The following is a 72,089-nucleotide window of genomic DNA, read 5'->3' as shown; positions in this document are numbered from 1 at the left end:
GTTATCACAAAAACATGATGTTAATCACAAAACTATTGCATATGCAAGAAAAGCATTTTCCCAAGTTGAAATGAAATTCAATGAATGTGAAAAGGCCCTATTAACCACTGTGTGGGTGCTACAACATTTCCGCCCTATTGTTCAGGGAGAGAAGGTGATTATTGAAACAAATCATCAACCTTTGCAGTTTTTACAGAGTAAAAGAATTAGGTCAGGTAATCTAGCGCAGTCCAGAATCACTTCATGGATGCTGGCATTACAAGGTTTTCCTGTAGAAGTGAGATATGGACAAAATAAAAAGAGCCCAATTGCTCAAGGGTTAGCTGACTTACATGACTGTGCAGCTGAACAAGTATCAAACGAAATGGAAGTGGAACCTAGTTTGTAGGAATTTGAACAATCACCACACAAAGCTTTTGATGAAAAAACATGCAAGGATCTGCCAACTGTATATGTGGATGGTTGTGCTTTTCACATTGAAAATGACACTAATAAACAATTAGTGTCAAGAATAGGGAATGTCTGGTTGAAATGTGAAGGCGTCCCCAGTGTAGGGATGAGGATTGGAGCTAGAAGCAGTCAAGTAGCGGAATTTTTCGGCCATTTATAAAGCAATTGCTACAGCAGTTGATAATAAATTCAGTGAAATTGTCCTGGTGACTGATTCTGACTATGCACGAAGTAGCTTTGTGGAGTATTTACCTGGCTGGAAAGCGAGAGGCATGGTTACATACAACAAAACGCCACTTAAACATGGAAAAATGATACAAGCCATAGACAAATTGGTGTCAGAAAATGATTTGACAATATACTGGAGAAAAATTTGTGGACATTTAAAAACACCCGGAGAGGATAAGGAGGGAAATGATATGGAAGACCACCTGGCTAAAATTGGGGCTGTGATGGGAGAATTGCTACCTATTGATGATTTACTGGGTGAAATACAAATTGATGCAGTAACACGTTCTAAAGCACCAAAGGAGGTAGATCAACCAGTGGTGCAATGGGGCCATGGCACGCCAGACCAAGATTTGATTGAGGCACAAAAGAATGATCGAATTTTGGGAATCTATTATAATCATTTGATAGATCCTGAACAAAACCCTTTAACAGAAAATGATTGTATGGGAAAAGAAGAGTTGAGGGTACTATTAAAGAATAAAAAACGAATTAGATTACAAGATGGACTCGTGATTAGAGAGTCCATAACAGGACAGATACAGTGGGTGGTACCCCTTTCATTCAGAGGGCTAATGCTACAACATGCACATGATGCAATAACTGCAGGCCACAGAGGTTCACAAAAAACATTGGAAATACTAAAAGATTATGCTTACTGGCCACATATGTCCCAAGATGTGGAATTATATACTAGAGGGTGTCTAGTATGCGCCCAATTTAAACCTGCTTCACCAATGCATAGAGCCCCATTGATGAAAAGAGGCCTAACTCTCCCATGGTCAGATTTGCAAATATACTATGTAGGCCCTTTAAAAAGGTCGAGCAGAGGACACCGTTACATTTTAATTGTGATATGTTTGATTTCGAAGTGGATTGAATGTATTCCTGCACCAGATTGTAGTGTGCAAACAGCAGCCACATTGCTGGTGAACCATGTGTTCTCAAGGTTTGGGTTGCCACAAAGAATTGAGTCAGACAGAGGAAGTCATTTCACAAGTTCTATAATGAGTAAGGTATGGCAAATACTGGGTGTGAAAAGGAAACTACATATTGCATATCGGGCAGCCTCTTCAGGTGGAGTTGAACTGAGAAATAGGTCTGTTGTGGATATTTTAAAGAAATTCGTGGCAGAAGCAGGTTCCAGCTGGGATTTACGTTTACCGTTGGTTTTGATGGCAATCAGATCAACTCCTGCCAAAGCAACAGGTGTCAGCCCCCATGAGGTCTTGACAGGTAGGAAAATGGTGTTACCACAACACCTGTTATACAGAACACATGAACAGACACTTGTGAGTGCATCCACAGTTCATGAGTACATTGATGAACTGAGGAAGCATTTGCAACATGCATTTGCTTTTGTGCAGAGAAATCTGGAAAGGGCTGCTGACAGTGCTAAGACATAATATGATAAAAGAACATCAGTAAGAGAATACAGTGTAGGGGATCAGGTGTACAAGTTTTATTTTGGAAAAAGTAAACAGAAAGATTCTAAATTACTAGCAGCCTGGCAGGGGCCATTTCAAATTATAGATAGGATCTCTCCTGTAGTGTATAACATTTTGAAGAATGAAGGTGAAACAGTGATAGAGCAGTTTGTCCATGTAAATCAGATCAAGCCATGCCATCCCAGACATGAGATCAGGCGGCTTGAGCATGTAGAAACAGAAAGCCCTGGGCTACTGCCCACTGATGCACACAATACAACAGAAAGTCCCTTGAACACAAAAAGATAAAATAAATGGGTACAGTCAGGAGGCAGTGACAGAGAAGTTAAAAAGTTGATTATTATAATGGCACATAAACACTGTAATATCTGTAAATATATATAAAATATATATAAAAAAAATAAATAAACAAATAAATAATATAAAAGTAAAAAAAATATATATATATAATGGAAGCTCATGGTCGGTGTGCAGAATGAAAATGTATTAAACATGAATGTTGTTTTAGGTATGCTTGTACTCTATAACCTGTGTTTAATTTCAGAAGGCGAAAGAAAATTTTAGAAGGCGTGTTTTATTTTGGCAAAAGGGTGAAATTAGTATTGTGCTATATACTTAATCTGTTTCTTTTCTATTTGATTTAGAATATTAACATATTTGTACCGGAGGTCACGGTAGACGATGGAGTCCTGGAGCCCACGTGGACGGATTCCGGGAAAGCCCCGAGGGGGGGCGAAGACCAAGGCTGCAAAGCGATCAGCATTGAAGATGACACCAACAATATGTTGAATGATAATGATAGTTGGAGGGATCTTCAAGAATTCAGAAGCACAGGTTGTCATTGAACCTGGACCAGCATCTGGTATCGCGGTGGAAGAGGCACCAGGATTCATCATGAGTGATAGAAGGATGATTTTCCAAAATATCTACATACCATTGAATCCTGAGATTTTGATTGAAAAACATTTGAACAATACCGGCATTATAATTGAACAGACTAACGAGTGGCTGGAAATAAGAAAAGAGGACGCTAAGCAGTCGATAAGAGATATATTGATGCAATTGGAGAAAACATTTGTGAATTCAGCAGACATTAAGAAGAGGAGAGGGAAGAGAGGTGCGGTGATGCTCGCAATATCATTGGTAATGTCTATTGTTGGAGCCATAATAGGTACCACAATATCAACAGCCAATGCTATTTCGGTAGGAACACTGAGTACTAAAGCGCAACAACTGAGTATTGACCTAGAAATAATACAAAAAACATTAGATGGGTTTAGAGGGGGACTGGATGAACAAGTAAGATTCATAAATGAAACTGCAATCATTCTAAATGAGCAAGCTGATGTGATGCAACGGGCAACGAAGCTAATTATTAAGCATGACAGAACTTTAAATGAAATATTGAACATAATGAGTCCTGTTGATAGACTATTAACGAATTATGTGAGAGAAGTTCAAACTGCAGTTTCACAATTGATTCAAGGACATAGCCCCTTGTATTTTGTTTCGCAGGATATTGTTCATCAAATGATAGAAAGACTGACCAGGAGCGAAATTGATGTAGGTCAGGTAAAAATTTCATTTGAAATGGGTAATGCGATGCCATTATAAGTGGACCTGAAAAGGTTGGAAATTGGATTTCTACTATGCATACCATATGTAGCTCCTGAACTTATTTATCAAATGAAGTGGGTACACAACGTAGGATTTTGGCAAGAGGACACATTTATTAAGATTAAAACTCCAGAAGTGGTGGCATTTCAGTCATGGGAGCCTAAAGTTTATTTAATACCAAATTTGGAAACATGTGTCAAATTTAAAGAACAAAATTATATGTGTCCAGGTAAACCGTTTGTTCCTGATGCCTCAGATGCTATTTGTGGTTTGAAATCTGACCCAAGTATATCAGAAGGATGTGAGGTGATTATTAGCAATATGGGGAGTGAAGAACTGGCACAGGCTAAGATGGTCAGAGGTAAATGGTTGGTCAGCACCTGCTTAAAGAACATGACAGTAGTACATTTGAACCATGGAACATACGTGGTTAAACAGGTGAAATATAATGTTTTTTATTTACAGGTTCCAAAGGATACAATTGTGTCAATTGGAGGGTTAACATTGTTTCATGTAACAAACGATATTTGGGAAAGCCAAGTGGAAAATATCGATTTTTTTCAAAGGGACACTTTTCCAATAAATCCGGATGTGGAGTTTTTATTGAATCACAAAGAAAAACATGTTATAAAAATGAATCTGCGAAAAAACAATATTACAGTTAGTAATCTGGGAATAATAGAAGTGGAAAGATTTAATTGGGGAACCTGGGGGGAACGCTCAATAGTGGGTTTGGCTGTCCTGGTGCTAATCATGGGTGGTTGGTTGATTGTGCTATCAGTAAAAATGAAAATGTTGCTGATTTTGGTAGCTATGTCAGGAAGAGAAAGATATCCCAATACACATGCATTTTAAAAGAAGGATGGGGGCAAACTTGTTTTTTTAAAAATTGGCTTGGATCGTAGCCAAGTTCTAAAAAAAAAGGAGGGTATGTAAGGTTATTTAGCGTGTTACAACACATAGTACAGCACTACTGCACAGGATCAATGTGTAGCATGTTTTTTTTTTATGCAGTACCACTGCATGGGTTTGGTGCATTGCTATGATGCAATTGTTTCAAGCAATGTGTTGTCAGTGTAACATGGACATATAAGTGAGGGCAGGTTATTCAGTCAAAAACGATTTTTACATATAAAATGCAAATCATTTTTTTTCACAGTTAAAAGCACACATTTGTACATTCAAAATGCGCACTATTTTTCACCTGAAATGTCTATGTTGCAAGAGACACATTTGAAAATTAATAAACTAACCTCATTAACAACTAACCTGATCATAACCCACTAATAATAATGTGTTATTCAGTGCAACATGAATGGAAAATGACAGGCTCTGAAAGTCATTATTTAAATGCACATTCAGTTTTATTTTTTATTTTTGCTCTGCTGTTCTGTCCACAGTAACTGCAGGAAGCAAAGACCTTGAATAAGCAGGAAATCAGTTTGGTTACAGTTGCAACTGTATAAGCCAAGCCATTGTGTGCAGAGGGTGGTTAGGGCATGATAGAATTTTATTGGTTAGGATCCTTTGGTAGGAGGTAACCAGAGTTTTCTTGTATAATCTCAAGGAAGGAGCTACGGAGAGACATCTTGACACAGCTTGAAGAAGGACTGGGTTGATAGCTGGGGATGCCTGATTCCTAAAGCAGATTCAACTTGGTTGCAGAGACTGGGATTTCCAGTCAACAAGTCCCAGTTTGAGTGACAGCAGATGCTTGTCCTTGCTGGGTGAACCCCTCCAGAAGGCGACCAGCCAAAGAAGTTACATACTGAATAAGCCTGGTAATTATCTCGCTGAACTGTGGGGGCTGAGTGTGTGCGGAAATATTCAGTCAGTGTAGGAAAGGAGATTCCTGTGCTTTACTCACGTGTTTAATGTTGCAAATTGAATTCTTGTTCTCCGCCACTCTCTTCTCAGCGTATCACAAATAATGCTGTTACTGTGCTATTTCATTTATTTCTGTAAAGAGTGAGATCGTGTTTAAATGCAACTTTTATAATACACAAAAATATCTAAAAGCAGACGGGTGGTGTGTTTTATATTTACCAATACAGTGCTGATGATGTGGGGAGATGTTTAGACAGTGCAATTGTCATTTTTAAGGTAGCTAAAAATAAGATTTGGCTGCAGTTGTGTGCGCAATGTCATTCAGTATGAGCAATTATAACTAACTGTGTGTGTTACAGCCTTTTGTTGAAGGTACATGAGCAAGCAAAAATAGAGACCAGGGACATAGCTCACCAGATGTAAATAAGTTGCTGATAAACACAGCATGATAGCTCGCTGCCGTAGATGAGACAGCGAGAAATTGCCCATGGTGGCACACTAAAAATGAAAATGTGGTGTTCCTGAAATGCAAGCCTGAGGTCTCTAGTGATTGCACGAAAAATCTAAACAAAAATAAGGGGTTCTGGATATTGGGGCCACCAATAAAACAAAGGAATTATGCTCACCAAAAATACCACCAACCACGCATACCAACCACGCATGTCTGTGTACTGAGATAATGCATATCCACTGTATTATTATTATACATAACCCAATCTGAATACAAGGAGTGATTGTTGCTAAATTATTTTTCTGCGGTAAGAAAATACCGCCAGGCCCCAAATCTACACAAAATACCCAACATAACGCTTTGTGCAATTTTCCACCTTCAAAGCAGATGTCAGTGCTCACTGTGGTGAACTCTTGGACCATTCTGGTTTGCCAGCTCCAGGCTTCACCCTCACTCCATTCTCCTCAAATCAATAGCTTAACCAGGAGATGTTTCCTTGCATCAGAGACTTCTACAATATTCATTTTTAATATGGCTTTTTGCAACTTTCTAAAACTTTATTTGAGCAGGGGCCAACTCACTCTGTTCCAGCTTCATTTCCACACACACACACTGCCTACTCAAAAATCAATTCCAATCAATCTCCTTTTCACATAGTTAGTCTACACTATCTATTTTTCTACACCTATACAACTCCTCGGAACCCAGCGGTCAAGTTACAGTGGTTCTTTGAACAATGCACGGTAACCTTCTACCTACCTCAATGCAATTACACCAAAATGAATATGTTTATTTATTGGTCATTTATATAGCTCCTATACACTTAACAAGCATTTCAAAGTGCTCCAACACAGGGAGGGTGAGTAGTTAAGCAAAAAACGGACATTCTTAATAGCATTGGAACATTCAGAATGGGCAAGTGCTATGCATTAAGAGGCACAACATAGAACAAGGAGGAATACAAACTGTTTATACATATGACATCATTATTGTACATGCCTGATGGTCATTTAAATAAGGCAAGAGCTATACATAAAGAAAGGGGAGAGGTGAAGAGGCAGGGGAGAGCAAGACAAACAGAGCAATGAGACAATCATACATGCCTGACAGTATTTCTGATAGTGATAAGTGCATGAGACATGTAGTAGGACAGGAGGGGTGAGGGGAGAGGTGGCAGGGAGAGGCATACTAGACATACTAAAATGAAAGTGGCTGCAGATGTAAAGTCACCTCAATTTGATTTCTTTTTAGCAGAGGCAAACTAGACAAAAAAAACAAAAGTAGCTGCTGGTGTAAAGTCACGAGAATTTGAATTAGGTGAGCTGCCAACTCACAAGTAAATCTGCAGGGGTGCATGAAGTTCTGGTGGGCCAAGTGCATAGGGTCACAGTCTGCCTCCAAAGTCCAGAAGACTTCATCATGATGTACTGCGTGGGTGAATGAGGAGGGCGGCCCATCCGGTCCTGCCATGCCCAGACAGGCTCAGACAGGAGCCTTGGTGTGTGCCTTTGCGGGGGCTGTCTCCATCGACTGCCATCTCCCATAATTGGTCATTTGGGAGAGGCACTGGCCAATCGTGTGGTAGCTGGGAGGGGAGGGAAGGCACTCCAGCGTGTGAGCCAATAGCGGCCATGCTGGAAAGTGAACACAAAGGACTGCATCCCACACAGCCCAACTGGGCCAAGAGGAGAAACTGCACGAAAAATGCAGAAAATGTGAGAAATGAGCACTGCCTGGTGGAATAGATGAAATAACAGTCAGATGCGAGCAGTAATAGTGCTAGTCTCTGCAATGCAAATAAAGCGCACATTCAGCTCATTAAGCTCACCAGGGCTTAATGTCCTGTCACCAATGCACTTGTCATGAGTCAAAAAAGAAGCCAGATCCTGGCACACAAGCCCCCCAGAAAATAAGCCAAATCCTGGCACACAAGCTCCCAATTTGTAGAGCAATATTGAGAGACCACCTTTAACCTGGGCAGTTCCCCTCCAATCAAGGGGCCCCACGACAATTTGCTTACTTTCTTTAGCACTGGCCCTATTGACGACTGATATAGAGCCACATAAATCTTGCCCTTGTGCCAACGGTGAGCCAAGAACCAGACCGGGATATTGAAAGAATATATATTTATTTAAATTATAAGCTCAATGAATAAAAATTTGACTTAATTACATACACCACCATAAAAGTGTCAGACAGCAAAGCTTCGATTACAAAACGGGTAAATAGTACTTGCTAAAGTCTAAAGTAAACACAAAGCACAGTTTAACATGAGAACACTTTACACATTGTATAGTTGGCCCTTTGTTTAATTTCCTGCACGCTTTAAAATGCTTGCAGTTCTGGAAAGGCACACTTAGACAAATGCATGTGGAAAATGGCACCCTGTTTCCTTTTCACCCAAAAGCAGTGCAAGATCTTTCTGCTATCAGGGTCACTTACTCACTCGCAGGAGAGAATGTATTTTGTTCACTGGAAATTACACTAGTTTCACTTTGCAAAGCACTTCTCCCCCCAGCATCAAAACCTGTGCAACAGTGATATGCAACATCCCTCTGTTTAAATGCCAGGTCTAGAGAGTGGGGACAGTTTCGGAATTTCGTTTGGGTCCAAGAGCACCCCTTTTGTTTAATACAATGTTTAAGGAGTGGTGACGATTGGAATTTTCACGTTTTGATAAGTGTAGCTTTTATTTAAAAGCAATTGTTGGGAAAGGGTTTCAGTTGTTTGAAAGGCAAGGTTTTGAAATGGAACAAACAGCCTTTTTTAAATGCAAGGTGTGGGACGGATCTCTGTTATCAATTCCATATTTCTGATAAGCATCTTTTTTGTTGAAAAACAAGTTTTGGGAAGTGGTATCAGTTGGGCATTTTGTTTTAGTAAAGGACACCCTCTTTTCATTAGAGAAGTCAGGGGAGAACAGGAAAAATCAAGACACCCCAATTACTTTAAATGACTACCTTGTATTTTACTGTTAGGAATAAGGTTGGAGGTTTCAAACTCCTCCAAACACCACCTCTGTCAAACTATTTGGGAATTAATTAAAATAATCTTCAGTCAAATGTGCTAAGCACCTTCACAATTTGCCCACCACCTATGTTTAAGCGTAGGATAGTAAGGCAAGCATATCCCCCCACACTCAATGGCCCTCATTACGACCCTGGCGGAAAGGTGAAAACGATGGCGGAAATGCAATTCCGCCATCGAATAGCGCTCGTTGCGACTATGACCCGTCACCGGAAAGTACGAAGCCATTAGCGACACCGTAGTGAACGCCAACGCTAACTGCACCAAGCACGCGCGCGCGCGCCATGCCAAACCGCAAACACCACCATGGCGCAAGGGTACGCCAATTCCGACCCTAGCGGATATGTACCTAACGCCATCAGGCATGGCGTAATGTACCATTCCGCCATGGCGAGAAGTACGGCATCGCGAATCAACCGTAAACGGCCCCACTGAGTGCCTGTACACCGCTCCCTGCCCACAAAGTACAACTCCCCGTAGGTGCAATGAAGTCACAATGCAACCATTGAAATGTACAAGTCACCCCTGCATGGCAACGAACAAAAGAAACACAAGAGGGGCCAATGGGAGCTGCAGGGCACAGATGGCACGAATACAGAAGCCATCCCAATGGACATGACCACAGTCCCCCACCAAGAAACGCACGCAAACACAGGCACCTGTGACCAGCAATATTCCGAAAAACACATCATTCCACCAGTCCACCTGGCTGACCGGCATCTGTTACACAAAACCCAATCCCCCGCCCCTGAGCATGACAACATTCAAACAGTCATATTGGCAGCCCCCATCCCTGACCTCACTGTGCTTCGTAGGCAAACGCGCCCAGCACAGTACCACGCAACTAAACCCCGAAGCTGGAACCCAATGCAGATCTCCTCACAATACATCGCCCCCCAAATAGGCATATGCCACATCACTTGCAAAGGAAAAAGCTACACGGGCCAAATCAGAATAGAAATTTAATGCACATCAAAGTCACCAAGCCCATACAGCCATCAGGCCATGAACTACAAAACACTAATCACCATTGTGGGCTGCATCCGCATGAAATGACCAGCCACTACCTGTGTGTCGCCCTGTTCCCCCATGGTACACAGAGCCACATTCACGTACGAAAAGGCAACATGGAAGCGCACAGAACCGCAGGGCCGACCCAATGGAGAGGCACTAGTCCAGCTGAAAGGCCGAAATGTTGCTCCGAGCCACCAGTACTGCGTAAGGGCATGTGGGCCATTGGCGATCGTCCCATAAGATCGTAATGCTGCTCCACCGATTAACACGAAGCAGCAGGTGTCGGGAGTAAAATCCATCTGCAGGAGTGGCATACAGATGGCAGTGGCAAAAGGGGAGGAGATACCTGTCAACCAAAAGAAAAGAACAAGAACAGAATGGCCATCAGAACTGCATTCGAACAACTCACTTCAATGATCACACGAAATCCACAGCCATATGCATGCTAGCCCACTCAAAAGGATCATCACCACCCCAAAACCACTTGCGACTCATGACCATCTACATCGAGGTGCAAACACCATCACAAACGAGTGTACCTGTGCATGCGTCTGTCAAAACAGAATCCATCAGATGGGAATGTTAACGTGCATGGACACAAGTGTCTGAGGGCGCGTCGAGACAGGGAGGGCTCAACAAGGCCAGATAGACGATGGTCCCACTATGGCAGCCCTGCATCACATAGCGTAGGGGAGGCGGATAGATCCCAAGAAGCCCTGTACATGGCAAACTCTGTATCGAATCACCTGCCCATGCATCCATTCATCATTCCCTCATCCCGGGATCAAAACGCCTGAATAATTACTCACATAACATTAGAAACATCCATTGAGTCTGTGCGTAATGCAGCCTGCTAAATCCACAGTGCCCCAGCCCGTAAATCCAGTGTTGTGAAGTAACATGAATTTCGGAACGGACGGCCTCATCGCCCACGTAGCTATTGCGCATCCCAAACTATTCATATCAATCATTGCTCCCTCGCCATGGGCCCTGTCTCAAGGACATAGTACAATAGAACGTTATATTTGCAGTCAGACCTGTGGGCATCTCCTCGCCGCTAGCTGGAAACCTAAAGCGCCGCCCTTCGAATTCCTCATTTGCAACATCACGTCGAAAAGGCATCTGTGGCCGTTTAAAATCACTAATTATTCCATCGAGTGCGGCTGTGTGTGAAAATGGCAACTGCCTTCACCCACAAATGGGACGCCCCGCCCGTCGTTGCAACTCGGTACAGTGATGCATGAGGGCCCACCGTTACTCGAGTACTACGTTCCACTGACTCTTCACAAGTCCGTTCGCGACTGCACAGATAGTATGGGAAACAATGGGACCACAGCAGAATGAACATATCAACCAATCTTACACGGCCATCGGGTACAAATACATGATTGCAATAGCAAGATACCATTCCCCGATTTGCAGCGTTGTGCGCGGGACGTGCTCGGCCAAAGGGGAGAGCAGTTTGCACAGGTGGAATTAATCACCACAGGTGGAGGCCATACAGCCTGGAAACACATAAATTGCACAGCCAGTCTCCTCCCACAACCACAGCGAAATGCTACCGGCAGGACTCGCGATGTTGGCCCTGGGGGACCTGATAGCACTGCAAGTGCTCCGACTCCAAGAAGAAGACGAACAACAACTACAACCAGCCGCACGGAGGAGACGCAGGAGGAGGAGGAGGCCAAGGCAGGGCCAGCAAGGCCCAGCAGCACAGCCACTACCACCACGCAGGCAGCCCGCAATCCCACGCCTCCGAGCACATCCGTTCAACCTCACTGATGAGCAGATCCACACCCTCTACCGTCTGGACCGGGACACCATAGCCGCCATTGTGGACATGACACAGGCTGACCTAGTCAGCATGATAGATAGCCCAACCGCCATCCCACCCCTACTGAAGGTGGTGTCTGTACTCCACTTCCTGGCCACAGGCACCTACCAGCACACAGTCGGACAGTTGCATGGCATTTCTCAGCCACTGTTCTCACGGACACTATTCCAAGTGCTCGATGCCCTCCTGCAGCACGCAGACGACTACATCTCTCTACCACGCTCGGAGCAGGAAATTACCAACACAAAAGTGGGATTCCATGCACTTGCCGGCATACCGGGTTGCATTGGTGCCATCGACTGCACCCATGTTGAATTGGTCGTCCCACATGCCATGGAGGCCCAGTACCGCAACCGAAAACAATTTCATTCCCTGAATGTACAAATGGTGTGTGACTCCAACAGGATCATTACGCATTGTTGTGCCCGATTCCCTGGATCAACCCATGATTCTATGGTCTTGAGGAACTCTACAATACCACGCTACATGGAGCGACACGCAGGGAACAGATCCTGGCTACTCGGTGAGTCTCATTACATGCATGATGATGTGGGGTATGTGAATTGGCAATGTACTGGCAGGAAGGGGGGGGGGGGTGTGCGTACGTATCAATGGCATTCCACATCATACGTTTCTCGTCCACATACAGGTGATGCTGGATATCCACTGAAGAGATGGCTCCTCACACCAGTCCGGAACCCACGGGACCAGCATGAGGAGGACTACAACCATGCCCACTCACGTACCCGTGTAGTCATTGAGCAGGCATTCGGCCTACTGAAGGGCCGTTTCCGCTGCCTCAGCAGGTCTGGCGGGGCACTCCTGTACCGCCATGAGAAGGTTGCAAAGATGGTCATGGCATGTGTCATGCTCCACAACATGTGCGTACGTAGAAATGTGCCCATGCCCCCTGACGCAGAACTGCAAGCACCTGATGATGGTCATGATGAGGGTGGGGATGTGGCAGCACCTCATGGAGTCTGCGAGGCACCGGAGGCCCGTGACATTCGTCAGCATCTCATTGATGTATGCTTCTAGCACTCACGCCTGGTGGCTGATACATGGACACGGGACTCGTGGCACTGTGTGTGTCTGGGACATGCACAATATGGACTGTACGCCTATGATGGCCTAGTACACAAAGATCAATGTCCACACATCTCATTGGTTGATCGTGCACTGTTTATGGCATATGTGATATCATGTTGAACACCCTATCGACCCGCCACCCAAGTGAGCCCAACACACCCCCTCCACCCTCCTACCTCCCCCCCGAACACCAGTGTCCAAAGATGCTCATTGTAAGTGGGCAGTCGCTATTGCAAGCCCCCTCTGCGGGTATCAGGGGCACCCCTGCCTGTGGAGCGCAGGTTCCTTCCAGATCTACGTTGGGGGCTGCCCTGGACGGAACTTGCAACGGATGATGTGTCTGCCTGCTCACGTCCATGCATGTCCCTAAGGGTTTGCGAGAGCTCAGTGAGCACACGGCGCACTGCGGCAAGTTCGGCACATACGTCTTTGGACGTCGCATGCAGTTCCCCCCTCAGGCTCTCGGTGCTTCTCTCAATTTGTGCCCTTAGCGTCTCTGTGCCTCTCTCCATTTCTGCCCTAAGTGTCTCAGTTGATGTTTCTATGTCTGCCTTAGTGCCCCCACATTCATCGGCATGGTCCTTGAGGAGTGTGGCCAGTTGCTGCTGTTGTTCGATCAACTGGTCGAGGGACTGTTGCCTCTGCTGGGCCATGGCCATTTGCGGGGGTGTCGCAGAGGGGCTGTTGTCCTCATGTTGCCTTGCCACAGGGCTTGTGGGGGATGGCCAGTCGTCGTCTTGTGGGTGCCCCTGCGTGGTATCCTCATGTTGTACGGGATGGGACAGACAGGGGGATTGGGACAGGTCATGGATGGATCTGACTTCGGCATCCCCGTTTTCTGTGTCCGAGCATGCTGCCATCAATGAGGTGTCGCCTATGGTGCTGCTGCCACCTGAGGCAGTGCCTTCTGTGGCATCCATTGGGGGGACCTGTGGTGGTGGTGTTGTGGGCATGCTGGCTGCTGGGGTGCCTGTTGATGTTCCCTCCTCTGTGCTGCCACCTGATTTGTGCTGCTGCCGTGTCTTGATGCGTGCAGCTGAGGTGGAGGGTCTCTGGCCGTTGGTCTTGGCCCTCTTTGCAGGTGTGCTGGTAGGGGTGTCCTGTAGCTCGTCGTTTGGATCGGACCCTGTGGTGGAGTAAAGGAGGGCGAGGGTTATTGATGGGTCTGTGGGAATTGGAATGGCATTGTATCACATGCATTGGGGTGGTACCTGAGGGTGATTTGGGTCGGGGCCTTGGAGGTGCTTTGATTTGTGTGTGGAGTGAGGGTGCAGTTGTTTGGCAGCCTGCAGTTAGGGTGTGCCTGCTGCACGTGTAGTGCGTGTTTTAGGGGTTTTTAATTATTTATGTATTTATTGTGGGTTTTAACGTGCGCTATCAGGCCGATGTGTGTGGACGTTCTCCTGGACATGTGTTTCTGTTGCACTATGTGGACGCATGGTACTTCACATGGATGGACTGTGTGGATTTGGCATTGTTTTATCTGGTCCACCTACCTGATTCTTCGGATGTCTGCACTCCTTTCTCCATCCCTCCGACTCCCTCTATGCTCTCCATTCCGATGGTGGAGGCACAGATTTCTTCCCAGGGGGTCAACTTGATGGGTGATTCAGGACCTCCCCCGGTGGCTGTGGCGATGTTGCGGTTGGCAGAGAGTATGCTGCGGACGCGTATCCGCAGGTCGTCCCATCGCTTGCGGCATTGCTATGGGGTGCGGGGTGCGGTCCCCACCGCACTTACCCGCTGTGCCACCAGAGCCCATATGGCCTTCTTGTTTGCAAGTGCCGTCCTGGTCATTTGCGTGGAGAAGACGATGGCAGCATTCTCCTGGAGGGTCTCTGTTAGCACGGTGAGTTCCTCACGGGAGAAGTGGACCTGCCGCTTGCGGTCGCACGCTTTCTTCGCTGCTTTTCCCATTTTTCTTGGTTTCGCTAGGGTGGTTGACGGGTTGGGGTGTGTTTCAGGGTGGTGATTTTAGTGGTTGTGTGGTTTTAGTGTTTTTATAGGTGTACGCCGGGATGTTTCCCGTTCCGGGCCCATGTTTTAGCTTCCGTTTCCGTATATTTCCGGTCACCGTACTTTCCGGTAGGCGCACACTGCGGTGACCGCTGAGAGGGGTGGCGGTATTGCACCTAGGGCGCCGTATGGCGGCGGTGTGGGCCGTTTTGGGGTCATTTCCGCCATCGCGGACTTTGCACTTCCGCCGTGGCGTGGTGCTCGTGCCCGATGGGTCGGAATGGGCCGCACTTTGCTCCTTCGTGCAATGGCGGAAACGCTATTTACGCTGTGGCGCTCCGGTCAGTCGATTTCCGCAAGGGTCGTAATGAGGGCCAATTTCATTATGGGCAAGTTACTTAAATGGGATTTCTCTGGGTTAAGTGCATAGGAAAGACAGCCAGGTTCCAGGACCCGCTCTGGAGGGAACACCAAGATCTGGTCCTGATACTTCAGTCAAAGGTCAGCACCAGCTTCCCATCTCTTTGGCGGTGGTCAGTCATAATGTAGAATGCAATAATGTAGAAAGTCAAAATGTCGATTTTTTTTTTAGAAAACAATAATGTCGAAAAACAATAATGTCTAATTTTTTCTACATTTTTTAGAATTTTTTCGAAAAAAATAAATAAATACATATATATAATTAAAATGTGTTGAGTATGAGGGGTGAGAGGGTGGTGGGGGTGGTGGCCGGGGGGTGTTGGGTGAGAGGGGTGGGGGGTTGAGGGGGGGACCCCCCTAGTAAATGATACTCTTCTTGTTTATTTATTTATTGATAGTGCTAATTGACTTTTTTTTTCAACTTTTTTTAAAAAATAATTGACTCTTTTCATTATATCCATTCAGTACAAAAAAGAAGGTGGGTGAGGCGCGCACTCCCGGTCCTGGTCAATTGAACCTGTTGCAAAAAATATAATAAGTAGCTGGGTCAAATCCCAAAATGGACAAATATTCACAGGGTTAGATCCCTTCTGCTGCAAATCAGGTACTCAGTAATAACAGGGTTAGATCCCTTGCTGCAAATCAGGTACTCAGTAATAACAGGGTTAAATCCCTCAGCTGCAGTTATTTGAGATAAGAAAGCGCTAGGAGGAGAACAACCACAGACCACAGAACTGCAGCTGAGGGATCTAACCCTGTTATTACTGACTACCTAATTTGCAGCAAGGGATCTAACCCTGTTAATACTGACTACCTGATTTGCAGCAAGGGATCTAACCCTGTTAATACTGACTACCTGATTTTCAGCAGAAGGGATCTAACCCTGTGAATATTTGTCCATTTTGGGATGTGACCCAGCTACCTATTTTTTGCAACAGGTTTAATTGACCAGGACCGGGAGTGCGCGCCTCACCCACCTTCTTTTTTGTACTGAATGTTATGGGAGTCCCGGGCTCCAGAGGCAGCGCCACGGGGTGACTGTGCCCCACTTTGGAGAATCATAAAGATGGTTCTCTCCCCTCCCCCAAATTTGGGAAGGACTTGTGCTTTGGAGGGGTGTCGGTTGCTGGCAACCTGAACAGAAAAAAACTTTTTTCACTACAGCTACCAGAATCCTTTGAGTCTAATTAGACACACCTGCTTAACAGCCTCCCTGATGATTATTTGAGATAAGAAAGCGCTAGGAGGAGAACAACCACAGACCACAGAACTGCAGCTGAGGGATCTAACCCTGTTATTACTGACTACCTGATTTGCAGCAAGGGATCTAACCCTGTTAATACTGACTACCTGATTTGCAGCAAGGGATCTAACCCTGTTAATACTGAGTACCTGATTTTCAGCAGAAGGGATCTAACCCTGTGAATATTTGTCCATTTTGGGATGTGACCCAGCTACCTATTTTTTGCAACAGGTTTATTTGACCAGGACCGGGAGTGCGCGCCTCACCCACCTTCTTTTTTGTACTGAATGTTATGGGAGTCCCGGGCTCCAGAGGCAGCGCCACGGGGTGACTGTGCCCCACTTTGGAGAATCATAAAGATGGTTCTCTCCCCTCCCCCAAATTTGGGAAGGACTTGTGCTTTGGAGGGGTGTCGGTTGCTGGCAACCTGAACAGAAAAAAACTTTTTTCACTACAGCTACCAGAATCCTTTGAGTCTAATTAGACACACCTGCTTAACAGCCTCCCTGATGATTATTTGAGATAAGAAAGCGCTAGGAGGAGAACAACCACAGACCACAAAACTGCAGCTGAGGGATCTAACCCTGTTATTACTGACTACCTGATTTGCAGCAAGGGATCTAACCCTGTTAATACTGACTACCTGATTTGCAGCAAGGGATCTAACCCTGTTAATACTGAGTACCTGATTTTCAGCAGAAGGGATCTAACCCTGTGAATATTTGTCCATTTTGGGATGTGACCCAGCTACCTATTTTTTGCAACAGGTTTAATTGACCAGGACCGGGAGTGCGCGCCTCACCCACCTTCTTTTTTGTACTGAGTCTTTTCATTATATGTTTAGGTTTTCGACATTATTGTTTTCTACATTTTTTTTTCTACATTTTTGTAAGTCGACATTTTTTTTTCTACATTATGACTATAAACCCTCTTTGGCTGCCCTCATCTTAAGGCTTCCTAATGGCTGTCCTCCCGGGCAAAGTTAAATCTTCATTCAGTTTTCCCCCCCAGGTGATTTTAGGCAAGTGTCCTTGGAACGTTTAGCCCCTGTCCTCTGATGTTTTTTCGGCAGCTTTTCTCCTTGTCTGATCCGCTTCTGCGGTGAGCAAGTGCTTTTTTATGACTAAGCCACACCTTGGATTATTACAATGAGGATGTGCCAGTTTATAGGTGCTAACTTTTCATTGGATGATGATCCACTCTTACCCCTCCCCAGAGCCAACCCCTGTCTGCCTATAGGCCAGGGAGATCCCTGAGCGAAGTGAAGAGGAGAGGTACGCACCTTCTATCATTTACACATTATTTTCCCTGGCAAATATTCCTAAAAAAATCCCTACATGGCAACATTTTACAAATTACCAATTAATGCATGTTACACGGCCCACGGAAGTGCTCATGTAGTTATGGTTAAGTTGCTAATCCCACAGGAAGAGCACTTTTTGGGCAGCTTATAAATTCGCTTCCAATGGACGAATCCTCACCAAACTTTGCAAAAAAAGTATATGGCCCATTCTGATTTTTTTGCAAAGTGTGGTGAGGTTTGGTCCAGGGGGGGCAAAGTTATAGGGGTGTCCCAAAATGTCTTGTTTTCCCATAGAGACAATGGGGAAAAACCGCTATACGGATTTCCACCAAATCTGCAGCAGGAGCAGTGGCTTAGTCCCGAAAGTGTGCTTTTGTTAATTTGGTGTAAATCCGTCCAGTATTATTTTTTTTTAAATGATCAACACATAAGGCAAAACAATTAGTAATATCAATGTCCGCTCCGCAGACACATTTCCCTGTTCGCTCAACGGACAGGACACTGATTGGTTAATCGACTTGTGTCATGTCTGCGGACACGCAACATCTTCGCCGATTGACTGGAGTGAGGTGTGAGGTGCGTCACATTGTTTCGATGCGCCTGCCATCTTGGATCCACAGACATCCGCAGACAGCATGCTGGCGAAAAGAGGCAAAATGCAATTTTGGGGAGTATGTTGGTGTGCAGGAGTGGTTGGGGAGTAAGAGATGGGTCAAATACTGTATTTGTTTTGGTGGCAGGTGCCCCTGATGTGTTCGCCATGTCCGCCATCTTCATGGCTGTCTGCAGACATAATAAATGCACTACTAGCTATTTTACTTTAGTATGATGTTGGTTTTGTGTTGTTAGTATAGCATTGATTGTAATTAACTTCCCCTATAAGCAGCCCACATACCACAGTCTAAATGTTTGGTAGCATAGAAGTGTTATGCTGTGGTGGTTGTGGCCAGGGCCTAGAGTCTTGGGTGCATGGCCTATGGCCGGTGGTTGTGGCCAGGGCCTAGAGTCTTGGGTGCATGGCCTACGGTTGTAGGCCATGCACCCAAGACTCTAGGCCCTGGCCACAACCACTGCAGCATAACACACCCATAGAATCAAACAACACCCATCACATATCCACAACCCAAAGGTTTGTGTACTGTTTCATTTGTAGAGTTTGTTTGTGAAGTTTTGGCTACGCTATGCAGTTAAGGTTGTAGAGTTTGTAACAACGAGACTGCATCATAAGATACCCTTGGAAGTAAACATTTTGGATTGTGATTTATGAGTGTGTATATTTTCTTTGAGATCTAATGGTAAAAAACTACTTTGCCACAAATGCCTTTCACTAATTCAGAGGGAGGTAATTTTGCTGTTTTTGGTAGAAGGCGTGTTATTGCTTGAAATGGGTGCACTGTTTGAATTAGGATGCTCTCATATAACTTTAGTTGTTGCAGGGGTTTTGGTAGTTGGAATAATTCAAAGTTATTTGTGATAGCACATGTAGGTGTTTGGTTGTTGTCAAGTTTTGCAGTGCAGTAATTGAAAAGTATTAAGGGGTCGGTAATTTTGTATTTGGTTTCTGATATAAGGTACAAAGCTAATTGAAACCATTTGGAATCTTCATTGTCTTCTATTTTGTAGATTATGTCTACAGTTTTTGTGCTGCTTTTATGAAAGTCCTGTGGCAACACACACACATGGTTTGCTACTTCAGCGGAGGTACTTTTAAACTTTAGTATTTCTTTTTTGTATGTGTGTAATAGAAGGTTGCTATTTGTACAGTAGTTGCTAGTTTATTGTAAAGCTAATGCATTTTGTAAGTGGCTTTCACTTCCAAAATATTTTCTCTGGATATGCTCTATTTCTTCGAGTAGTTGTTTGGCTGTACCATGTAGAAGATTGTTATTTAAATTGGCTAGTGCTAAAGCAGGACTTTTATCATAGTAGAGTTTATGGACCAGATTTCTTATAGTTGAATGAGGTGTTGATATCATTGTGATATGATGGAAGATGCTTTTGTAAATAGGTCCATGGTGCCATATGGGTATGAGGGAGACTTTAATTGCATGCTAAATCCCTTAGTGAACAGGTCGGATAGCAAATACTGAATACCCTCACTTCCTGCGAAAGCCATTGGTGCAACCCTGAGGAACGTTGGACTAGTAGATATATGGATGGGACTTCATGAGGATGCAAAAGGATAGTCACACCACGTAGCACCCTCTGGGTTCTACACTCAACTAGACTACTTGTTTACCAGGCAGGATACAGCTGGGGAGTTTGTGAAGGCGGACTACAAGTCCAGAGTCCTTTCTGATCACACCCCACTGATTAGCCGGTCCGATAGCACAGCGAGTAGAGTGCTCGCTTTGACAACTGTGCAGAGCCTGCCAACACAGGTTCGAATCCCGGCAGGGCCAAACTCAGCCTTTCATCCTTCCGAGATCGATAAATGAGCACCACAAACCGTGGGTAATAATAAGCAGTGCTCAGATACCTGAGGGTTCATAGCGCTATATAAATGCTAAATTATTATTACTATTATTGCCACCTGGCAGCGATCCTTCTCTAGGCCATCGATCCCAACATGGCACCTTCGCGTTAAGCCCCTGCAAGATGGGCTATTCAGGGACTACCTTCAGGAGAGTATAGAGGACTACTGTGAAACAAACACGGGCTGCGTCACAGAAGGCAGCACTATCTCAGACACCTTCAAGATGGTTTTGAGGGGAGCAGCAATTGTTAAGCATGGGGCACTTAGGAGGGAAATATTGGATGCCCTGGAGAGAACAGAGCCCTAAATTGAGTGGCTTAAAAGGAATTGGGAAACTGGGGAGAAGATGAGGGGCACCATTTAGCTATGCAACAAAAATGGATTAGAGAATGGGACGTCTTGGCAAATTTGATTGTGTACGCTGCACCCAGAGAGTGCACATGGAGGGGGGTAAGCCAGGCAGGCTGCTGGCATGGTTGTCTAGCAGAGAAGATCCCAGGGAAATTATATGTGCCATACGAAATGCAGAGGGAATGTTTTGACTACCCAAAATTAGATGAATTAAGAGTTCTCCAGGTATCATGAGATACTGTAATCTGAGGGACTGTCAAGAAATTAAGGGGATATCACAGAAGCTCTGACTGAGATAGTACTTCCCCAACTAGATGAGGCAAGAGGGACAATTTGACTTCCTGCTCACGGTGGACGAGATCCTGGCACTCATACATTCACTACCAACAAGCAAATCTCCTGGGCCGGATGGTTTACCGGGATAATTCTACAAAACCTACGCTGCGGCATCGCACCGAAGCTCGTGGACATTTACGAGGAGGCATGGGAGATGGGCCAACTGTCCATGATTAATCTGCACTATAAGATACCCACTGCCTTACTAGCAAACAGATTAAAAGGGGGTTTTAGTGAACTGATACATGCCGACTGGGTATGTGACAAATAGGAGCACTGCTTGAAATTTACAGTGCCTCCACAACGTGATGGATGCTGCAAGAAGCCTGTAAATGGACTGCGCAGTGGCTTCTCTAGACACGATAAAAGCATTTGATCCTGTCAAATGGGACTGGCTACACACAATACACACAACCCTATGCTATTTATCCTAGCCCTGGAGCCCCAGGCAGTTTTTTTGCACAAAGACCCATGGGAGGCGGGGATAATGGTGGGGGGAGTCTGACATTTAAACTAGATGTATGCAGACGACATGCTGGTTTATGTACACTCTCATGCTGAGAACCTACCGCACATCATAGATATAATAGACAGGTTTGGAGAGCTCTCCAGCATTCATGTAAGCAGGGAGAAGTCCTGCCTGTTCCCACTCACTGACCTTGTTTGATTGAGCCAAGACACACTGCCTGACCTGGGTCTGAAGTGGCAAGTAGAGTCATTTCGGTACTTAGGAGTAAATGTCATGCACGATTTGGCTGCAGCCCACAAACAAAACACACAGAGGGTCCCGGAGGGTGTTTTTATGGTCAATGTCCTTTTGGCAACGACTGACCCTGTCGGTGATGAGTAGAGCCACCTTGCTTAAGATGGTGGTATTACACTGCCTGCTTTATCACTTCATTAATATCCCCTAGGACATCCCCAAAATGTTCCTTGCAGATTTGGACTTGAAGTTGCAAAATTCTTACGCAGAAACATGCAGGTGTAGGATTGTGTTAAAGGCATTGTAGGGGTATTACAAAAGAGGTGGAATAGAGCTGCCAAGCTTTGAGCTATATTACCTGGCAGGACAGCTACAGTTCATGACCAGCGGGCTGCGGGACGATGCTACGCTAGACTCAAGGCTCCTGTGGCATACAATAGGGTGGTATGTCTTGAAAGAGGTCCTGTGGGTGACAGACCTGCATGTCACTGCAGCACCTGGCTCCTATAACTGGATATGACAATATGGTGCAGGGTATGGAAACTGGTCGGTGTTGGGGACCCATATTCCCCAAACATTCCGTTAGTAGGTTTTGCAGGAAGGATGTGTGATGCTGCAAATGCATTGGACGGACAGGGCTTCCATATCCTTGTCCTGTACTCCCTTATCATGTGTGTTCGGTGTTGTTTTCTGCACAGGAGTCCATGTGGGACTCCTGGCAGAGCACCTCTTCCTCTTTTTGGTTGTGGTGAACAGAGACCCTTGGGATACCCTATTGGCACCCATGGGTGGTAGTACAACCCTGTACCTCTAGTCTATGTTTTTGGGCACCTGTGTGGCCCAAAAAGCAGGGTATGGGCTGGTGGCAGCTCCATGCTGAATTTGAAAAGTGCTCTGAGTATCCTCCATTTTGGGATACCCAAGCCCTGCCATAGAAATCAGTGGATTCCTGATAGGAGACAAGATGGCCCCTCTGGCCTCTTGGTTTCTATTACCTGTTACCTTGATTTCCCAAAGTCCTGGGAATCCCTGACTCTGTTCCTTCCCCTGACCGGCTGTTGGGTTGAATAACCATATATGGTATTGTGGGGAAGTCCAGGCCAGACTGGCTGGAGACTTCCCAGTGACTGTCTGTTGTGAGCACACCTTTGGGGTGGGACCTGGGTGAATGGAGTGTGTGACCAACATGCATTCCATGTTATAGGTGTCTGGTATCTGTGTGTGTGACACAAAGCATGAGACACCCCTGCCTGAAACTGACATGAATGCAGCGTGGTGTGCTGAAAGGCTGGGTGCTTGGCCCGATCCACATTCTTTGCTATGGACGTCTGGATGGAAGAGAATGGCCTGAATGCACTGCGAGACTGATTGGGTGTCTGCCTGCAAGAATGCCCTTCTCAATGATGGGCTACCTGAGCTTGGCTCAGCAGTGTGAATGAGAGACAGACCAGTATATCTGGGGACCTTTCACTTACCAGAATTGCTCAGAAGCTGAAGTTGAAACTTGAAGCTGCTTATCCTTGTAGTCCAGCTGGAAGAAGAATAATTGCTGCTGCTTTCCTTCGACTAAATCCAAAAGCTGTTGTGTCTGTCAAGGACTGATCCAAGAGAGGACCTGGCTAGGAGATCTCTTCCCGAGCTACGAGGGAACACCGTGCAAAAGCTAATCTTCACCAAGGCACCCTGGAAGCCAGTCCGGAAAGACTGTCGACCGGAGACGGGGACCACCATGGAATCCTGAAGTGAAGCACCCGGACCTCAAAGTCCAAAATCGTCGACCAGGGTTCAGAGGTTTGCCGTAACTGCTGGAAGCCTGTCGAGTCGTGTTACCCAGAAGCGGGGATATCTTGATGCTGTGCTGCTTGATGACCAGTGCCACACCATATCCACCTTTGGCCTAAGACATTTGAAATCAAAGGACTCCCTTGCCATCACCGTTGACCTCTTTGTCCCACCAGAGAAAGTCGAGTTCGTCGATGAGCTAAGGAGAATTTGCTGGTGGGTTTCCCGCCACCCAAAGTCCACAAAGACACAGACCAACGAAGATCGAAAGCCAGCCGTAGTTGAGTCCTGACCCTCGACACCAACGCTGACACCCGACACCCGCTGCCGGTCCTACATTATTCATCAATATGCTTTGTGGCAACAAACACTTGTCATTGAGGTGGACTGCATGCCTCATCTTCACAGGACTTCCACGACCGATCATCGGCAAGCACTGCAAAGGTCGAAGCTTCTCTCTCAACGACAGTGTTCACATTTTCTTTGAGGAATCTTGATGCCCTGTGGCTTCTGCTTTAAAGGGCGTTCACCCACGAGGGGTCCGTTGACAAATCGTCAAAGAAACACTGTTAAACTCAGGTGAATTGGGTTAGTAGAACATTTTAGCAAGAAACAAGACTATTTTAAACATATATGGACTGGGCTTGTTGATACACTTTATTTCCAGGTTGCCCAGGTGGGTGGATCCTCACACAGAACTGTGACTTAGTAGCTAAAGTACTATTCTGTCATTGCTTAACCTAACGTGTCTTCCTTCCTTTGTCTGATGTTGATTCACATTGCTATTTGACTTGTATGCCATTGAAACTGTCAGCAGTTGGTGAATTTTAAAGGAGTCAAGACTTAACTGTACATATTTACCATATAAGATTTGCCAAAGCACAAAGTGTATTATATATATATATATATATATATATATATATATATATATATATATATATATATATATATATATATATATATTGAACCTTATTTATATAAATAACTTTGTTATCACAAAACATAGTGTGTGGGCAGTCCTTTCTGGGGGTTTGGGGACTACACTGTACTTAAGAATCAGCCTGCATCACCCCCTGAGAGCTTAAGCCTTGATTGCTCGTCCATTCCACCATATGGAGAATCTTGGCTGGGGAGCTGTGTGCTTCTACTATGCCATATAGTGGGCATGGGTACAGATAATCCCCCTCAAGTCTTTACAGGTGGCGGGACCCTGCATCACAGACAAGAGGAAACTAGAGATTCAAAGATAGTCACAATAGGAGATTTGCACGCAGAGGGGAAACTGACAGACTTTGGAACATTAATGGAAAGTACGTGCATAAACAGGGCACAGTTTTTGATGCACCAGACTGTTAGAGAGAATTCTCTGTTTAGGCTGAATTTCCTAACCTAGTGAGTCCCCCAGCAGCTTTGCTGGATTTCTGGAGTTTGTTTTTTCCATCCTGCCAAGAGTGAGACTCTTTTTCTCCCACTCTTGGACATGAATGTGTGTAATTCCTTTGAATGTCAATGTGTTCTATGGGCTATGGGGTCCTTTACTCCATAGGGTCTCATATGTTTTGCTATGTGTGTTACACCGCACCCTCCGTGCCGTAACACTGGGGCGTCCTAGCGGACCTCCCTCATAGACTCCATACCCGGGGACTGACTACTGTCGCCCCGGGCATGTAAAGTCCCCATTGGCTTTACTAGACCTAAATGTACAAACCATCCTATTGTGGACATACTAGTAGGGGTCATTCGATTACTCCTGGGTCTGTTATTCGAGGGGGCACTGTCCCGTCCCCCCTCGTCGAGTTTTGGCTGGTGGCAGTGGAATCTACTTGTCATGTTCGACCCCGAATATAACCCTATGGGATTCTTCCCATTGTTAGAGATTGATATTTTTTCTCGTTAGTCTCTAACATACCACCGGTCTACTTATCTTAAATAAGTCTATCGGATGGTATTTTCTGCCAGAACTCGGTATTTAAAATGGCGTCTGTGTTCGTCTCTGTGAGTCCTAAACCAAAGGTCGAGCCCTTTGTTCCAATTTTGGCGGGCTTCTGTACAGAGACCCTCCAAACTGGTGCCATTCTGTCTGGGTTACCACAGGGGTGTGGGAGGGGGTTTAGGCACCCTGGACCGAGTTGCCTTGCCAACTCCGGTCACACTCTGGTGTGATTGGCCCAAGTGGTGAGCCTCCCCGCTCACCACTTAGCATGTGTTGATTGACAGCTAGGCTGAATGAATAGGGGTTTTCTGCATAAAAGCAGGGCTTTTGGGACTGGATCTTCAGAAGTCGCCACAGGACCTAAGAATCCGACGAGGGTAAAGCTGAGCCGACCTGCAATGACGACACCTCCGGTGGAGCCCTGCTGAACCGACTCACCACTTCCCGACGACAGAGGAGATCTCCCTGCCGGAGAGTCTCTTCCCCTGACTGGTGGGAACAATCAGTCCCTTTTGCTTTTTCTTCGCCTCAGGACGCAGTGGTCGAATTGCCTGTGCAGAGCACCTCGGCAACCGGATAGCCACTACCCCTGTACCGCAACCAAAAGGTGGTGCCTTGTGACGGAGCACTCCGTGGCTGGTCTCTTCCCTGGTGGTGCAACGATCTTCAACTTTCCTTCGACGACGAGATCCTCTCTTCTCTTGGCAAAGACCGGACGTGCACCCACCCCCAGGAACAACTGCCCCCGCCGGAGCTGTCTTTCCACAATCGAGGTACTGTGTCTGCCTGGCTTCCCTTGTTGCCGGATAGAGTGAAGTGTCTTAATCCTCGCCTCTCCATAGGGTCGCCTCCAAGCTTTCTCTAGCGTGTTGTTCTGAACTGGTCCAATCTGCCGATAACAATTTGCTACAAAGACTCGAACGCATTTCCACTAAGATACTTTTTGGGACATATCGCCTCGCCTCTCTCCGAGTGGGCCTGGCCTCTGAACTTTATGATCTACCGTGGGTCTTGTCTTCTTGCCTTGCATTTGTCCGTTAAGTATTGGAACCGTGTTGATTTCGTAACCTGCTTATTTTTCTCTCCCGTCCTAACGAATACTAGAGTGCCATCTAGGTTGAAGCATACACCTCTGTCTGCAAATAAGTGATGCTGGTAAAACCTAGACTTGTCGAACTATTGTTAGGGGGATTGATCTTTTTGTTCGTAGAGTAATTGTAATTGAAGTGTTTGCCGTAATAGTGCCAGAGTGTTTTCTATAGATGTGTCGTTATAAATAAATACCTTTATATCTTTACACTGAAGCCTTGTTGCGTGTTTGCTTGTCTTACTGTGAAGAATTGCCCTATGTTGTATACTCCACATACTGTCTAACTCTTCTTGAGGGAAGTCTGACTGCTCAGCCACAGCTACCAAGTGAATCTGTGTGGTACAGACTGCTACCAAGTGGGTTTACTGGCAAACACCTGTAGTCCTAAATCTTTTGCAGTGGTCCCAGAGGGAACTGCACAGGTTTCCGCCTAACACAGACTCTGGTCAAAAATACACAAATCAGATTGGCAGACTTCCCAGGAGGCCCAGAGGGGAATCAGGTGCAAAAAACACTGTACAAAATTGCCGAGGGTGGACACACAGTCTCTATACTATACAAATTGCTGTTGTCTGCACACAGTGCATCGTAACTTGAAGTGCATGAGAAATGGGAGGTGGATGTTGGGCGAAAGTTTACCGATTCAGAATGGATGCCTCTATTGGTATACACTAGACAAGTGTAAAGAGATTCCAATCTCAAGCTTATTCAGCTGTATGCACTGCATAGAGCCTGCCTGACCCCTCACAGAATCTCGAATTGTAACGGTGCAGGAGTCTTGAATTGCCCCAGGTGTAAACATGAAATCACTGAATTTTTCTAACATGTTTTGGTCCTGCCCAGTCATTGGCAGGTTTTGGCAGAAGGTGATGAGCACCGCCGTTAGTGGGGGGATACAGATGCAGGCTTGGCCCGCCAAAGCTTGCTTGCTGGGTCTATACCCTAGAAGCAGGAAGCATGCGATACACCACACCTGTATGAAAGACCTAATTTGCATATTAACGAAACAAAGGATTGCTATGGCTTGGAGATCACCCGAGGGACCCAGAATTGAAGCCTGGCGAGCAGACTTAGGGAGATGGGCTCTTGCTGAATCTGCTGCCTGGCGTAGGGAAGCGCAATGCGGGTTGAGTGAAGGGAGTGTGGATGTGAACGCTTGGGATACATTGGTAAAGACTCCTATGAGGAGGCGGAGGTGGCAGGGGACAGGCACTAGGATCACCTCGAGTGACAAGGAACAGAGGCAGGGACCTACAACAGCAAAACTATTAGTTATGAACCTGTCTGATTACAATCTTTCCAATGCAGAAACTAGGGTATTACAAAAGGGACTAAGTTTTGTTCCAACAACTTTCCAGACAAGAATCGAGGTAGCTAGACTAATGAGGAACATCAGACTACGACAACACTTCGGACAATTGGAACCGAATACAAATGGCAGAAGAGAACAGGATACTACAGGATTACATCCGAAATCCACCATCTACCCACAGAATGTGTCTGCAGAATTGATTGTCTTTGAGAAAGTCCTCTTTAAGAAACTAGAAGAACTTGAAAGAGAGGAGAAACCCAGTTTTCAAAACCTGTCTAAACTTGAAAGGGAGGCACTTCGAAGATTGAGTTGATTATCAAGCAAGCTGACAAAGGAGGGGCCATAGTGATTATGAATTCAAGGGACTATGACCAAATGGTAACAACACTCCTTGATAATGACAATCATTATAAAGTCCTAATGGGGGACCCTACCAACTCCCTCCAACATACTATTTCCAACATTGTGGAGGAAGCAGCCTGCGAGGGCTACATAAGTACCAAAGAGACAGCGTTTCTCACTCCTAGATTCCCGAAACTACCAGTGTTCTACGCACTACTCAAAGTTCACAAAGGCACACAGCCCCCGCTGGGAAGACCTATTGTAGCAGGGATAGAATCCATATTGGAACCCCTATCAATGTTCGTGGATTTATTTCTTAGACCGGAGATTCCGAAGATGCGTTCCTATCTAAAAGATACAATGAGCATTCTTAATATGCTCCAGAATGTCACCTTCGATCCAGCTACACAATGTTTGGTGACACTGGATATCGAAGCGCTTTATACCAACATCCCGCAAACAGCCACTCTGCAAATTGTGGAAAAAGTCCTACATGAATTAGAGACTTCCCCAGCAGTTTCAATAGAAGTAATCATGCAAATGGCAGAGCTGGCACTAACTCAGAATTTCTTCTTACATAAAGAGACTTTTTACCAACAATGCTCCGGGACCGCAATGGGTGCTACCTTTGCCCCATCCCGGGCCAATCTTCACGTGGCAGAGTTTGAGGAATTAGATCCACCAAACCACACAGATCACAGGTTTCCCTGTGGACGAGATATATTGATGATATCTTAGCCATCTATACAGGGACAGAAGCTGCTTTCATGGAATTCTTGAACTGGCTAAATTCCCGGAACCCGTTTTTGAAATTTACCCACTGCACCTCTAAGGAGGTTATACAGTTCCTAGATGTAGAAATTAAAGCAATCGCGGGACTATTGTCTACAACGGTCTTCAGGAAACCCACAGACCGCAATGCCTTCTCAGATTACACTAGTTTCCATCCGAGAAGCCTACGTGAAAACTTACCATTCGGGAAATTCTTGTGCTATAGGCGGAATTGCTCAAGCTTACAAGAATTTGATACGCAAGCAAATATTCTGGCCAACAAACTATTGGAACGTGGTTATCCCAAAAAAACAATCAAAATGGCTAGAAAAAGGGCCAGAAACATCCCAAGAGACGTCACGTTACAGCAGAAAGAATGTCCAATAGGTGAGAAAAGAGTCACGGCAGTGTTCAGCGACTCTAACAAGGTGAACCAAATGAAGAGGGAAATTGTTAAACTTTGGCCCCTCTTAAACATGGGTCCAGTGACCATCCCGACACCACGTTTTGCCATTAAAAAGAGGAACAATTTGGGAGACATATTAATACATTCCCATATGCCACCGCAAGAAGCCAACATACAAACCATCCTTTGGAATGCGGCACCGGCAGTGGGACACATGGCATGTGGCAATGTAACGTGTGTACACTAACAAAACAAACACGAACACTGGGCCTTGGACTACCAACACCATGGCAATAACATTCCTTGACAAATTGCAACACCCGAAGGTAATCTATATGATCAACTGCCCATGCAATAAAAAGTACATAGGTAGGACCACCAGACCTGTGAAAAAACGTATACAAGAGCACCTGTCATGTATAAGAACCCAATGGGAAAATTCCCCGTTAGTTGATCATTTCAAACTACACAAACACAAGGCTAATGAGCTACAATGGACAATATTAGAAAAAGTCAACTGCCCGAGAAGAGGTGGAGATATGGCCAGTTTGCTCTTAAAAAGAGAGCAAAAATTGGTGTTCCAATTAAAAACAGAACGACTTGGACTGAATGAGAGCATTCTGTGGCAAACGCTAGCCATGACCAACTAAAACACTATAAATACACTTCAATCCCAGGAGGGACCAGCTATGTATCATACTAACTTGAACTGCACATATGGATATACGAAATATGTAGATGCAGGTTTGATTATAACACTGGCTGAAGCTCGGCATAAGATAACACATATGTGTCATGACCCATAGAACTTGCCCCTCATGGACTTCCTGGTCCTTATTGCGACGGGGTGTGTATTCCTTGTTACTCCCAACATGGGCATGCCAAGTGACTTGTCTTGCACCAGCCTTCACGTCGCACACGGCACGTTCTATAAATTGGCCACGCCCCCGCGGCCCCATGCATCTCAACGCTATCATTAGGTAGTGACTTGACGTGTGTGTTCTGTTCAGTGAATCCACTATTCCTAGTTTCCTGGTTCCTTCTTCCTTCCTTTCACCCCTTCCTTCTAATTCTGCTCCCGGAATCCTCAACCCTAGCGACCACTACTTTTTTCCTGGATATCCTGGAAATGCGACCTTGCCGGAACTCTGAACGCACTCTGCAGCCGGACGAGACTTGAGCGAGCCTATACAAGACCCGATCCGTCCACAAGAGGAATCCTCCCACGGAACAGAGCAAGAAGCGATCCCAGGTGAGATGGGTGAGATTTACGACAGTTTGAGACGCCCAACGACCGACACTGATACTGCTATTGAGAAAGCAGACCAGGACCTTATGCGTGGCATGCAAGAACTCACAACTGAAGTACAGAACTTAAAAGCGGAGAATGCTGCGTTAAAGCAGCTTGTTTTGTCTTGCAACCCCGCTAACAAGGACAGTGTGTTACTGGGTGGAGTGGTAGACAAATATGATGGCTCGGCAAAATCCTTACGTGGATTCCTGGATTCCTGCTTGGTGCATTTTACTTTTAAGTCCTATTATTTTTCAACTTCCAGGTCGAAGGTGGGCTTCATAATCTCGCACCTCACAGGGAACGCGGTGACCTGGGCCACTCCCTTAGTCAACTCAGGAGATGCCCTCCTGGATGATTATGATGGATTCATTCAGGCACTCAAGACTATGTTCGACCGCTCAGAACAGGTTTTTAGTGCTCAGGAACGGTTACTTGATTTCCGACAGGGATCTCAGGATATGCTAACGTACGTTACTAGATTCAAACAACTGGCCAAGGAAGCGGATTGGTCCTCAGAAGCAAGTTTCACTCTATTTCGCAGGGGTCTAAACGAGGATTTTAAGGATGAATTAGCCAGGGTAGCTCGTCCTAGCTCATTCCAGGCTCTTATGGATCTAGCCATGCAAATAGACTTCCGAATCCAGGAAAGAAAGGCTGAAAGAAGAAAGACCAAGATACCCTTTCAAAAGAGTTCCCTTGAGACTTCTGTAAAAACCGATCCTGCCCCAACCCCTGACATAGATCCGGAACCCATGCAAATAGGAGTCTTCCGTGGGCCTATTTCCCCACAAGAAAGGATGAGAAGGATCCACACAGGCCTGTGCAATGTATTGTGCCTCGGATAAACACCTTGTTATAGAATGCCCTCTAGCCCCTCCACGGCGTTCGGGAAACGCCAGCTCCCGATCCTAGATGGAGCGAGGTGTCGGGAGAGAGATGTTTGCTCCACATCAATTCCATCCTTGAACTCTCCTGGACAAAACAATTTGGTGATACTACAGGCCTTCCTGTCACCCTCCAAGAACAAGACCTATCCCATTCTGGCCTTGGTGGACTGCGGAGCTATGGGAATTTTCATTGATCAAGACTGGGTTTTTAGTCATCATATTCCGTACAAGACACGAAACACCATGCAGCCGGTGGAAGCAATTGATGGAAGACCCCTCTCTTCAGGACCGATAAACCTGCAGACTAAAGAGATCCAACTTTCCATAAACCATCATCAAGAGCAGATTACATTCGCCATCATTAAGTCAGCCCATTACCCCATGGTTTTGGGTATGCCCTGGTTACAAAAGCACAATCCGTATATCAATTGGACAGCAGGATCATTATTCCTGGGCTCAGAGTTCTGTATGTCCCACTGTCTATCCCTGGATCCCTCCTCGACACCTCCTAAAGAACCACCAAGAGACCAAAAAACACCACTCATGGTTTCCAATATCATACAAGTTCGAGAGGCCTATCAGGGATATGCTGATGTATTTTCTACTGCCATAGTCCAGGCCTTACCCCCTGACAGGCCCGAAGACTGTGCCATAGATACAGATCCCTCAGCAGTAATTCCCTTCAGCAGAATGTTCATTCTTTCCGAACCTGAGATAAGGCCCTTCGGAAATACATAGACACCAATCTCGAAAACAGCACCATAAGACCCTCGAAATCTCCAGCGGGTGCTTCGTTGTTCTTTGTTCCCAAGAAGGATACCAAGGAACTCATACCTTGCCTCGACTATCGAGGCTTAAATCAATGCACCCTCAAAGATCGGTACCCACTGCCCCTGATCTTGGATATACTGGAAGCTGTGAGAGGTGCCATAATATTCACGAAGTTGGACCTCTGGGGTGCCTACCACTTAATCCGTGTCCGGGAAGGAGACGAATGGAAAACAGCCTTTAGAACACCCTTTGGTCACTATGAATATCTAGTCATGCCCTTTGGATTAGCTAATGCTCCCGCAGTCTTTCAGCTTTTTATGGATAGGGTGTTCTCTGACATGTTGTTCCTCTTCGTCATTGTCTATCTGGATGACATATTGATTTTTTCAAAGGATCCTCTAAAGCATGAAGAACATGTAAAGGCAGTATTAAAACAACTTTGTGAACACAAACTTTTAGCCAAACCCGAAAAATGCTTGTTTCACGTTACTTCTGTTCACTACCTAGGATTCATCCTTAGCCCAGAAGGAATTGATATGGACCCTTCAAAGGTAAAGGCCATACTGGCTTGGCCCGCTCCCACATCTGTGAAACAAGTTCAATCCTTCCTGGGGCTTGCTAACTTCTACCGGAAGTTTATCTCTACCTTTTCCGAGATCGTTCAGTCGATTGTTGCTCTCTTGAAGAAAGACACCCCCTTTATCTGGTCTACACCGCAAGATAAAGCATTCCAACGATTGAAGACAGAGTTCATGCAAGCCCCCATCTTGGACCAACCCGACATAAATTGCCCATTCCTAGTGGAAACGGATGCCTCTAACGACGCCATAGGAGCGGTCTTGAAACAAGTACTTGAGGATAAACTGGAACACCCCATTGCTTACCTTTCACGAACCCTGACTCCCAGCGAGACACACTATTCCGTCCTGGAGAAGGAACTGTTGGCCATCCGCCAAGCCTTCACTGAATGGTGCTAGATATCCAGTTCAGGTCCGCACAGACCATCGGAATCTTCAAATTCTACAGTCGTTGGAGTGCAGGAACAGTCGTCAGGCGCGTTGGGCCTACTTCTTTGCCCAGTACAAATTCCAAATCACTCATGTTCCCGGATCACAAAACATGATTGCTGACGCCTTATCTCGACGTCCTGACTACGTAGCCACTGAAGACAAGGCCTATCCTAAGATGTTTCCCCACACTATCTTTGTAGCTCAAGCAGTCAACCTCCTGGTTGAAATCTGAGTGCAAACCCAGTCCTCTGACCTCTGGAAGGATATTTCAAGGAAGAATCCATGGAATCTAAGAGTTAAGTAAGGATATTTATTCAAGGACAATGCACTGGTCATTCCTACCCAGAAATTACAACAAAGGATAATAAACCTCTGCCATGATACCCTTCACTCCGGTCATCGTGGTATAACTAACACCCTCCGTCTTATACAAAGACAGTTTTGGAGGCCCGGAATGAAGACCGACGTACAACAGTACATCAAGGCTTGTGCTATATGCAGTCAAAATAAATATGATAACAAGAGACCAGCGGGTCTTCTACTGCAACCATCACTGCCAACAAGACCATGGGAATTTATTGCTACAGACTTCATTGTGGAATTACCACCTTCCCGAGGATACACGACCATCATGGTAACCATAGACTTGTTCACCCATATGGCTAATTTTACACCTTTGTATAAACTACATCCTCCTCAGAACTTGCTGGAATCTTCCTGGAACACATTTTCAGTCTTCATGGACCTCCTTCCAAGATCATATCGGACCGAGGACCTCATTACGTCTCACAATTCTGGAAACATCTGTGTCGTATTCTAGGGATCCAACGCGCTCTCTCATCAGGTTATCACCCACAAACCAACAGAGCCACGGAACATGTAAATCAGACTCTGGAGCAATATCTTCGTTGTTTTGCCACCAAGGTTCAGGATGACTGTTCTCTCCTCATACCCCTGGCCGAGTTTGCCTACAACAATTCCGATCACTCAGCACTCAAGGTCAGCCCTTTCTATTGCAGTCAAGGTTTTCACCCGTCCGTTTTACCTTCTATTCTTCCATGTCCCACTCCAGTACCTACTCTCGACTCATGGATTAAGACTCTCATCAACATACACAAGGAAGCCAAGGAACAATTGGAAGAGGCCCAGACACGCACTAAGCGTTATGCAGACTCCAAAAGAAGACCAGCGCCTTCTTATTCTGTTGGTGATCAAGTCTGGTTGTCCTCGAAACTATTACCACGACATCTACGGCCAAACAAATTAGCCCCTCGGTACTATGGACCATTTCCCACAAAGGAAATCATCAATCCTGTCTCATTCCGACTTAAGCTACCAGACTCCTGGAAGAGAATACACCCAGTCTTTCACACTTCTCTATTGAAACCCTGCATCCAATCCACCCAAAAATACTGCAGACCCAGTCCTGTTATTGTGGACGATCAGCTGGAATATGAAGTGTCCAGAATATGCGATTCCAGGTATAAACGGGGTCGACTTCAATACCTGGTTCAATGGAAAGGATATTCTCCTAGCGAGAGAACCTGGGAACCAGTTTCTAACTTAAAAACTCCTCGATTGCTTAGAGGGTTCCATCTCATACACCCGGGCAAACCTGGTGGAACAGGTCTTCGGAGGAGGCATGCTGTCATGACCCATAGAACTTGCCCCTTCTGGACTTCCTGGTCCTTATCGCGACGGGGCTTGTATTCCTTGTTACTCCCAACATGGCCATGCCAAGTGACTTGCCTCGCACCAGCCTTCACGTCGCACACGGCACGTTCTATATATTGGCCACACACCCGCGGCCCCGCGTGTCTCAACGCTATCATTAGGTAGTGACTTGACGTGTGTGTGCTGTTCGGCGAATCCACTATTCCTAGTTTCCTGGTTCCTTCTTCCTTCCTTTCACCCCTTCCCTCTAATTCTGCTCCCGGAATCCTAAACCCTAGCGACTGCTACTTTTTTCCTGGACATCCTGGAACTGCGACCTTCCCGGAACTCTGTACGCGCTCTGCAGCCGGACGAGACTCGAGCGAGCCTATACAAGACCAAGTCCGTCCACAAGAGGAATCTTCCCGCGGAACAGAGCAAGAAGCGATCCCAGGTGAGACGGGGAGAGATTTACGACAAAATGGCTTGACGAGCATCCCCATCCAATAACATCTTAGAGAAAGACGGCAAACACGAAAAAAATCAAAATGGTCTTTTCATTTTACACAATGGAATTGTAACGTATCCTATGGTGGATTCTCTGGGCGGGAACTCTCGAGTACTATTATTATTAAAATATAATACATTGTTTATTCCCGAGACCGGACGTCTGCAACAACACGTCATACACACAAAAGCGATCACTTGACCCCCGACCCAATCTATTATGGCCTTCCTCACTGGCACCGCGACACTCACGGGAACCAGGACGGATACATTGCACCTTAATGGAAAAGGTAAGCACTTGGGAGTCACACCATGGACTTAGATTCGTAGTGTGTGCTACACACAACAGGGATTCGGCTTGAAACGCCATCCCCGAGGCGTGCAAACAAAAACACACCTTCGGATATGCATCTCTGATATATATAAATAATGGATGCCTGTTTTTTCTTGTCCCCCCCTGTTTCCCGGCCCTGTTTTCTCACTAGGATTGGGGAATATCACCGGCCGACCAGGGATATTATTTCCTGCATCCAGACAACGAATATGGGATTAGAATAAAGACAACCAACCACCCACATTCAGGTTGGTTTTTCATCTTACGTGCCTTGTACCATAGATTTTCTGTACTATGACGAATATGAGACATTGGAGGAATGGTGCCCAAATAAGCACAAATGTTTTTTGACACACATAACATCTAGGACCACAGGTAGAAATGAAAGATATTGGACCTGTAATTATGATAGAGGAGATGACTACACTATCAGTTTTGTTGTGGGTTTTAGAAACTTAATGGCACTAATCTAACTGCACATTCAAAAGCCATATACTGGCAGTTATCAGCCAAATAGTGACAAGTGTGTATTTTGTTTTTTTTACACACAGGTCGACTCGTCTGTTCCAGCCCCAGTACATAATAAGGAGGTGGTAAAGTACTATTCTACCTTCTTTTTACAAACTATGACATTTGGTAGGTACTGTTTAGACCCACCCTGTCGTAGAATACCAAAAGACTGTCCTGAAGAAAGTGGCCATAATACACTAGATGCCACTGAAACCGGTAGACAGTAATTTCTAGACTATATAGGTACTAACTCAACTTTCTATATGTGAGCAATTTTTATACCTCGCCCCACTTGATGCCTTGATAAGATCTTGAACAACACCAAGTGGAGTGTATATAGTCTTTATGTTGGTTTGTTTTACAAACTTGGAGTAGCTTTAGTTTGTGTTATCCTTTTACTGTTTTGTCTTTTTTTTAAACTCTGGTGCTAGTGGCCTACACACAATCCTATGGGCATTAAAGTCATGTATAACCCAGTGGATGTTCGTATACCAAATCACTAACACACCAATCTATTGTCTGGGTATTTGTCTCTTCCAATACATACACATAGTGGAAGAGAGTGGTTGTTGGGCATGATTTGAACAAGGCTGAATGTTTTACAATAAATAGAAGTAAATAGTTTTTCTTCTTATCCTGTCCCCTGTTTTGTAGGTGGCACATCTGCGCAGAAGAGGTTGAGACGTGGACGTGAGGAAGGGACAGTTAGCACTTCACCATATCCTTTGCTGCCTTCCTCCACAGCCTTGTTACTACTTTTGTCTTCAACAGTATCTCTCCTTTCTTTTAAAACATACTTCGTCCCTCAACCACAGTGGTTTTATCCAAAAAACAGGTTGTTGTCTTCCCCTGTGTTTTTGGAAATCAGACATTTTTAGGATGTAACCAAATCACACTGCAGTTGTGATGTGCCCTAATTTCTCGTGTTACTAAGTATATAGAGTAAGGGCATTTCCCTGCCAACTTGCACCCTGCCACCACAGTTTGGTGAACAAGCTATGTTCCGCCACCAGATGCCCACCCCACTTAGGCCTATGGTTGTAATTATGCATGATAGCTGAATTCTGGAGCAACGACCGGCATGGTATGGAGATGGACCATATTCGAGAACTTGTCTGGGACAGATGTACAGGATTGCCAAGCTTACAGGATTTCCAAGCTTAAGGAACAATCAATAGACAGAAGATGCAACTCTTGGCCCAAGCAGACAAAATGGTGGTCCTAAGACTAAAGAGTATTGGCCTTCATGATATGACAGGTGGCCTGAGCGTTGGTGGAAACTGACGGCCTACAGACTAGAAGAGACAGACGATATACGGCGGAACCTGCAGGGAAGAGGTTATCAAATGAGCAGGGTGGGGGGATTGATAATTGCAAATGTGCTGCTTCAAGAGTAAGTTGAACTGTGCCGATTTGGATGTTATCTGTTATTGAGGTATGTGGCTGTGTGTTTTTTCTATTAAAATGCCACTAACGTGAGTTTTAAAAAAAAGATATTCACATGACTTTGAATTTCACCTGCAAGGCTCACTTATTTAAATGTATGGTGCAAAGCATTTTGATGCGTGACAGTTTCAATGAAAATGCTGTGTTTGTCTCTCAACCAACACTGTAATGTGCCTTTCCGATCTTTACATACTTCTTTGTGTCATTTTCAGCAAGACACATATTTTCATTCACCAGGCCACTTTGCTTGGTGTTAAGGTTTTGGCTGGCACGTATATTCAGTATGTCTTTACTCATTAGGCCAATGAATTTAAGAGTAATCCTAACCTGGTTTTTCCTTTTCTCATGCTGGTGTTGTCATTGAACCCCACAGGCATTTTAGTAATACCTCTGGTATTGCTTGTATTTTTTGTTGATAGTATTTCACCCAGAAATTCTGTCCAAACTCTAATGAGGTCATAATAAAATGTGCATGAAGTATGTATTCTCTCTAAAACCAAAATGAACATGCAGAATATTTATTTCAGAAAAACGACCCAATTGTTGTCCTAAAGTAATCACATGGTGATTAAATGTGCAGACGTCTCACTGTGTCCCACATCAAGTGAATGTAGGCAACACACTTCTGCTTCTCTATTGGTATACTGGGACATTTATTAATAAAGCACTACAATTCCCAGGAAGCAAAACCTAAACCAGAACTGGCTACTCCATTCCATCTGACATGGAAAGATTTAAAAGTGCACTTGCACATAGCAAGGGTGCCTAAGACATTTGTATGTAGCAAGATATGGTAGCCAAGTGTACTTTGATGAAATAAAAGATAAATCCACTTCTTGCTAATGTCAGCAAGTATGGTAGGATTTGTTGAGGTTGGAAATTTAGGGAGTCAGTTTGGTTGCTTAAGTACCAACAAAATTAACTTTTCCATGTTCTGATGTAGCAGGAAAGTGGGCTCTAACCCTCAAAATAATGTCGCTGCAATCTTGATACATTTCTATGCGACCAGATTCTGGGGATATAGGAGCCAGGCCTTGATGTTGAGAGAAGTAGGGTTGCGATGAAGAACTGCACCCCCTTACCAGGAGATCAGGCTGTAGACAGGCTGAAGTGTGATGGGTTAAGTTTTGGCAATGGACAGGAGTTCGAAGAAGCAGTATTGATTGCCCATACCACTGACACAATTGAAATAGGCACCCCTGACTGCTGTACCATCTTAAAGGTACAGTACAGCATCTGGCCACTCCCCATAATTCTTCAGATTATGCTAAATAACTGATGGAATGGTAGAGAGGGGGCAGAGCAAGGCACTAGCCAGAAGAATCTCCAACATGTTGGGAGTCTCTGAAAAAGATAAAGAGATGGATGGTTCTGTAAAAAGGTGTGGTATAACATTCCCGCCATCACAGAAAACATCCAGCTAAACTTGTTGGTGGCCTACAGCACTGTGAACTATTACATACCGTGGTCAGAACTGTCAGAGTTTGCCAAAGTTGTTTCTTGTGGCCTATTGGTTTGAGTCATTCCTTGACAGCAGAACTAATACTGAAATGCATTATGTATTCACTGTAGTACATTCAGTTTTTGTGTTAACTGCTGTGCAACCTGTGCAGCAGTGTTGCCTTTCTTTGTGTACTGTATTGAATACATGGAATAAGCAAAGGAGTCAAGTATATTGATAGACTTCAGTACAACAATATTTCAGATGATAGCCCAGTATATTTAGCACTTGCTGCAGAGAACTCTGTTTATTCAAATTAGAACGGTTTCACATCATGGAAAGGCACACTCAGTCCTTTGTCGGCTGAGAATGACAAAACGACATAGTAATAATAATACTTTAATGTGATACAGATTGAAAGTAATTCAAACTTTACACATATTACAAATTACATAGAAAAATAAGCTCTTTAAAATAGGACATAAATATATACATCAATACATAGTTCCTTTACATACATCAAAATTACTTCAAAGAGAAAGTAAAGTAAAATTCAAAATGCTATATAGTCAGTTATCCTTGGCTACATGTTAGCACACACATTGTGATGGTTATGCAGGAGTTATACACCCCTACCAGAGACGTCATGCCTCTATACCCATTAACTGTGTAGGAGAAGGATTACCTCATCTCAATCAGAGTCACTCTGTTATTAGTGAACCCTTCCTATTAGGACATTTTAAATCAAGGCGCCCATAACTTTTTCGATCTGTAGCCATACATTATACAATGCAATATAGATGCATATTGGAAGTATTAGTACAATAAAGCCAGAATGGTCTTTCACATATAGTTTGCGGGTCGTGCACAAATTCCCCAAGATATTTAGAAATTGAGGATCCCAATACAGAGCACTCGTTTAGTAGATGCTTGGCGGTCTCCAGGCATTCAGGGAGGTTACATAAACAACATACTCGTTCAGTAGTAGAGATCTTTTTCCTGGATCCTAAATTATACAGAGCTGGTAATGGCTCCAGGCGGAACAGAGTAATAAAATGTCTGAGCCTTATGGAGGGGCAGAGGTACAAATAGGCTTGGGGTTTCATAAAATTATAGAGTCTATATTTAACAAAAGCACATGACTTTAAACTACTCAAGTGTGAGAAGTTCTCTCACCAGTCCCAGAGGTCTACCTTTTTACCAAGCGCTGTTAAAACGTCCTGGGAGACAGTTGCCCCTCTATGAGTCCAACCTATGTCTCTGAGAAATTTGATCATATCTTTCTGGAGGGGGGAAGTGGTATCCTTTTTACTCACTTCTTGATGTATAATAGCCAATAACGGGTTAGGAGAACTGCTCTTCATCTTGAGATAGAAGCCCGCCCTCTTTTTAAGTACCAGTGCTTTAAGTGATGGAAGGCCCAGCTCAAGCCTAATCAGGGCCATTGGGACACTCGGAGGTAATCCCAGTATACGTCGCCAAAATTTTCCCTCCATCACTTGCAACCAGGCCAGGTCGAATGAAGTAAGGGCTTCCAGCCCATACGTAATCATGGGCGCAAACACTTGAATGTATAAGTGTCTCGTCCCCCATAGGGTAAAACCGGCCTGCTTGCAGGTGAATGACGCAATTAAAGCTGTTACTTGCTGCGCCCTAGTTATTCGCCCTTGTCTGCACAGGGAATAATCGCCCAGCGGTTCAATTTCAACACCTAGATACTGATAGGATGGAGAATATAGTATATTGTTATTATACACCCAGAGCTCGACTCGGGATACTCTTTTCTTCGTAAATCTGATCACCTTTGTCTTGTCTAGGTTAATCGACAAACCATTGATCTTGGCATATTCCCATAGAGTCACCGCAGGGCGCCTAATACCAACTATAGTGTTATCAAAGACGACCAGGTCGTCTGCATATGCTAAAACAGTGCACGGTGCTTCCCCCATTTTAGGTGGGCAGTTATTCGCCTCGGCCAGTGCTAATGGGATATCATAAAGGTATAGATTATACACCAGGGGTGCTGTTACGCATCCCTGTTTTACCCCCCTGTTCTGTCTCACCTGTCTAGTCATACTGCCCTCTTGGTTTAATCTGAGGCACACCGTGGTATTATAATGCAACTGTCTTAGATAGTGAAGGAGACCTGGCGGACAGCCCATGGATTCTAGCTTAGTCCACAGCCTAACTCTTGGGATGGAGTCAAAGGCAGCCTTGAAGTCAATGTATAGCGCATAGAGCGGGGGCTGTCCCTTGCTAAGCGCCCGCGTTCGAAGCGTATCCATCACCCAAAGATTGTGCGTGGTAGAGAAGCCACGGCGAAAACCACATTGGAATTTGCTAAGAATGTTGGTGTGTTCTACCCAATTCTGCAGCTCCATAAGCAGAAGTGCTGCAAAAAGTTTTCCCGTGGTATCAAGCATGGAGAGGAGCCTATAGTTATTTGGATCAATGCGGCTACCCTTTTTGAACACCGGCACCAATATAGCCGTTTGCAATGAGCGGGGAGTCGTCCCCTGGGCTAAGACCTTTTTGAAAAGAATAGAGAGGAGGTGTGCCCAAAAAGCAGGGTGGTTCTTAATAACTGCATTGGCCAACCCATTGGGGCCAGGAGCTCTGGAAGCTTTCAAGGTGGCTATTTTATTATATATGGCCTCTTCCGAGACATCAAGAGGCGGAGGAAAGGGAGCCTTCACTACAGGTGTAATTGGATCATCCGCCTCTCCAGAATTACGATCTAATAAAACTTTTACCCATGATTCCTCACCAATGAGGTTGTCTAAGTGGCCCTTAACCTTCTCTCTGTTCTCATTTAATAGTAGCCATATATTACGCGGGTTTCCAGAGCAAATGGTTTTAACAAGCTTTTGATTTCTGATATTCCTCTCTATTGTTCTCATGTTCCTAATACAAGCTCTGTATTTATTTTTGGCTTTTCTGACTTTTTCGTAATAGGTGGCTCCCACTATATGCAAGTGCTTAAGACCCCGAATCTCTGCTCTTAGCCCTCTCTTGGCGTCACGTATACCCTTATTATAAGGGGGAGTTGAACCTCCCAATTTTATCATGTGCCTCTTTTTTATGGTGGCATGCAGACCCGAGAATCCCAGGATCCATTCTTCTATTTCATTTGCGGTCATCTGTTTGAAATGAGGAAGAGACCACTGAGCGGGAGATGTAAGTGCTTCTGTAGCCACTCTAATGTTCCTCTCCGACCATACTATTCTGGATCCTGAGCAATTGGTTTGAATATTGCCAATGTTCAAATGAGAGGGGGAGAGGGAGGCGGAGTGAGCAAAGAAGTAACGCATGGTTGCTCCAATTATTGGGTATTACCCTCATGTCAGTAACTATGGACTGCTTTTCGGGGCACATAAATATATAGTCCAAAGTGCTAAATGATGTGCCATTGGACCATGTGTGTTTCCCCGGCCGGTCACCTAATGTTCGACCAATAATCATGGTTAATTCCCAGGTATCGAACAGTTGTAACCACCCTAACCCTTCGCTCTCCCTTTTCCCATGAGACATCAAGCATATTTCACTCAGGACGGGGTTAGGAGAAACCAGATGATCGCCCCTCATATGGCAATTAAAGTCCCTCATAACCACTACCGCTAAATTACCAGACCTTTGTGTCCAAGATGACAATAACTCATGAATAGCTTCTTGTAGTGGTTCTCTTGACAACGCTCCAGGGGGATTATAGAGGTTAATCAATAAGAATCTACTTTGCCCATTTTCATTTAGATAGTCCACCTCAACCGCCAGAAGGTAATCAGCGGCTTTGGACTGAATCTTCCGAGAGTTGACCGTGTTAACCACCCCCGTGAGTAAACCCCCATATGGGCAACCCTTGTCCCCCCTTTTGGTAAGTGACTGATATACTACAAAACCATCAAGCAGTAGTGGATTCAGTGTCCATGTTTCCTGGAGACATATGCAACTATGCTTAGACAGCAAGTCCACTGATCCCTCTGGCCTCAAGAGATGGACAAAGCCTCGACAGTTCCACGAAATAAGAGAAAAGCTTCAATGGTTCTGTGTGATTCGCGGGAGAGCTTCCAACAATGTTTTAAGAGCTTGCTGTATTTCAGTCATCAACGAATTTTCCAGTGCCACCAAATTGGGTTCTTTGGCCGTGGGGGCGTGTATATCAATGGTCTCAGTTTCCTCATTTGAGTCCCTCTCCTGTGGATCAACGTCAATGGCAATATCTACCGCTATCAGTTCTTCTTTAAATTTTCTAATCATTTGCGCAGAAGCCAAGAAAGTGCAATGTATGGAAGAGACATGGGAGTTAGGGACCTGTAGGGGTTCAATAAACAAGAAGTCATCAGATTTCATAACTCGAAGTTGAGGAATATAGTGGAGTCTAGTTAAGAATTCTGATCGCGACAACCAGGGATTTTTCCCACTAGGATAGAGGTTCTTAATGTAACAGATGCGACTCAGATTACATTCCTCATCTGAGCTTCTTTGTACGGGCCGTGTAGGCTCAGGTGTTTCTCCTGTTCCGCCCGACCCTATGGGATCTTCAGGATATAATGTAGCACTGTAGTCTAGGTCTTGCTCAGAGTCCACCCGTGAGACTTCTTCTAGATCCACCACACTAGACCTCTCTCCCGGTACTAGCCAGTCTGACAAAGGCCCCTTTGCTTTTATAGCTCGAGCTGCCGCTTGTGCCATTCTTTTTCTGGCTTTTTTAGAGCGAGATTCCGGGGCTGATTGAGGTCTCGCGATAGGGAGTGGGGCGTTCGTTGATACTTTCATGTTTTTGAGTGCCCTTTTGGCTAGTCTACGTTGTTTCCGTGTGGGAAAGGTCCCAGGACTTTGTGCAATCTCTACATCTTCTACATTTGCTACTGAAAGTTCCTCAACTAGGGCGTTGTCCTTAGGGACAGGATGCTCGGCAGCTTCCTCAATAATCTTTTCCGGCTCTTCCATCTCTTCCACAATATGAACTGCATCCGAAAGGTTCGCTTCCACCTCCTCTCGAGGGAAGTCCTTAAACTCCAATGCCCTCGTAATGGTGTTAGTATTTGTCAATATGTGCCCTGACATTTGCAAGAGTATTTTAAGTGCAAATTGTAAAGAGGCTACTGACGATTGGAGCTCGGTTATTGCCGTAATATTGGCGTGTGGGCTGTTATCCTCTTCGGCCTCGTTTTCGGGGCCGTCCTCCATGGAGGCCATCACTAGATTTGGAGAAGCAGATAGGCGACCACAACTGGCCTCGGAATTAAATACCTCCAATGTTGTACTGATGCTTTCTTTTTGATGAGTTGAATTGTTAGCTGCCCTCTGTGGATTCTGTGATGCCATTCCTCTCTGAATACTCAGACAGAGGTCAAGTAATGAGTTTTTATCAATGTCCTCAAAGTTCGTGGAATTTAGTGAGATGCTGCCATTAATGCCTGGTACAGCTGTTTCCTCATTAATTGTTGAATTTATTTCCGGTGGTGGATTCACACCAAAAAAGTCTGTGATAGCTCCTTGTGCCACAGGCACTGGATTTATTGAATTCTTCTTGCATTTTTTGCCTTTCTTATTGTTCTCCTTGCCTTCTTTCAAAGGTTGTGTCTTGCCTTTCCGCAAGTTGTAATTCGACTGGGGAACTCTTTTCCCCCGCTGCATGTCCACAAAGTGACAACACAATCCGTAGGAAGTTTCTTTGTCAGAGTCCTACTTCAATGATAGCAGTACTACTCGGTGCACCACCCGGAAGCGGTCGCTTCCAGGACCAATGCCGGGTGTGCAGACGGTCAGTGCAGTTCACGTGCCAACTGCCCTGCACCCCTCCAATTCCCCACACACCCCTACTGTCTGTTTTCCTGTACCCTAGGGGAGCGGTTATCAGGGATATCAGGGATACTAACCCCACCTGATCCCACCTCCAAACTCCCACTACTCACTGTCACTCCTGCGCTGGTCTCGCTGTCCTCCCGGCAGGTGCAACGAAAGCGCAGTGGTGAGTGGGCAGGTCAGAGAGGGTGGGTATGGGGTACCGGCGGGATACCTGAGGCCAAGTACAGTAGGCCACTAATCAGTGTTTTGCAGGTCAGCTACGCAGGGAGCCTCCTTTCCTCCTTGCCTCCCTGTGTCAAGCCGCACCTCGCTTTCCACTACGCACACAGTGAGGCCGCTTCCGACACAGACACTCAGACAGTCAGAACAAATGGTGTTCATGAGATACGTGGTTGGCACAACGGACGGTGCACTAAGACACTAGGGCACCGCAGGATGTTGGGGGCACTGTTGGGGGCTAGAGGCAGGAAACTACAAAACACGCCTCCACTAAGCACCTCAACAGCAGTCCGGCAGTTTGGCGGTCCAGCCGCAGGGACCACGAGTCCAACAATGGTCCTAGCCCTAGGTCTGGACCAGGACGCGGACCACTAGCCCAGCACCTAGCCCAGCACCTGCGTTCAACACCCACCGCTGCCGAGCAACACACTCATACACTCTCACTCTCGGCTCCCAATCGACTCGGCTCGGCACGGCTTCCAGTCGCCCTGAGCCCCGAGACCTACTTGGAGTCTTCCGTGCACACAGCTGCCTCGACAGACTTGCCGCTTAATCGGGGCTTCAGCGTCTCGGCTCCCGCGCCTCACAGCTTCACAGCTGACCTCTGCCTTCACGGATCCTCGGAGCTCAGAGCACTGCGTTTCCTGCGAACTCGGGATTAGAGGGATTAGAGGAAGGGACCTGCAGAGACCACAGAGTCCACAGAGTCAAGCCGCACTGTCGCTCGCTAGCAATCGCAATCACAGCCGCTTCCGACTCTCCTAACGACATAACTTCATTAGAAAGTGCTAGTCATAAAAACATACATCATCAGGATGGTGTGGCTTTAGAACTCTCTCCCTCCAAACGAGAGTTGTAAAAACGGGCCAATAAACTGCACTGGAGAGTACAATGTGTTAGTCTGGAGAGGTGATTCCATAATCAAAGTGTTACGGCTCATATCCTGGTCTTGTCAATGAATGATACTGTGATCATAGCCAGATGTCTTATCTCACTGTGTAGTGTAGTACAGGAAGAACTGGGCAACAATGTGCACTGTAACAGGTATGTTGGTGTTATTTTGGTTGGTGGTATTTTGTGGTATAGTGGTGAGCCTAACTTCAGAGTACCACCAAACTATTGTTCTTATAATGGGGTCACTATCAGTAAGTAAAGACTGGACTTAGTAAACTCTAAATTATTAATGTATGTCCTTGCAGTGTTTTATTTACAATACCACGTTATGTCCTTTTGTCAGTATCTAAGAGTACATTTACCATGTAAACAAAACATGAACATTAATTCAGAGCTTCTTAGAACACAGTTTACAGTTACTATGTTTGATTTGCATTATACCACATGTGAACCGTGAAATACCACCTGTGGTAAAATGCAATGATCATTTACTTCACCCCTGCATGATAACACAAGAAACCAGAGCACATAAATAAATACCAGAGCTGACTTGTTTGTTTGCAAGCAATTTATAGGTAATTGAAATTCATAAGTAACATAAAACAGCACATGTAATGCACTAAAGAGAAATGTGCCTTTGTTCACCTGCCCATGCTGAATTCACACTTAGTTATTTATTTATTGTTCACTGGTTAAGCGATTATACAGGGAGTAAACACTGTTTCAAAGTGCTCACAGGGCAATGGGCAGGAGACAAGGGGATGAGAAACAATTAAAATACATAACAAATATTAAAAACAGTGGGGGGACAAACATACTATGCCATGTGAGTGTTCAGAATGTGCAACTGCAGAAGAGAGGGGGTATTGGATAATTGCTGGGGTGCTCATGGGAGAGCAACAGGTGAAGTGCAATGTAAGGTAAGCGTGAGCCTGTAGGGTGGAGGGTGAGCCGAGGCAAGTGCTGAGGATAGACAGAAGCTGGGGACGGTTCGGAGTGGGAGGTCAAGGCCCTGAGGATGCATAAGGGCCCTGAACACCAAACAAACAATTGTGAGATTAGCAGAGGATAGAGGAAGGGAAGGAGGAGGTAAAGAGGAAAGTCTTGAGTAGCTTCCGGAATTCAAGAAAGTCCTGTGCAAGATGAAGAGGGAGGGACTTTTCCAAAGAAGGGCGCCAGCTGAGGAAAGCGATCAACCTCCTGTCCTCTGTTTAGCAAACTGCTTTACACACAAAGAGTTGGTGCCAGAGGAGCGCAGAGGTCTAGAGGGGGCTATTAGTACGAGAAAGTTGCAGATAGTGTGGTCCCGGACCCAGAAAGCCTTGTGGATAATTCAGAGGGAGTTGAATTTAATCAGTGAAGCAACTGGGCGCCAGTGAAGACTTTTTAGGGCAGGAGAGATGTGGTCCCAGGCTTGAGGTCAAGGATAATTTTTAGATAAGGACAAGTGTTAGAATAATAAAATGCATTTACAATTCCAGCAGCAATATTTAGCACACGTTTTGCTCTCTCCCACCCCAGGCGATAATCCCTCTAGACGTTTAGAGAAGTACTGTAGCCTTCTCTACCACCTCTAACTTTGCAAAGAACACTATGCAACAACCTTGAGCCACTTAACTCTGGAAGCAATAACTTCTATTCTTTGCAATTATTATTTTTGGCTATGAATTTCGGATCTGGAAATACACTTCATTTCATTATAATGGGGAGTGAACAGACTTTGGGATGCCTGATATGTAAAAGCCAGGCAAAATCGATATCTACACCTGTGATCTCAAGGCTAGATGCACCTCAACTAGACGCACACAGCAAAGTTAAGGTTTCCTGCCTCAGGTTGACTGTTGCGAAACACCCACATGGTAGCCCTCTGGACAGTGCTCACACTGGATCTTCCTTTCTCTGCCATCTCCCCTTTGTGCTTAGAACAGCTCACAAAGTATTTTTCCCAGCATCGCTGTCAGCACTTGTCACATGCCCTCAGGGTCAGCCAGTGAATAAGTGTGCATGAGACTGCACATTTTCCTGAGACAATTGGCAGCCAAGGAGACCGAGAGCGAGCCAGCCCTCCTGCGCTGTGCTACTTAAACCCTCTGAACTAAGACTGCCCATAATGTAAATCTAACTTTCATAAAATATAGCAATGCCTACCTCTTCCAGTGACGTCATTCCATCAGAACCACCTCCCTTTGTCAATCACCATCAAGCACATGATTATTCTGAGCTGCTTTGAATGGCAGCATAACGGATGAGAGAGTTACGTTATTCAAATTTTGCAAACTTAACAATGGGCACATTTTAAGCCACATGAAGACATCAAAAAAGATCTACTTTTCATTTTTATTCTTCGTGCTTTTCGAATTAACTTATCACAGCACAAATGCCTGAACATTCATTTATCAATCTCACCAAGGTTTGTACACAACTATCATGAACTGATTTGCTCTGAATGTTAATAGTGAGTAAGATATGAGTTGGATGGATGAGGTAAATTAGCACATGTTAGTCTTATGGTCCATGACAATTCATTCCATGACTGTGATATGGAGTCAAAACCAATGTTGTGCAGTATCAAATAAGAATTCATTTTTAGCAGGCATGTGTTTGACACATCCACAGTATTGACATATACTAGACTCGGCCTGAGTCTCACACATGAGTCTCACACTGTTGCTCACTACCAGGAACATTCTCTTATTCTTGTTGAAATGTGGAGCCCTAGCTAAAATGTAGAAGCACCATTTAAATTTTCAGTCACCTGGGTATCACTGGTCAGGCCCTGGCTTGGCTGACTTCTTTCCACTCTGACCGACCCTCCCAGGTCCAACCCGGGTCCTTCCTCTCATCCATCTCTATCTTTACCTGTGGGGCTCCCCAGGGGTCTAACCTCTCTCCCTGGCTGTTCAACCAATACCTGGCACTTCTTGCCCACTGCATTGCTGCTCTCTGCCCCAACTTTCAGTGCTATGCGGGTGACAATCAGCTCATTTTCAGGCATCCTTCAGCCACCGTTTCTCCCTCTCTTATGTCTGACTTACTGTCTGCTATCCAGGAAGGGTGTGCCGCCAATGATCTCTGCCTTAATGCCAGTAAGACTGACATTCTCCTCATCGGCACACCCGCTCCCTCCTTTCCTGTCACTCTCTGTCTGGCCTCTCTTGGCCCTCTTCCTGCTCCCACCTGTGAAGCTAAAAACCTTGGGGTCATCTTCGAATCAACACTCTCCTTCTCTCCCCACATCTCAGATGTCTCTAAGAAGTCACACTACCAACTGCACATCCTCAGAGGTATTCTTCATTTCCTCTCCTTACCGCTGAACTCACTGTCTCCAGAGCTCTGGTTCTCTCTAGGCTGGACTACTGCAACAGCCTCTTTCTAAATCTGCCCGCTTCTACACTCCGCCCTCTGCAACTCATCCAGAATAGAACTGCAATGGCTCCCAGTGGCTGCGAGGATTACATTTAAAACCCTCTGGATTGTCCACAAGGCCTTCTGGGGCCTGGGGCATCAATACCTTCAACTCTCTCTTCCTACATTTCTTTTTGCTCGAGCACTTCGCTCATCCGCCTTCAACTCCCTCAGGATCAGTTTCTTCTCCAAGCAACGAGTTGGTGGTAGATATCTTTCTTCAGCTGGAGCCTCCCTCTGGAACAGCCTCCTTGCCTCCCTGAAACATGAGGAGAACCATCTCTGGTTCCGGATGCACCTCAAAACCTTCCTCTTTGCTTCTGCTTTCTCTCTTTCTCTCCCCTGCTGAACCCCTGGCTGAAACTGAAACTGCACTGATCACCTGGTCACCCTCTGATCTCGGGCCCAGGTCCCCTCCCTCGCCAGTTGCACACCTGAACTGCTTCCCTGGCAACCCCCGCACATGGGGACTGGTTTCTGCATCCCTACAGTCCCCTACCAGAACTCAACACCTGATGTCTGCATTTACCCTTGCTCCTGCTACCAGCTGGCCGCACTTTTACTTATTGCTTTTAGTTTATTCTATTTTTGTTCTACTGTCGATCCCATGTACTGCACTGCCCCCCCACACTTTTCCCCTTTCCCTTCCCCTGCACTTGCACAATCTCAATGACACCTGGCCTCGTAAGATTGTTGTCTCTGTCTTGCCTCTGTTCCCCCTCCCTTACCTCGTCGTGCCTTGAAACACTTGTGTATAGGCACTTTATAAATGCAATATGATATCATATCATATCATATCTCTCCTTAAGGCGCATTTGCTGTAATTGCAGACAGGACTCATCTCAAATCCAAGCTTCAGCACAATGAAACAGTGTGTAACTGTTTTTTTGTAAACTTAATTTTAGCAAACATGTGTCATAAAAGCCAACAATTACACAAGAGATTAAAACATTACAGTCACAGCGGTTAAAAAAGATACAATAAATAACATACAGAACAACAAAAAGCATTTGGTCAAAAATATAAACCAACAATATGGGCAAAATATGCAAAAAGTAGTTGATCACTAATACAGAGACAATGGGTCCTACGTTAGGGTGCAAATTGCATAGTCCTTAGATGAATATCATTAAAATTGTTATTTTCCTGTTCATCATACCAGCAAATCCAATGTACACTGAATAATAGCCAATCCCTAAACAACATTCATGTCGTACACATCCAGAAAACCCTCACACAGAAAATCATCACACACTGCTATTTAAGGTCCAATTTCCACAGTTGAAGGCATTTGGCATGCCATCGCATCTATCTCTAAACCTTCCTCAAAAACTATTCTTTTGGGTGACTTGAACCTCGGTTTCAACAACACAAATTACAGAAATGCCCAATCCCTATCCAATGCTTTAACAGCACTCGCTTTACCCAATGCATTCTCAGCCCCACCCATAGTAAGGGTTGGATACTTGATTGGCTTACTGAGGTTAACTGCCATGTCTCCAAAACATTAAAATAATCTTTCCCCTGGTCAGCCTACAATGTGATTATATTCAACCTACCCATACCGAAAAACACTCCCACCACCAGTGACCTTAAGCTCCCCACCCTATCACGGAACTCAAGGAACTTTACAGCAATAAATATCCTTCTATAGCTAAGTGATATTACTACCCTCCCAGCAACCCAGCTAGACAACCCAGCCGCTCTGGTTGAGATCTAAAGCTCAATCATGGCAAAGGCCATTGATAATGTGGCACTGCACACTCAGCGGAAAGCCAAACCTCTCTCTCACTGTATCTAATGGTTCACTCCAGACCTCAAAGCCTTATCTCTAAAAATAAATGGGAGGCCAAAACCACCTGGTGGAACTCACCATCCAATTGAATAAATGTGACTTCCTAGCAATGTCAAAGACCTATAAAAATGCTCTCTTCCTTGCCAAAAAGTCCACTTATAACCAAAGGATCTCAGATTCCAGCTCTAGCTTGTGAGAACCTTTTGCAATTCTGCACATATTAGAAACACCAACACCCCCTAAAGACAGCTGCAACAAAGATCGGACATGGTGTGCCAACCTTCAAAATGCAGTGCTTGACAAACCTGCCTCCCTACAGGAAAAGATACTTATAAGCAGGAACCCCCTTACCCTGACCACCTTGGATAGGACAGGCCACTACAACCTGCCTTCCAGGCCTTCCACTTCAAGCCAGTCTTGGTACCTGAAACCCTGCTCATCATCAAAGGCCTTAAACACTCCAGATACCAAGGAGACATCTGCTCAGCAACCATTATTAAGGACTGTGCTCCTGCACTGGTATCCTTCATCAGCGCCCTGATCAATGCTTCCTTCACTTCCTGTCATGTCCCCACCAACCTTAAACATGCTTGGGTCCTCCTGTTTCTAATAAAACCTTCCCTTGACCCTGACACCCCCACCAACTATCCGCCAATCACCACCACCATCCCATTTCTACTCAAACTACTGGACAGAATTACATATATCCAAATCCAGTCCTTACTCAAAGCTAACAACCTGCTGGGCCTATGGCAATCAGCGTTAAAACCAAGACATGACACAGAATCTGCACTTATGGACCTACAAAAACAAATGAATGAGACCAAAGACTCTTGCAAGGTATCCCTCCTACTCCTGTCAGACCTGCCAGCAGCCTTTGACCTCGTGGATCATCATATACTCTGTCAACACCTCGCATCAGCAGTGCACTTTTCAGAACATGCTACTGCCTGGATCTCCTCCTTCTGTCTAACAGATCATTAATGGTTTTCTCTGAGTTAACTTCAGCCCCACCTATCCCAATTTTCTGTGGCGTGCCCCAAGGCACTTGTGTATCACCAACGCTAAAAAATACCTGCACAAAACCTCTATTTGACATCTTAATGACCTGGGGATCTCTTATACAAACTATGTGGACGACATGCAAATACTCATACATATCACAGACAATTACATTGCTGACACCATTGCCCTGAACTTTATTTATTATCCGATCCAAGCTGGGATGGCTTCCAACATGTTATGCCTCAATGACGGAAAAAAGAAAATCCTCGTGACAAGCTCCCAGACTACCCTCAACAAACTTCACCTCAACTACAAAGCCTTTACCATTGATGGAATTACAATACCAGTATCTAGCATGGCTAAAGCCTTAGGCGTGTATCTAGATGCCACCTTCTCTCTAAACAGGCTGGTCAGAGCCATTGCCTCCTTAGCGGTATACACATTCATGCCTGCAAGCCGTTCCTGTCTCCTGACAGCTTTCTCACGATAACGAGAGTGCTCATAGTGTCAAGACTGGATAATTGTAACACCCTATTTGCAGGCACATCAGTTTGAAATCTCAACAAACTACAGATCATTCAAAATAACGTCCTCAGAGCTGCTCTGAACATTCCTATGCGTGATCACATCTCAGCAGCCAGGCAAAATACTCACTGGCTACCCATTGGAGAGGGGATCTTGTTCAAAACGCTGGCTATCACACATAAATGCACAACCAACACTACACCAAGATACCTCTCTCCAAAAATACTGAAGGCTCAATAAGCTAGACCCATCCGGTCACTCTACACCAACCGCCTGATTACTCCAAGGTACAGACTGAAAAGAGCTGTGGTCTCAATCTTCCTTGACATTGCCACGGAACAAAGGAACACTCTCCCACACAAACTCAGAGCTGAACAATCATATTGGGTCTTCCGCAAGCCCCTCAAGAAATTACTTTTGACCCAGGATGCCCTACCTGCGAAAGCCCTTCTCCAAGACCATCACTCCCCTTGACTTGTGTCCCTTCTATCCCCATTTAGTTGTCTTCTGTTGTTGTTTGAGAACCCTGATGTACCTTACTGTGCTATATTTGTGCAACAAGCGCCCTAATGCCTAAGGGTTTGGCGCGCTCTTAAGATGTTAAAAATAAATAAATAAACACATAAGTCTCAGGTATAGGAGCTATAGAGCATCTCCTTAGGTTCCAAGCTCCCTTTAAAAAGGAAAGCAATTCCCATTCCACGTTGGGGCTATCTGCCTTTCAAAAGACAACAAAGGCCGGCCGATATTGCCCAAAGTTTGTCGAGAAGGATTGTATGCTGCCTAATAAACGAATAAAGAGGACAAAACATTATGAAGTGTAAACTGTCCTCTGTTTGATACCCACGGAGAGGACAACTTGAGGTATTAGGATAGTCCTTCCAGTTTGCAGTAACTGCTCTCAGCAACAACAAGCTAAACCAGGCCGTAGTTAGTGCCCAGCGTTCTTGTGGATAAACGTCAAAAGTAAGGTATGGCTGGATGGTATCAACCAAACTAATCATAGCCAACCGCCTGTTAGTAAGGATGAGCAATGCACTGAATTCACAATGTTCTTTGATGTTATTCATGAAAACATATTTCAGACTAGATGCCTGTTCAGTGCTTAACAGGTCCATAGGCGAAAACAGAGAAGGAACTTCGGACTGAAGCAAAATAGTATTAATGTACTTGAGCCAGGACATTTTGTTTCAGCCTTTGGCCCCCATAATGGCCCTGTGAATATGCTGCATCAGGGCAGCCCTTGGGTTAAAACATACCCTTAGTTAAAAAAAAAAAGGGAGACAAAAACCTGTCATCCTCCAAAAACTCAAGAGCCAGTTCAGCATGCATGGAATAAATGGGGTCTGCGCTCGGGAATCCCAACAACTCTCTCAGAAATGTGCTGTCTCTCATTTGAAGAGCGGTAATCCTTTCAAAGCCCCACTAAATGCCATAGTAGTAGCAACCTTAGTTTGGGCCTTATATACCTTCAAGATCATTTGCAAAGGTTGGCCAGTGCACATGGCCTTCACAAAAGGAACTGCTCCCATAGATTGGCCAATACAGGCCTCTTGTTTACTTACATAGGTTTTTCCAGTAACAAAACAAGAGAACCCAATAACCAAGTAGTCAAATTCGTTCACCCTAGGGATTACCACAACATTGCTCAACATTGGGTAGATCTTTATAGGCTTCCTACCTGGGCCACATCCATGACTTCTGATTTTGCTGTGTTGATTTTTAAGTCAAGAGAGTTCATAAATACTGTACATTCCAAAATCAGCCTCCGGAGTGCATTCGGAGTGCAGGCTATCAGAACAGTGCCATCAGCATTGACCAATACAGGAAATGCCCTACTGCCCACCATCAGAAAGTCCACATCTGTTGCGACCAAGGCATTATGCAATATGTTGATGTACAATGTAAACAGAATAAGGGCCAATGCACAACCCTTGATGCACCGCCTTATTTATTTTAATAAGGGGGTGCACTGGCCCCAGCCCCCAAAACAAACACATGCTCTATTTCCCAAATGCATGCATCTAACAATATCTATGATCTTCATAGGACAATTCATGGACCCGAGCACTGTCCATAACTTTGCTTGATTGACCTGGTCAAAGGCGGTGCTCAGGTCCATGAAAGCCAACAAGATTGTCTCCCTGCTCACAAAAACTGACTTGGCCAGTAGCATATATAAATTCACAGCCTGTTCCACAGTGATGAAATCTGCTGCTTCTAGGTGACCGAGCAGGACTCGCCCAAAGATCTTAAGGATGTATGCTGTAAGGATATTGGTCTATAAGCCATTGCAGAAGCCTGATGACCCTTTTTAAAAATGGGGACAATAATAGCTAGTCTCCAAGAGGGAGTGTAGGTGGAGGTTCCCAGTTGCCAAAATTGTATTAAAACTAAAAATAATGCCCAGAGATGGTTGCAGGATTGGAAAAGGTCCGCAGGAACAGCACCAGGACTGCACGATTATGAGATTGATTACGGACAGCTGTCAACACCTTCCAAGGAGGGGAGTATCTCATGCCTGGGTTTCCTCAGACTCGAAATACAAAGAAGAAAAGTGTTCAACCAAGGCAACGGCCTGTACATGGGACTCGGTTCCTATACTTGTGATTTATATCTCGGGCCCTGGGATACAAAATCACATATTTTCCTGATATAATTTGCCTCAACGGCGCTCAACAGGGAATCCAAGGCCTCTTCTTTTAGTTCCCTCTTCCTAAGGTTAAGAGCTAACCGATACCCTGCGCACGCCTTTATAACTACACCTTAAAGTCTTTCAGGGGAATGCAAAATGGATAAGAGTGCTCGCTTGGAAGCTCTGCAACATTTGTTAAACCAAACCTTTACGTGTCTGCACCTTATCAATACATTCCCTCTGAAAGGAGTTTGGCAATATGCCCATAAGCTCAAGAACGTTTGCTAATAGCTCCGACAGAATAGAGTCTGCTTTTAATATGGTCAACATCCGCGCAGACCACAGAGGACCCAGACTTTGGTAGAAAGTGGCAGGATCGATTTTCTCCTTTTAACTTTGTATTTTTGGTGCGGGTTAATTCCTACACCCTCAATATGTTTAAGTTGTATGGCGGGAGTAGAGTCACAGAGCAATTTCAGGCAAATAGGAAAATTGTCAATATGGGGTTCTGAGAATACTTCAAACTTGTGTATCAGGTGCAAATGTCTAACATCCACGAGATAATAATCAATTGGACCATCAGGAAACATACGACCATGAACAGCTCTGAACATGTACCTGGGTCCAACATTCTTGGGGAAGGAATCCTCAACACCTCATCTTCTGTAAAATGATACATGTCATCTCCCAGACCTACCCCAATTTTAGGTTAAAATGACTCCCGACCAACAAATTGAAATTTCATGTAGCCTGGGTAGCGCCCACCTTCTCCCCCATACATATTTACTTCTGTTATGAAAAGGTGTGATCCTTGAAAACTCAATTAATCTTACAGTATTTACACTGTTAAAATTGCCAATGCATACATATTTCAATATTTTCAGTTCCTATGAGTAATTTAGTTCTTACTGTGCACCATTTAAAAAAAAAACTCAATCAAGGTTTTGTCTGGCACTTGTGCTCTGTCGTGTGTGTCATGTGATAATGGTGACCATTCATATACATTTCACACTACAAATACATATGTTATGTGGCTCACCCATCGAGGCACCACTTGAAAACTATAGACCTCTTCTAACCTCGATCTATGATCGAACACTTGCACCTTCCTGGTTAACTTCTCATCTGTATCCCCTGTCTATGCTATGGTCTGTGTGCCAGGGGCCTCATTACAAGGTCAGCGGTAACCCGGCGATGCTACCAGCGTGTTGGTGCCGAATTCGTAACACCGTTTTCGGCCACCTGATATCCCGGTGTCACCTACAAGTCCCGGCAGCCCGGGATTTCAGGCGGCAGGAACTGTAAGTCCCAATTCCCATGGAGTCCCACCGGTGCCGTTGCTTCAGTGAAAACCATGCCTGCAGGGGCCGGTGCAGGCATTCTCATAGTCTGGCGGTCCGGAAATGGTGCTGGTACATTGCTACCGGCACCCTTATTTCCAGACTGCCACACTTGTAATGAGGCCTTATTGTTTCCAATGTATATCCTACATGCATTCTGGGAGGCTGCTAATCTGTGCCCTGCATCTATTCTATTGGAATAATGGGTTGTGATCGTGATAAATGGCGGCAGGGCTTACAGGCAGAGGTTATTTGATCCTTTCAGCTCTTTGGTTTCGGTGAAGGTGGGGGGGGGGGCAAATTCGAATGTGCCATGGGTCCCAAACTCCCTTAAATTGGTCCTCCTCAGTTGTAATTTATGTTCACCCATTTATCAATGGACATATCTTATGTCTTTACCCTTTGTATTCCTTGCTGATGTTTCGTTCCTTTTTTCATTTGATTTTCCTCATTAATTGATTAGATTGCCTTAGGCTCCATCCCTTCATGTCCCCAGCACATTTCCCATCGTGTTCATTGTCTTCTGAACTGATTATACATGTTTTTATTCTAGCAATCTTGATATGCTTTATATATATTTTTCATTGAGCCTGTTGTCGCTTTTGCATACACGCTGAGCATGAAAGTATATAATAAATCACTCAATTAGACAATACCATCAGCAACGTCTCAGAAGTGTCTGATATAACAAGGTACATGAATGCACACAGTTTAGTCTTACCCCCGCGCAGAAGCATTTCCTCAGAACCATGTTCCTAACGAATGGATTCCCCACATGTTTTATTGAAACACACGGGATATAAATCAATGAGGCATGTGATGAGACTATTTCACCTAAACTGTTTTCATACTATTTCAATGTTCAAGCAGTCTTTTGACGATGATAGTCTTTTTTTGTAATGCATGGCCTTATATTTCAACCAATCGGTCTCTGTTCTGGCGTACCCTGAAGTTCCTTTCATCAAATGCAGCCAGTCAGGCACTCGCATTATGCTTTATTATAAACATTGAATGTACATATAAAAGGAGGGTTTTTGTAAAAATGTATATACGTTAAGGAATTTCAGTCCCTAAATAAATTCACGTTTATTATATTATGTGCATGAGTCTTTGGTCTGCCTTCAGATCCTGATCATTCCCTGCTGAGAATCTTCCGGAAGAAGACTATTTCGGGATCTAAACGTTCTTGCTTGCAGATGTTATAGGGACATTGGGCCTCATTACAAGTGTGGCGGTCCAGAAACAAGGGTGCCGGTAAGCTTACCCGCAACCTTCTTTCTGGTCACCGCACTATGAGTCTGCCTGCTGGAGCCGCTGCGCAGTGACCCCGGCAGGCAGAGTTGCAATAGAAGCACCGGCGCCATCAACAACAGTGCCGGTGCTTCTGAGTCCCCATTCCAATGGGAATGAGGATTTACATTTTCCGGCGCCTGACTTACCGGGCCGCCGGACTTGCAATGTCCCTATGGCACCAGGAAGCTAGGTTTGTTAATTTTCCTCATGTATTGAGACCTACTCATCCACTTTTTGGCAATGTATTTTCTTTATTGTTCCAGACTTGCAAATTGATTCCACAGCTGCAACATACGAATAATTCATCACAGTACACTCTATTTGTTTTTTGTTGTGAAGTTGCTTTTGTAGTTTATGTATTCATTGTTAAAACACAAATTACATTGTATATATTTTTATTGTTTTTCATGACTTTTTGTTAATTATTATATTCATTGAAATACAGTACTATTTCTTATACACCAGTCTTTTTGTTTGTTATTCGCTCTCTCTTACTATTAAGTTCTGTTCATAAGGGCAACAAAATTAGGATACCTTTTGATACCAGCCCAGAATAAGTATGAAGATTTAATTTTCTAATTCATTTTACAGCTTTTTTGGATTCTTTGTTTTCATTATATTAGTCCCCCACCATAGCTGTACCACTTTAAAAGGGACAACCCACATCTTTAGACCAGGAAGCTAGGTGCCAGAAAGGGTGTAACAAGGTTGGCTGCAACCCGTCAGTTTCACCACTGGATTACCGCCAACCTTGTAATGAGGCCCATTGTCAAATCGACTGGAAGTGAATTCTAGACTTTAGCAACATATATGGAGACAGACTTACATGGTGTTTGTTGCGTTCTGATCTTTGGGTCTTGTATGTGGTAAAGAAACCTACGTACTGGTGGCTGCAAAGGTTATTCAAAGTATTTTGTGTGTAGTTAATGTATTTAAATGGGAATTGGGTTTTTAGTCAGAAACACGTAGACCAGTATCCTCAGAGGCAGTTGTGAGATTATGTTAGTTCATATGCGTGGGGGTTGCTCTTCATCAGCATCTTATGCCATTGTATGAACCCAAGAATGAACATATCCCCTACTCCCTTTCCACTAATGCCACACTAGAGCGTTGATGATTGTAATGATGTCTGTGCTAGGCTATTGCTAGGATATTGGCCGGCCAGGTTCATGCACAGTCTGCACTGAACACAGAACTCGGCACCCAGATCCATTTGAACCCTAAACAGTTTTGATAACCTGCCCATTAACAAGCACATCTACTTCAAAAATCTTACCCGAAAAAGCTTACCCTGTACGTCTGTAGCACAGCCCTAACCACCAGCTGACCAGAGACCCATCAGCTTAGTGAAATCCACCAGCCATTGGACAGCTGAGGCTCAAACATTTTGTGGATAAATCATTACACTGTTTAAGGGAATCCCGCTGGGGCGTTCTTCAAACAACCTTGCCCCTGTCTCGAACAGGAGCCTCAGAACTTTGGGTGGATGTTAGGGCGACCACCCTCAGTAAATTCACAAATGACATATTTGCAATTGGGTGGTCTCACATATCTCCCCAGTGTGTACAAATTGTACCCAAGCTCTCCCATTCAAAGTCACAACAAGATGGCGTGTGTATCGCAGCTACTGAATGTGATAGCCTATCTCCAACCAGCTCTGGGATTTTCTTCTTCATGGTAGCCTGACAAGAAATGTCACAAGTGTGTATCTCTTGCCAAGTGGTGGGTCACTGGACTTCTCTGCTCCCTAGTAGTCACGAAAAGATGGTACATTCACTTAAAACCACTGAATAGAGATATCCTGCCTACCTCACACAAATGCTAAGATATTCCAAGAATAACTAACTTATGCAATTTAATTTCTCTAGCTCTTTGTCAACCAAATCCTATTACAATGCTCTACCTCTCCAGCAACTGCCTCAATGTGTAACTCACAATACCCGAGCCACTAGGAAACTCCTGCCACTGCCTACAACACTGAAGAGGAACTCCAACCATGCTTTTTTCTTATATAGTCTTAGGTTATACTTGCACAAACACTCTCATCTGAACCCTGTTGCACTTTCGAGTATTGTTGGTCTGGGCGAATTTTGGGAGATTCGAAGACTTCTAAAGATCTCCTTGTATTGTTTTTTCCTGTGATTCATATTTTAGGAATCACTTTGCAAGACTTTAAACCTTACACTCTTACCCTGCTCTACTTCAGAACTTATAAGTAGTTAATAGCTGTTTGGTCACTCAACATAAACGTTAAATAATGTATAACAAGTTAGAATGTCTTAAGCAATTAAAGTGCTTGTAATGTGAAACTTGGTTTAGGATGACTGTAACGTGTCCGATTTGGTCACAAGATAACTATTGGCAAACAAAATGTTTGCAGTTTACAATGAAATTGTCCTGCTGCAAACATTTTTTTCACATTTCGTCCTCCCTCCCCTTCCTTTAGCATGGGATACCCCTGCAAACCTGTACCCTGCCTAATCCCCCCATTCCCTCACGTCTATCGGGTGGGTCCAGTCCCACGACCTCCGACCCCTGATGACCCATGATGTCCTTTTATCACTGACCCACCCCACCCATGCATATGATTCATACAGGCACATCCACCCCGGCCACACACATACAGAGATCCTCCACTCCTTCCCCAACCCCCCTTCTTACCTTACATACTGCGGCCTCTTCCTGCCTCTGCTGTGCGCAGTAAGCACATGCACAGTCCCCGACAGGCTGCCGTTCGATGAAAGCGGCCAGTTCTGAAATTATTTTTGACGAAATCGGCCAACTCTGTGAAACATACTTACTGTTTCAGTTTGTTTGTACCATGTTAGCCAAGGGTAATATAAAAAGTGTTGCTCAGAAAAGGACAAGAAGATGATACCTTATTAAGGCTAAAGAGTAATTTGTTTGCAAGCTTTCATAATTTTCAAATGACTTAATCAGACGTGGGAAGAGAATGAGCCTTTTGGAATATCAGGGTATTCCTAGGATTCACCTCTCGGATGTCTTATTCGTGTCTGCCTCTGATTGATTTCCTTCACAAGGAGCCATCCACTTCTGAAGTCCACCCACCCATTCCAGTCACAACGATTTAGGTGTCTCACTGAAAACGACCTACACGCATGCAAGGGAAAGAATGATGCTCTCAAAGAGGCATGAAGGAATGGGGTAATATCAGTCATAGTCACACTGAAAAAATCACAGTGTGTCGAGTGGAAAAGGTTACAAGGGACCAGCTTAGCTAACTTGGCTTTCCAATTCGTCTCTAATGCACTGTGTAGTGCTAAAAGGCACATGCTAGACCACATTGGTCTTCACATGTGTCTGCTGCCTTGCAGATGAAAGACATAGTTCTCTTTAATGGGTTTTCTCTGTTTCGGCAGGTGCAGGTTAGATAGATATTCTCACTACGCGTAGGAAGCCATTCTACCACCGTAGAGGGGAGATGAGCAGAATTGATACAGACAGCGCTGTTTAATGTGAATTAAAATAGGCGCACACGTTTATCCCCCTATTTCAGCCCTGATGAATGTGGCCCACCCACCCTGAATCACAGAAACCGGTCGGCTTTAGAATGACCTGACCTAGTGTGAATATCTACCTGCACAGGCGCAGTTCATTCCTTGAAAGGAACCCCTTAGAATGAAATCAGTTTTCCTATTTCAGAAGAAAACCTCCAGAGAGGAACCTACCGAAGAACGCTATCTTCTTTGTTTTTAACGAAACCTGCACCTGCCTAAACAGAGAAAACCCATTAAAAAGAACTATGTCTTTCATCTGCAAGGCAGCAGACAAATGTGAAAACCAAGGTGGTCTAGCATGTGCCTTTTAGCACTACACAGTGCATTAGAGACGAATTGGAAAGCCCAGTTAGCTAAGCTGGTCCCTTGTAACCTTTTCCACTCGACAAACTGTGATTTTTTCAGTGTGACTGCGATTTTTGGGCAACTCACAGTTGGCAATCCCATAAACAGTCCCTAGTGTTTTGTTTAGTAGTATCAGTCATAGCAGGTGCAAACCTACTGAAGGCCGGTATGTTTTAGACATAGTGGGTCAAAACAAGTTATGCGGTATCCCAATGGTAAATCCGGCCCTAATAGCACCAGACCAAGTTGCAGTAACGCTAATTACATTGGGCGGTATCCAAGCAGATTTACTGCTGGGATACAGCCCAATGCAGTTAGCGTTACCGCAACTTGGAACACAAGTTGCAGTGGTGGGATAAGTCCCCATTTTTCGAGTCCATAGGACTCAATCAAGCATTTTCAGAGTAATTGCCACAACAGTAATTGTGCGGTGGTAATTGCGCCAAAAATGCGGGGAAAGTCGGTGAACTCACCTCCAGCTCACAGCTGGAGGTGAATACTCCGAGGTTCCCCCTAACTTGGGATTGGGCGGAGAAGTGATGTGGCAGTAATAGCGTTACTGTCACATTTTTACCGCTCCACCCAACCTCTGATGAGGGCCATAGTCATTTGCATGTACACTCTGCTAAGCATGTTGCCCACCTTGCCCTCCCGCATTTAAGCTTGGGATAGGGAATGCAGCAAGTCACTTGTTGGACACTTTTCATTTAGAAAATGGTTCATGTTGTTGGTCACATTTTCAGCATTGTCCTCTTAGAAGGCCAGTAAGGAGGGGGAGCCTTTAGTGATGTTTTGGCCCTTTGGATTGTGAAGGCTGGTGTGAAAAGGATACTGTTGTATTAAGAGTGTGCTTCTCTACATCTGGGTGGGGGAGGGGGAACACTGTTTGGTATGGGGTAGGAGCACTAACCCGCTTCTGAGACGCTTAGGGGGCAGGGCTTTTAAAGAGCTGGTAGGGCTTGGGCCGGAATAAGCACAGCAACATAACATTGAATCAGATAAGGCTGGGATGTGTCAGTCAACTGTCAGTAAAGAGCCATATAACATGTTATAGAAAAAAAACAGGTCGGTTTGACCTCAGGTTCTCTATGGGGGTCATTACAAGTATGGAGGTAGCACCTCCTTACGGGGTACCGGGTCCGGGTTCCTCGAATGAGGAATTACCGGGCCATTCCGACCTTGGAGGACCCGGTAATTCCTCATTCGGGGAACGATTCCCCATTCCCATTCAAGCCCCCATAGGGCTCAATGGGAATGGGGAGGGTGCTAACAATGGGCCCATAAATAACGGGCCCGTTGTTAGCACCCTGGCCTGCTCGCGGGACCCGCTAAGGGCGCCTGGTAAAACCAGGCGTCCTTAGCGGGTTCCCACAAACAGACTCGTAATGAGGCTGTAAGGGGTTGACGGCTCCGGCACCTTTACCACCTCACTTGTAATGACCCCCTATATGTGAAAAGAATGGACATGTGTTATTCGGGATAGTGACTTATTAAGCCGCAATATCTATTTAAAACATTTTCAAGTGTATTGAAAGTATGCATGCGTTTGTATTCCTAAGTTTTTTGCGTATTTGCTGTCCTAATGGTACCTTTCAGCATTGCAATTTTAATATCATCCAGGGTGTGAATGGTTCCAAAAAGTGCAGACTGATGGGTGTGTCCTTACTTTATCGCTTAAAGATTTGTCTTTGTAGATTCATCTGCTTATGTAGTTGTTGGCCAGTTTACCCAACATAGTAGCCTCCCAAGGGACATTTAATTCACATAATCAGATACACAACATTGCTGGAAGCACACATGAAACTTTCTGTGATTTTGGTAATCCTACCCTGTGTGGGGTATCTTGACTGTATCTGAACTGTAGATATGTGGACTGGTCAGGCATCTTTTGTCAATGCATGGATTTGTTCCATTTTGTGTGCGATGGGGATGTAACTTTCTTCTTATCATAATTTCTCTGAGATTGGCTGGCTGTCTGAAAGCAAAGAGAGACATTTCAGGGAAAACCTCACACAATCGTTCATCTTGTTCCAGGTTGGTTTGCAGTTCTTGAGCAATCTTGCAGAGGGGTTCCAACTCTGAATTGTATGTACCAATCAGTGGCACCGATTCTGTGCCTCTTTTTTTTGTTAATTTTTTTTTATTTAATTTTATCGGTTTAACACAAACCTTTAAAATATTTACAAAAAAAACACAAAACACAACACATCAACGTATCCCAGTCCTTTAAGAAGACCCCTCCCATTTTCTCTTCCGAGGGTCGAATCAAGATCCTCATTGCTCGTCAACCAACACTGAATCCAAACGATTTTCAATTATCGTTAGAAAACGAGTCAATGGTAGTATCCCAGCGTTTTTCCCGTTGTGCAAAAGCAGCTGTTTTCAGATCTTACCGATCGTTTGGAAAGTCACGTTTGGACCACTGCACTGCGAGTCAGCACGGACTCTTGCTGTGGGTTTTTCGTTCCCTGGAGGGGGCGGAGCCAACTGGTGGACACGTGACTCATCACCTGACCAGAAGTTCCTTTAAAACGCGTCCGCATTCAGCTGAGCGGCGCGTTTTTCCCGTTGTGCAAAAGCAGCTGTTTTCAGATCTTACCGATCGTTTGGAAAGTCACGTTTGGACCACTGCACTGCGAGTCAGCACGGACTCTTGCTGTGGGTTTTTCGTTCCCTGGAGGGGGCGGAGCCAACTGGTGGACACGTGACTCATCACCTGACCAGAAGTTCCTTTAAAACGCGTCCGCAATCACCCTTGCGGCGTTAAGCCCGGCAGTGACAAGGCCGCTAACTGTGCTGTTGTGCGGCTGTTTGGCGGCGGAAATCATATACGGGAGACTGCGGAGGTGTGACCTCTTTGATCCCGACAAGAAGAAATAAGGTAAAAACTTGTGCGTTAAGGGAGACTGCAAGGATCTTACTGTTTGGCTGTTTGCTGCTTCACTGCTGCTTCTGTGCCAGTGACATTAACAATGACTCTACGAGCAGAAGGCCCGCAAACAAGAAAGAAAACTACACAACAACGTCGTTCGACAAATCCTTGGTCGCTGATGAAAGGTACGGCTGGAATCAAGGTAAGCAAATCTACAGGACGTGTGTTACTGGCTGCTAACAAATCACAAATATTATCAAGTCCAATAATGACTGGGGCCAGTCAACCATTGTCACTTTTGACACCTATGTGCTCTGATGAGCCATTTATACCTGAAGAAGCACCGAGTCTCTCAGAACAGTCTAATATTCAATCAGGTGCCCTCCAAACCCCACAAGTCAACTCAGTGTTATCCAGTTCCTGCACTTTCACACCTATCAACAATCCACCCCTTACTGACGCTTCATGTGACTGTGAGCATGTCAGTACCACCGCTTCTTCTGTACCTAAAATAATAAAAGTCGATCAGCCACATTCGGCTCACACTGTATCTGTCATTTCGGTTTCCTTGTCAGACACAAGTTCTACACCTTCTTTCCAACCAACGACAAGGATTCCGGCGACTCTCTCATCTCTCAACTCAGGCAAAGCAACCATTGAGGCTGACCCTTGGAAAGATACAGGATCCCCCTCAAATCTGGTATCCGATGAGGAATTGCTGAAAATTTCCAATCCAGGCTTGGATCATCCAGTGACAAAGATTTCGTCTTTTAACAATGCTGTGACTACCAAACCATCACTAACACCTTTGAAGGCACAAACTTCGAAAGCATTTGTTGCAATTCCTTTACATCAGGAAAATATCCACAGCAGTTTGAAAGTCAATTCAAACTGTCCTCAGTCCTCAGGAATCATTCCTGATCTTTCAGACCATGAGAACAACAGTGGTCTAGCATGTCAAGCACCGGAGGTAGGACTCTCCTCCACGCTAATCACTAGCGATCAACAACATGGTAACAATATTGAACATACCATCCATCCGTCAGTACCGTCTCTTAACCCACTGTCTACACACTTGGAGCGGAGTGCAGCTGTGCGTGCTAGCCGCCTACAAAGAGTAGCTGAGCTCAAGAGGAAAAGCAATCACATCAAACTTCCTCTACTGGGACACTCCACTCAGAACGCAAGTACTCCGCATGCCATAAACATCCATTCTGGCGAAGAAGCTCAATCTACAAATCCTGCAAAGAAATATGGATCAACTAAACCACAATATAATCTAGACAACTCAAACTGTTCTTCGTCTTTTCAAGAATTCGAACCACAAGCTTCTGGGATCGCAACTGAAGCCCTTACTCAAATTCATAATAATGTACTGGCTGCTTCGGCGATTGCCTTGGCTCCATTTACAAAAATTTTTGAATCACTTATTGGAACAATCGGCGATCAAGGCACTGCAATAAGCAACCTAATGTCTAAAATTGACAAGCTAGAACACTTCTCGAGTTTTCTTCAAGACCAAATGACAATCAATGCCGAGACCGCCACGAGATGGCAGGACAGGCTGAGCGATCTTGCTGCAAGGCATCATTGTCAAAATGATGCTTTAATGGAGGGTCTCTTAGACTCAGTGAAGTGGATGCGGAAGAATGCACCCACCCGAGCTCTTGATCACTCGACTCGAGACACGTCACCAGAAATTGTTGACTCTATTCCAATCAGAGCTTCAGTGACAGCTTCACTTGAACCTGTACAATCTGGCTCTGCTCCGAGCTTGCCATTGTCAACTCATGATGCTTTAAAAACAGTGCCAATTATTCAGGACACAGGCATACATGTGAATAATCTCGAACCCCAAGCATCTTCAATTGGCAAAATAGAAGTAAATCCAACCGCTATGGCTGTAAATTCATTTAACATCTTTAAGGGCTCAGCAAAATCTATTACTACCACGACAAAAAGCAAACTGAAAAAGCCACGCAGAAAACAAGTATACACACCAAAGCCAGTAAAAAGTACTCTACCGAAACAATCACAACAAATTACGAACAAGTTTGTAAGAAATCTTACTACTCCAAAGAAGTCAAGCCTATTCTCAAGACCATCTCTTACTGTATCTACCAAAAGCACTGATGGCAATAAGCAACAATCCTCACCGCGTACCAAATTGAACCAGCCAAAGTTAGCGGCAAAACGCAGGCGGATTGATTTTAGTCTGTCATCCTCTGCTCATGGCTCCTCAGCTTCTGCAATTGACTTATGTAATCTATCAACCTATTCGGACGACCTTGGAAATTCCACTCCTACTTCTGAAGAACCTCAAACTGTCAAACCACCTGATGATCTCTTAAGGAGAATTGAAGAGGCAGGCAAACGCACAAAGCTACCACAAGTAAACTCAGCTGTTAATCAGCTTACCTCTGCTCCAAATAAGGCACAGCAAAAATCGCTAAGTGCTAGGTTAAATCCCAAACAAACATCAAATCAATTAAAATCGCATGTACCTCCAACTAAAAGAATGTCAGACCTTGGAAATCCTGAAGCCAGAAATTGCAAGTGGAAACTTCGTCTCCAAAATGTTCACTCAGACGGAAATGAAGTCAATCTAAACCGAAGAAACATCTTGAAATTGCTCGCTTGTATTCCACCGCTGCGAGCCATATCATCTGACGATATCAAAATTGTGGAATACGTATCCGAATCAGCCTCTGATCATGTGCTACTGCATATTTCCTCTGCAGCAGTAAAAAACATGCTACTCCAAGCAAATGAAGATCTCTTGGTGTACGGCTTCGATCTCACTCTTGAACCATCTGCTCTGGGAATAACATCGTCATCTGCATCTAAGATGGCCCTTGAGGCAAACCGCGGAGCTGCTGTGCGTGCAGCCCTACGTCAGTCTTTAGTCTCCTCTCCTGACATCTTAGACGCTGCCATGCACCAATCTTTTGAAAGAAGAGCCAACAACTTCAAAAGATATCCACAAGGCCCATGCAAATAACAACGACATCAAACTACCAAGCAGGAGTTAATCTTATTATCATGGAATACCAGAGGATTCAAACATCTATTCAACACATTCCAGGAATCCCTAGAAAAAGTCTTTATCATATGCTTACAAGAAACGTGGCTACGCGATCCACCTATTTGCGATGGATTTGCCATCCTAATTAATCCTGCTGAAAAGAACTCTAAAGGAAGACCATTTGCAGGTCTAATAACTCTTCTAAAAATTGGGAATCAGTGGTCATTGGTTAAATCCACGAACCCTAACCCGTTCGTGCAAAGCACCTTAATCAAATCTTCATCAAAAACCGTGGTTTCTAATATTTTGATCGTAAATGGTTATTGGAATCCCGCCATGATCTCATCTACAGCTTTCATCGAATCTGTTATGACTGAAATTGATCATACTTTTTTGAAGCACGAAAATGTTTCAGTAATAATATGCGGGGATCTAAACTGCAGCTGGTTTAAATTTGAGCCCTCTTCGAAATCAAATGTTCGGCTCCCAGATTCTGGTGTTATCTCGAGAGGACAACTCTGGGCGAAAGATCTTCTAGATCGCAATTGTTACATGTTAAATGGAACAATTCGAGGCGATTCTCCTGCAAATCCCACATGGCATAGTATGAATCGGAAAAACACGTTGGACTATATCTGGGCCTCGTCTGATGTGCTCGAAAAAGCAACCTCTCTAAACGTGCTGCCAACGACATCGAGTGATCATGACTTGTTGCGACTAGTCTGGTGGGAGGACCTTGGTAACTCGCCAGAAAAACATCCAGTTCCACTCCAATCAACTGCTGCAGGAAATAGACTGAGAGTAAATGGTCCAAAGATCAACCACATAAGCCGGACCCTGCACATATTGCAGACCGTCGAATACACTCCACTCTTGTCAGATTTCACCCAGATAAATCTTAACTCAAGAGTTGTTGGAACAACTCCGAAACATCTATACAGTCTGGAAATTGCAGAAGCAAAAAAAAAACTGAGAAGAGATATTAAGTTGATCAAAAGAACACATCGTGACCAAAATTCCAAGGTTATGGAGATAAAGAGGCGCAGGCAAGTCTATCGCAATTGGTTAAGATCACATCTTGTAATAATTGATCAAGGACGCGCAGAAACTATGTTAAAACTACTGGCTCATAGAAATATTCGCGACATTTGGGCTATCTTAAATAAAGGTCGCACGAAATCTAATCCATCAATTTTCAATGAAATATCTGGTGAAAAATGGCATGACCACTTCACATCAATATATGGAGACTCTGTGTCCGAAGTATTTATGCCTTCCACCTTATCAAGCTCAAGTTGGAGCATTACACCTTCATGCGATGAGATTGAGCTTGCAATTTCTAAACTCAACAACTCCAGAGCTGCTGGTCCTGACCAAATCTCAAATCTGACGCTGAAAAAGCATAGAGTACTCTGGGCCGTATTCATTCAGGAACTCTTTTCTCAGATTGCACTCCGCAAGATGACTCCATCTTCGTGGTCCAAAGCCATAGTGGTTCCAATCTACAAGAAGGGCTGTCGGGCCGATCCTGTGAACTATCGCCCAATCGCCCTTCTGGATACAATTAGCAAGATCTTCGGAACCTTTTTGCGTCAACAATTGGTAAATTGGGCTTTTTCATCTGGTAAATTCGATCCTCGACAAACAGGTTTCACGAAGAATGTGGGAACTGACGCAAACCTCACACTTCTATCGCTCCTGAAACTGTCAGCAATGGAGGCGAAGAAAAAAATCTTCTTTGCTTTTATTGACCTTCGTCAAGCCTTCGATGTCATCAATCGGTCCAAACTGTGGGCAAAATTACATCTGTGGGATTGCCCGAACCATCTGCTAGAACCAATCATTGCCCTGCATTCGAATACTTCAATTCAAATCAGAATTAACTCACAAGGAGACCTCACAGAACCAATAAGAACGTGCAGAGGCGTTAAACAAGGATGTCCGCTCGCAGCAGACCTCTTCAAACTCTTTATTGCTGATCTACCAGATTGGCTGAAATCCACTCACTGCTTTCCACCGAAACTCAATGGCCGGGTCATTAACCATCTAATCTATGCTGATGACATAGTGCTGGTAGATCAAACCCAAATTGGCCTTCAGCACCTTCTTTCTCGTTTGAAAGAGTTCTTATCTGCAAACGAGCTGACCATAAACACTGAGAAAACAAAGATCTTGTGTATCGGTCGATCTATGTCAAGAAAAGACAATGCATTTAGATGGCACATAGACGAACAAGTACTTGAGGTCGTCCAGTCGATCCGCTACTTAGGCGTCATGATCAATGACTCACTTTCAGAAACTGCTTGGATTAAAGATCTGACAGCTAAAACAAAGATCTTAAGCCTTCAAGCGGCTAAAATTAACTCTGATTACGGGAAATTCTCCATCACCCCCGTCATAATGTTTTATCTACAAAAAGTTGTCCCAACAATCACTTTCGGGAGTGAAGCTGCGCTGAATATTAACTATGATGTCTGGAGCCGACTGGAAGGAAAGTTCTGGAGACGGGCTCTGAATCTTCCAAACTACATTTCAATATCAGCATTAAGATATGAGTTAGCCTTAAACTCAATCTATATGTCAGTAGTTTGGAAATCTCTATCACTGCTGCGTAAGATACAACTTGGCTCTCCTACTTCTGCTTATCACATCCTTCAACCAAGCAAAGATGTGACGTCAAATGTGTTGATCAATTTATGGAGGAGTAAGCTAAATAGGATTACAATTGAAGCAGGCATATCCGAGGAAGAGCTAATCCAACGTCCCCAACACGCTAAAAAAAAATTAGCCTCTTGGGATTGGATTACAACTTATAACAACCGCTCAGCTCTTAAATCCACGCTACCCTCAAGAAGCATAGTCAAGCTTCATTGCCAACCGAAATTCCTCACACACTGTCCCTCGTGACATCATAGGGCACAATTTTTGAAGCTACGCCTAAATGCTCTAAACACCAACGAGATGCTCTGGATGCGTAGGAACAAAGACGCAACCGACAACAAATGCCGCTTTTGTAGCACATCAGCAATCGAGTCCTTAAAACACCTAGCAGCAGCATGTCCTTCGCTAACCAACTTACGCGAAACACATCTAAAGGACTTTAAATCACTAACTAACGAGGAAGACGATTGGTGGGACTATGCAGTGGCAGGACACAATATCAAGTTGTCTTGCAATTTAATCAATTTCTTCGATGAAATTCTAAGCTCAGCGCCCACTCATCGGATGGTTTAGTCAATCGGATAACTGCATGACTATAAAGTGGAATCATTTACCAGAACTTTGGTAACATCTAATGAAAAGATGAAAGGTGCGATTGAGATGAGCTCGTCATCCGTCTCCCCGACTTACCGAATTGTAACAAAAACATGATATATCTTATCAAGTTGAAGTCTTACAATAAAATAAAAAAAAAAAAAAAAGTATCAATTTCATGTCCGTTCCTTGGAACATATTGGCCCACCAATCGTCGGCACAAAGGGAGGTGTGATTTAGGCTCCAAGGGCCCAGGTGATATGTCCTTTCTGATCGAAGTGCCGTGCAAAATATCACCAAATGTTTAAGGGTTTCCTTGTCCTTAGTGCATAGTCTACACGTTAGATTGGAGATATTCATGCTTTTCCATGACGCCAACCGCTCCTTGGTTTTAAATATGTTTAAGCGCATTGACATAAACACTCTTCGAGCCTGAGGATCTGGAAACAACTCGATGTAACGTTGTGAAGAGTTAAATGCCCGTGTTTCGAGCGGCACCTCGCTCATCATTTTTGCTGCAGCTCGTTGTGAGCAAGTTTGATCCCAATCCGCACGCCAGATTTTTAATTTGGCGGCGTTCGGGTCGTTATGCAGCATGTCCAGACTGATTCCAAATTCACTCAGAATCTCTTTGCATATCCTGACCCACAGGGCCACCATGGTGTTATTTGTTGGCGTCAGATCGTGAAAGATGTCAAATTGCGGTATTTGCTCGCGCCAGCGAGTTTTGCGAAACAGACTCACCAGAGTCCAGCATACCCTTGCATGGAGCGAAATGAGCGACAGTTCGTATCTCACACATGATGTCAGGATACCCCTTGGGAGAGACAATACCTTAGACCAAAAACAATTCTCCAGCGATGCCCAAGTGTCGTGGCTACATCCCAAGGCGT

This window comes from Ambystoma mexicanum, chromosome 14, assembly GCF_040938575.1.
Source record: "Ambystoma mexicanum isolate Mex_15411 chromosome 14, UKY_AmexF1_1, whole genome shotgun sequence".
Taxonomy (NCBI): domain Eukaryota; kingdom Metazoa; phylum Chordata; class Amphibia; order Caudata; family Ambystomatidae; genus Ambystoma; species Ambystoma mexicanum.
The sequence above is the reverse complement of the archived record's forward strand: the minus strand, read 5'-3'. Positions refer to the sequence as shown.